Genomic DNA, 72089 nt, shown 5'->3' on the forward strand with positions numbered 1-72089 from the left:
CCCGAGAACCCCCTGAAAAACTAATCCCGTCCGGATAGGGCTTAAGAATGTTGAATATAAGGTTAAGAAAACATCTACTGTTCAAAAACTGATAGCTGGGCTGCCAAATGAGTGTATAGTATACACACTATAGTATTGTGTGTAGTACAGTTTACCAGTAATCACACAGCTTTTATACTCTAATGCTCATAAACAAACAATAAAGAATAATTTAATGAACACTAATAGAATCAGTTCTGAATTAAGGCAGTAGTGAATCACTTTCTTCAGATCCATTCAATTTTACAGTATAACTCTCTCTCTCCATTCACCCTAAACTGGCCCCAGAGAGAGAGAGAGAGAGAGAGAGAGAGAGAGAGAGAGAGAGAGAGAGAGAGAGAAGAGAGAGAGAGAAAGAAAGAGAGAAAGAGAGTGGGAAGTTCATTAACAATCTTCCTGGTTTTCTCTTTTTTCAATTCCCTCCATCTTTTCTCCAGAATTGCTCTGCAGCAATGCATTCCAGCAGAGCGCACACACACACTCAGACACACACACACACACACTCAGACACACACACACACACACACACACACTCAGACACACACACACACACACTCAGACACACACTCTTATACACACTCAGACACACACACACACACACTCAGACACACACACACACTCAGACACACACTCTTATACACACACAGACACACACACACACACACACACTCAGACACACACTCTTATACACACACAGACACACACACACACACACACTCTTATACACACACTATTATACACACTCAGACACACACACACACACTCAGACACACACTCTTATACACACACAGACACACACACACACACACACTCTTATACACACACTATTATACACACTCAGTCACACACTCTTATACACACACAGACACACTTACTGGCAGTGGCTCGTTCCTCGAGGTATCACTAATCACAGAGTTTAGTTTGAATGTTTGTCAGTTTCTTGGAAAGGCCTGGAAACTGGAGTGTGGCGGACACACACACACACACACACACTCACACTCAGACACACGCACACACACACACACACACTCACACACTCACACACACACACACACAATTTTGGCTTGTGCGTCTCACTGCACTCATTCAACCTGGAGAACTCTTTAGTACAGTAGAGAGAGAGAGGGTTGTGTACTGTGCCAGTGTGTGTGTGTGTGTGTGTGTGTGTGTGTGTGTGTGTGTGTGTGTGTGTGTGTCACTGAGTGCATGTGCATATGTACATTGTGTCAGAGAATGTGTGTATGTGTACTGTTTGGATTTCTTAGATATGGAGCTATATATATATATATATATATATATATATATATATATATATATATATATATATATATATATATAATGTGTGTGTGTGTGTGTGTGTGTGTGTGTGTGTGTGAGGCCAGACATTCCTCCAGTGCATCACAGTGGCCATCAGAACCCATATGTTTTCACAGTTCACATCTGGGAACTATTAATCCCCCCTCCTCCTCTCCCCCTCTCTCACTGTCTCCTCCCCCAACACACACACACACACACACACACCACACACACTTACACACCTCTCCACTCACTCCATTCCTTGTCCACTCTCCTTTTATCCTCTCCCCTCATTTCCTTTCCTCTTTTTAATATTTACTCCCCCCAAAGCCCCACAGTGACCAACCATTCCAGCACACACACACACGCACACACACACACACACGCACAAAAGTATTTATGTTGGTTGTCTCCCTCCTTTTGTACTGCCATTTGCCCCCAGGCTATATAGCCCCCCCTCCTCCCCACCACAACCAAAGTAAAGCTATTTTAACCCCCCTACAGTGAGGTCCCCCAAACTCATCTTAAACCAGCACTTGGAATAAAATCATCTGCTTTTCTTCTTTTGTCCTCTACTGCACTGGCAACACACACACAGACACACACACACACAAACAGTCAGAGAAGTACTTATGTTGGCTGCCTCCCCCTATTGTACTGCCATCAATTTAAACTAGCACTTGGAATAAAGCCCCATCTCTGACTAAAACATAGTGAGGTCCCCCAAACTCACCTTAAACTTTCACTGCAAATAGAATCACAACTCAAACACAAGCACACTTATATTATACTTTATTGTATGTTTTTACCCCCAGTCTAAATAACCCCCTTACAGGGAGGTCCCCAAAACTCACCTTAAACTTGCACTGGAAATAAAGCCTCATCACTAACATACACACAAACACTGCAGTATTTAAACTGCCTGTCTATCCTATACTGAGGTCCCCTAAACTCACCTTAAACCTGCAGTACAAAAGAGTCACAACACAAACACACACTACTGTTGTCCTTTATTGTATGTTTTTACCCCCGATCTAAATAATCTCCTTCCTGAGAGGTCCCCAAAACTCACCTTAAACTTGCACTGGGAATAAAGCCCCGTTACTAACACACATACAAACACAGTAGTATTTATATTGCCTGTCTCTCCTCTATTGCACTATATTTTACCCCAGTCTATTTAGCTCCCAAAATTAGCTTTAAACTGCATTGTGAATAAACACACACACACATTTGCCTCTTACAGTGAGGTCCCCCAAACTCACCTTAAACCTGCACTGCAAATAGAATCACAACACAAACTCACACTCTTATTGTCCTTTATTGTATGTTTTTAACCCTCAGTCTAAATTAACCCCTTAGAGGGAGGTTCCCAAAACTCACCTTATACTTGCACAGGGAATAAAGCCCCATCACTAACATAGACACACACACACACACAGTAGTATTTATATTGTCTATTTTTCCTCTTTTCACTCATTTGTGCAGGACTGCCCAGTGTTCTTATACAGATCTAAATCCAGCAGAATCCGAATTAACTGCAGTGTAAACCGGTGTAAATACTGAATTCTGAGTCTGTATTCTAATCCCACTGTATAACAGTACATTATAAACTCAGGAACACACAGTTCTATAGTTCTTACCTTAAACTGTATTACTTCCCCCGTGAGGACCCTCAGTCTCGCAGTGTGTGTATAAGTGTGTGTGCGAGTCTGTAGGATTGACTGGCTGCGAGTTTCTCGGGTCCTAGTGCCCACCCCTCATTCAGAGGCCACGCCCCCTCACTATAATCTAGATAAAACCAGACTGTGTTCCCTAAAACTTATTTTTTTACTGTATATATGTTGAAACATTGTGGTCTGATACATGTATCAGTTATTATATGATTATCTTAATATGGACAAACATAACAATGACTTTCTTATAAACACCATTTTCATCCTTTTGGTATGTATTTTAAAAAAGCCAAGTATACTGGTGCATCTCAAAAAAAATAAATATAATTAATAAGTTATTTTATTTCAGTAAATCAGCTCAAAATGTGAAAGTATTTATTATATAGATGTATTAAACACAGAGTGATCTATTTTAAGCATTTATTTATTTTATTGTTTAATTGATTTATGGCTTACAGCCAATGAAAACTCAAAAATCAGTGTCTCAGAAAATTTTAATATTATATAAGACTTTGGTAATTTGGTACTTTTGGCAGTGTGCCAAGTCCTGCTGGAAAATAAAATCTGCAGCTCCATAAAAGTTGTCAGCAGAGGGAAGCATGAAGTGCTGCAAGATTTTTTGGGAAGATTCTCTGGATAAGAGAATCAGCTAAATGCTGTAAATGTCACAAAATTCATAAGTATAGAGAATATTATATACACTTTGCAGCGTATTACTGCACAGTAAAACATGATCAAGTATCAGTTATCACTGTGAGCACACTCACACTTAAGAATTCCTTAAAGAACTATTTTAAATCAATTATTTTGTTTCTAAACAGTGGAGAAGAATATGGATAAAATATAGTGTTTAATGGTACCAGTGTGCTGAACCACCATCCCTGCTAATCCTAATAATATATTAATTCTAAAAACTGGGGTGTCGGGTCAATTTTCGCGGGAGTTCTTCTTCTGGCCACGTCACACGTCTTTACGTACTTACTGTACGTCACACGTACAGGCTCTAAAAGAGGATCCGGCTCAGTTTTACTGAACGCGAGCGGCTGGCTGGTGGAGCAGTGGAGACTTCAGAAGAGGAAACTCAGAGCTCAGTAGCTCAATCACTCATATCAAAAACCTGTCGTCTGACTGAACATAACCTGGAATCGGATTCATCTGCTCTGAAAGGAGACCACATCACACCTGCCCAGTTTAAAATTATTCTAATTACAGAATTACGGAAAGTGTATACTAATTTCCCTGGCAATTTATTTCAGTCGTCTTTTTGCTGCCAACACTGACTGATATAAGCTTTTCTTCGTCACTGTAATAAATGGATAAACTCATAGCTATGTATTGGATAGTTATGATGATTTAGCAAGTGTGTAATTTGGAAATAAAAGGCGGGACTGCAGAGCTGTGGACGTAATGCATTTATTTATTACACAAAACTGATCTCCTATAGAAGCGGGAGGAGACTGTATAGTATGTGCTGACCAGACCACACCCACACACACACCTGTGCTGCACACCTGTCTTCATATACACATACACACACACACATGAACTGTGTCTATGTAACCATATAACAGACAGTAATGAAGGAATGCAGAATCCATTAAATTAACATTTATGTAACTTCTCTTATATACACACACACACACACACACACACACACTCACACACACATACACTGATCAGTCTGCTGTATTGTGGAGTGGTAGGAGGCTGTGCTGGGTGTGTGTGGATGGTTAGGCTGGGTCAGGAAGCTGGTTACATATCTCCGAGTATGTCAGTACTGTATACTGATATTGTGATATTGTTGCTATGGACTGTTGCTATGGAGGGCTGGACTGCAGATCACGCAGTGGCTGCTTTCTTCTCTTTATACGTGGCCATCATCTTCTTTATCTCTGCGATGGCCTTCCCCGGATTCAGACCCTGCAAAAACAGATACGGTTAGAGACGTATCCGATTCCATCATGTGATCGGAAATCAGGCTGATCACAGTTTTTTTAAAGGAGGGGAATCAGGTGGAAAAGATCTGGATCACTAATATATACGTAGTTACTCCACAAGTTCACTATAGACTAAAGAATGGTTGCATTATTACTGCATTATGCATCTCAACATATGCAGCTACACTAGCTACACTATTCCCCCCCCCCCCCATTAAAAATCTTATTTCAACTCCTTTAAACTAAATGAGTAACTCATTAAAATATTCTAGTTTTAAAAGAACCAAAACTACCCTGAGATATTAATGTAATACAGTTAATAAAGTCTTTAGTCTAAATCTAGTCTGACAGGCCAAACAAACCCCAACACACTATTATTACTGTCTCCCTCCCAAACATACAGGGAAATACCAGAATTAAAAACTATTCATAATGATCTTAATTATGATTAATCACAGAATTGTTGTTGTGTGACATTTTTTATATTTTTATGTTTATTTATTTAAGAAAATATGTATATTCAAATGGAAATCATTTATAGTGCAATTTATATAGCTATTTTGATATCGTTGTTTTAAATAGTTAAAAATTGGAACAACTTGTATGTGTTCGTTGTTCTTTTTTTCCATTGTCAAAGTATCGGATCATTACCCTGTATTAGCAGATACTCAAAATACTCAAGTTGTCACAAAACAACTTGTAAGGAAAATGTTGCCAATTTAGCTTAACATATAATTACACCTCTAAAACATCTAGATATATGTAAATGTGACCAAACCCACAACATTATCATCAATAATACTACATTGTCATCATCACCACTATTACACGGATGTGACAAAAGTCATTGGACAGAAACTATCATCAATTATTATTGTCCCATGACTTTTGTCATGTCTCATGGATGCTATTTCAGACTATGACACTGTTTAATGCTCACAGAACTCACACAATGGGAGCGTCTCACGAAACAATAAATGTACATTACCATATCACAATGCCACAAGCTTAGAACCCCATTGTGCATTGTTTATACAGCTTAATTACTGAGGAATTCATCAAAGCAGCAATATAATTCATATATTGTGACAAAGAGGGAACCCTATTGTTTCTAAAATCAGCACTGACCTCATGCTGACCTCAAGTGTTTTTGAGAAATATAGTGGTGGTAATAATAAGAAAAAGATATACACCTGGTGCTGCTCACATATTCTGTATTAAGCCATGTAATGAAATAGCATTAAAATCCTTATCCTTTCAACTAATATAAACTCTAATCTAACTGTTACTGAAAAGAAAACTCTTGTATGAATTGATTTGAAGTCTGAACACTAATTAATAAGCATGCATGCCTTTAATCTTACTATAATTTACTGCTGTTATTAATTGTTCACTCTTTCCCCAGGATCAGTAAAGTGGTCTGAGATCTGTACCTTTGGGCAGGTTCTGGTGCAGTTCATGATTGTGTGACAGCGGTACAGAGAGAACGGATCCTGCAGTTTGGACAGTCTCTCCTCTGTGTAATCATCACGCGAGTCTATCATCCACCGATACGCCTAGAGGAACACAAACACAAACACACACACACACAAACAGCTGTGATTTCAGTGTATATAACTTTAGGACCCTTTAAATCTAATTAAACACAGTGTATTGAAAAGTGTAGAGATGTTTTTTAACCGGTGTGCCAAGAGTAGGCCATTTTTTTTTCTATTTTGCAAAGTAAAAATGATTATTATTAAAAATGTATTTCTTTTTTTTTTTTTTTTTTTTTTCCATTTTCTCCCAATTGAGCTAGACCAATTGCCCCACCCATTCATCTTATGGCAAGCTGCATGACCGGGATTCGAACCAGCGATGTTCCGATCATAGAGGAAGGACTTTAGACTGCTGGACCACTCAGCCCCCATAAAAATAAATTATTTGCAAAACAAAACATGTTTAGGTCGCGCTAGCTGATTGGTTTTGTGTAGGACAGTCACATGACAGGTAGAATGAACTAGCTAATAGATTAACATGCTGTTCATGTTATTAGTGAGAGTCTAAGTGAAGCAGTTTCCTCTGGTAAGGGTTTTTACATCATGGATAAATGGTTAAAAAACAGGGTCTTTGACAACAGAAGACCTGAAGCTGGAAATAAATCTCTAAAATTTCTGAACAAGAGAACCAAGAAAAGCAAATTTAAATCAAAATGAAGAAAATACAGCACTAAATACCTATAGCACTACGCTTCACGAGCACATGAACAGAAAACAAAACAACAAAGGTGGCGGATGTGCTGTATTTGGTTATAAAGTGCAATATATATATATATATTTATATATATTCCAGGGGCCGTGGAAAATTTTTCTCACCTGCATGAGAACTGCAGGTCCCAGGTATTTGTCTCCATTCCACCAGTAACTTGGACAGCTGGTACTGCAGCACGCACACAGGATACACTCGTACAGACCATCCTAAAACACACAAACACACGACTCAGGCACAGTGCTATAAACCTGTAACAGTTTAGTACTTAAGAGATACTCAATCTGAACACAGTATTAGTGTATGTTGCCCTGCTTCTACACCTAGTTTATTAGAATAGTAAATTCTGCAGCACAGTTGAGCTGTGTGTGGGATGAGGCTGTGCTGGATAACGTACCAGTTTCTGTCGGTCTTCCACAGTCTGCAGATACTGCTCCTTCCCCTGCTTACTCTCATCCTTCTTCTTCAGGTACGGCTCAATGGACTTATACTGAGCGTAGAAGTTACTCATGTCCTACAGCAGACAGAGCATTTCAGATTTATATATGTTTATATGACCAATATAAAACCATAAAATATAAATAAGTAAACTATGAGGAGAACGAAAGGCATTTCTCATAACGCTAATTACGGTACCTAAGTACAGTAGTGAAGTAAAAATAATACTCCAGTAGATACAGACACAGTATTTTAGTACTTAAGTACAGTAGTATAGTAAAAATAATACTCCAGTAGATACAGATACAGTATTTTAGTACTTAAGAACAGTAGTGTAGTGAAAATAATACTCCAGTAGATACAGATACAGTATTTTAGTGCTTAAGAACAGTAGTATAGTAAAAATAATACTCCAGTAGATACAGATACAGTATTTTAGTACTTAAGAACAGTAGTGTAGTGAAAATAATACTCCAGTAGATACAGATACAGTATTTTAGTACTTAAGTACAGTAGTATAGTAAAAATAATACTCCAGTAGATACAGATACAGTATTTTAGTGCTTAAGAACAGTAGTGTAGTGAAAATAATACTCTAATCGATACAGATACAGTATTTTAGTATTTAAGTACAGTGGTGAAGTAAAAATAATACTTCAGTAGATACAGATACAGCATTAAAGTACTCAAAATTACATTTTTGTGTATTTTTTTTGTGTACGTTACAAATTGTTCATGACATTATCATCAGGTTTTACTTACCGGCACCAGGTCTTTAACCACATACATGTGTGGGAGGGGGTAAATCTTGGACACTTTGCTGATGTTGGTGTCAATTTTGTTGAGGCAGGCCAACGTGTTCCCACCATTAATGTTCATTGCACAAGATCCACAGATACCTAAACACACACACACACACACACACAAATGAGCATTTCGAATACAATTCACATACTATCATCATCATCACCATCATCATCAACACCATCATCATAAAAATCACCAACACCATCAATACTAATGCTGTATTTTTCGCACTATAAGGCTCAACAGATTACAAGGTGCATTATAAAATACACTATAAGGAACTTCTAACACAGCAGGTCAAGTTAAGTAAGTTAAGTAAAGCTAAGCTAAGTAAACAAAACTGTAATAAAAAAAAGCTTTATTTTAAAGTAAAACAAGTGCTAGATGTTGTTTATTTGGGTAAAGCGCTTCTGTTTATTTACAGTAAGCTTAGATTCCCAAACTTCTCCAGCACTAAGGTTGGAGCACTAATGCTAATGCTAAACTGAAACTCCTGAATAACACTTCAATATGACTGCTCATTAAAACCAGAGTGGTAGAATACCATACAGATTATAAGGAGCACTGACAATTTTGGGAAAATTAAAGGATTTAAGCGCATCTTACAGTGTGAAAAATACGGTACATGCTGATTTAGATTTTTTTTAATGATTTGCTTTCAGATTTTGAAATTTTCGGACCTTCTCTGCAGGAGCGTCTGAAGGTGAGGGTAGAGTCCATCTCATTCTTGATTTTAATCAGAGCATCCAGCACCATTGGCCCACAGCTGTAAAGAGAGAGGAAACAGACTGTTCAGATTAAACTGAGGGAATACAGTAAACACAGTTAGAGGAATACAACCTTACACTGCAGGTATGCTGCTTAATATACACAGTGGACTATTCAAAACTCACCATTAATCAGTTATTCAGTTTATTCAGTTATGAATTACTCAGTATTAAAGGTGGGACAATTTATCAATACTGCAATATACTTTTTCATTTTAATCGTATGGTTTCGATACATGTTGAGGGCTGGGTATCGTTTTAAAAATTTCTATACCGATACCAATTATGATACTTTGAAGTCAGTACCGATATGCATATTACATGCAAAGTATCAGAGTATTTTTTTTTTTTAGACCTTTCGGTACTCAGTAATACCGCAATTGCAATTTTGGTCGGTGCCTTTTTTGTATCGAATTTCGATACCCAGTCCTATATGTGGCATCAAATACATAACTTTTTATTGAAACCCAATTCCTATCTGGATGGGATTAGTTTATCAGGGGGGCATCTGAGAAAAATATTTCACACTTCTACTCAGTGATTAAACTCCTGCATCCGGACTGCAATTGAAAAAAACAGGAGGACCAGTGAGTTTTTAGGTTTTCTCGGTCACATGACATCAGCACGTTCAGCAGCTCCTCCATTTCCACTCACTGTTGTGTTTACTTATTTGAATCTCCGTGGAAACACGAGCCCAAAGTGTAATTACGGTGTGCGGCAGTGGACAAACAGCTAATTAATTAAACGCGAGGAGACGAAACTCAGAGATGTGCGTCCGGACGGGACTAAAATTACCGGAGGAGCACAGAGTTCAGAGAAAAGGACGTCTGAGAAAAACACATACGTGATCGTTCTGGACGGGAATAAAATCACAGAGGATTAAAAAAAACAAAGAGAAAATTACCTCAGAATCCCCTGAGAAACTAATCCTATTCAGATAGCCCTGCAGGTGCTCTAAATTCCCTAATATAGGACTCTCCCATAAATTAGAATTACAAAAAAAAAAAAAAAAAAAAAAGAGTTACTGCTTCATTACTCCACATGATCTGATTATCTGGGCAGTGTGACCGAGCACGATGGGAACCGGCTGTCCTTCTGCCCAAATCTCCACAAGGAGCCAAAGGATTAGCCCTCAGCCCTCTGCTCAGAGCACTACCCACATACACACACTGCACCGGCCATCTTTATTTTTATACATTAATCATCTACACAACCAAGAGGAGTTCAATTTAAATACCATAAACTATTTAATCTGGTTTACTGATCAGGGTTTCTGCAGGGATTGGAAAATTAAATGTAATGCCTTTTAAGAATTCTTTATTTTAAACAGACACAAAATTAAGATCACTTTCACAATAACACATCACCAATATTGAGTTTACAGACTGTACTGTAGGCTTGTGATTCCTTTATTTTGAACCAATATTTCCCACAAATGTAACGTTTTTTTCCCAACAATTAAAAAAACGGTACAAAACTCGAGACAATTAAGGTTTTTATTAAATTTACACTTTTCAATGCCTACAGAACCATCTGCGCTAGTTAAAAACATGTAATAAATATATCTGAGCCATAAATACTCACATTAAAGAATCTCACATTAAATTAGTAAGATAATTTTATATTAATTAAGTTATTTTCTGTCATTTTTAAGACATTTGGTAGACAGATTTAATACATTTTCAGTCAAATAAATGACTTATTTTTATATAATTGAGTTTAAAACCTTTAAAGATGTTTTTTTTAAAGATCTTTACTTCATAAAGTAAGACACAAATGGCTGCACTCTGTGTTCACTTAAGGTTAAACCAGGTAAACGCTCTGCTGTGGAGCGCTGGTTACTGAATCTGCTCTGGGAGCTTCATCCCAATCTGTTCCACACCTGAGCCAAATAACCAGTTTTAGCTTTGGGCAAGATCTGTGCTGTACAGGAAAGCAGATCTCCCGGCATAACACGACTGTAAACACTTTAAATAGGCTACTAAAGCTAAACAGAATAACCTGAAATGTTGTACACCTGTCAAGATAAAAGTATGAATTTTAATTTAGTTTGACACTCAGTTTCAGGGTGTTAGCAATCTTCTTACAGCCTAGGACATCTTGTTTAATTTCTCACATCATCAGAGAGTTCTTTGCCATGAGCTGCCATGTTAAATATATCCAGTGGCCAGTATGAGAGAACTGAATGCAAAACAACAAATTTAACACTCCTGCTCCATATTCACACATACAGTTACCCTTTTTCAAGAGGTAATATGCAAAAAAAAAAAAAAAAAAACAATATATCATCACTGTCCAAAGAAGAAAAAAGTATTTTTAGAACAAAAACTTTTTAAAACATTTTTTTAATATACATCAATGTTAAAAAAAAAAAAAAAAAAGTTAATTTCATGCCATCTACCCACTCAGAAACAAGGCCAATTGTGCTTTCTCAGGGCTCTGGTAGCTGATGGCAAGCTGCATAAACAGGATTTGAACCGGCGATTTTCTGATCATAGTGTTATATTATGGTACTAGTTTTTTATTTTATGTGCATTATATTTTGTCGTTACTGGAACATAACTCAGTATTAAAAGGGTTAAAAATTAATTCTGTATTTTCCTGTATTGTATCGGATCGGGACTCCATATTGGCAGATACTTAAAATCAAATGATTCGAAAAATGTAATCAAGACAACTCTACACAACAGGATGAGGATCAGCACTCACGCGTTGAGGTCGACCTCGTAGGTCTGCATGCGGGGTTTGTCTCCGGGTGTGTCCGGGTCCCAGCGGTAAATCTGGAACTTCTTAATCCGCGGCTGAACCGCCGGAGCCGCAGCTGCAGCGGTCTGGACATACCGCAAAGCCTGAGAGAGAACCCAGAAAATAAACAAAGGTAAAATAAACAAGGAGCATTTACAGCACGACAGAACCAGATTCTCCTAAACACTAACAGCTCTCATCTGTGCAGAGAGAGAGGAGAAAACACACAGGATACCGTTCAGATCAACAACGGGGATTTAATACAACAAAACATCACAAACAACAGGGGAAATATGAGATCTGGATCTCATAACTTAATTACGGTACTGTGGGACATATGAGCCAAACAGAGACTGTGATAGCGAGCAGTGGATCCCTGAAGTTGTGTTTCCTTCTAGAGATGATATTAGGCCCCCAAAAAAAGGGAAAGGGCGATATGGCCCTAAAATAATATCGCTAAAATAATCTAATAATACTTTATGGTATTTCCGCGATTACAATACTCTTGGCGATGTGACAAAACACAAAATTAAAAATATATATTTCAAGAATACACTACTGCATGAAAATGAAAATTTAATTTTATTATTGCATTTAATTTGATAATATATATATATATATATATAATATAATAATCATGCACTCCAAATATCTCAATATATCCAGGATTAAAGTAAAATAAACAGATACTAAACAGATATAATCTGTCTCTAGTAGATATATAATGGGAAATGAGAACAGTGTGAATTTTTCTTTTGCTAAAAACAGTAAAAAGGTAGTACCCTGTGATAATTAGGGGTGGTTAATACGGTACGATATTTCAAGGTATAATCTCCAATTGTTCACGATATTCAAAAATGTTTGCGATATTATTGTGTACGATACGATATGACACACCCATCTCTGATTCTACGTTTCCCCAAGAAGCTGTAATATGAATGATGCTGAATCAGCACATTTTAAATTGGCCCGCCATAACATCATAAATACATATATATTTTTTTAACGATATATTGTCCTAGAAATTACTGTGTAAAGTAATGTAATTATATATATATATATATATATATATATATATATATATATATATATATATATATATATATATATATATATATAGTGCACAGTTTGGAGATTTACCTGATCAAGCAACTCTAATAAACTCACCTGTTGGAGCAGGAGATCAGCACACTGATCTGGACTCCGGCCCTCATTACAACACCCCCTATTGTAAACCCATATAACTCTTAAGTAGGGCTGTGTATTGGGTAGAACTTGGCGACGTGATACTTATCACTATAGAGGGGTTTTGATTTAATACATCAAAACATATTGTTGATGTTGTAATCAAGGTGTTACACTGCTTAAAAACTGTATTAAAAAAACAAATCTATACAAATTTGAGTATACAAATTGCCCCCTAGGTGTGAGTGTGCGAGTGCATGTGTCTGTTTGTCTGTCTGTGTCTGTCTGCCCTGCGATGGATTGGCGGCCTGTCCAGGGTGTATCCTGCCTTCTGCCCGATGCCTGCTGGGATAGGCTCCAGCACCCCCCCGCGACCCTTAATGGATAAAGCGGTTGATAATGACTTGACTTGACTTGACAAATCTGAGTAAATCTGTCTGAATGGCATTTAAAATTCTTATACAGCTCTTGAAAGAAAATAAGAGACCACTTAAAAATGACAAGTTTCTTTGATTTTACCAAATTTAAAACCTCTGGAATATAATTAAGAGGAAGATGGATGATCACAAGCCATCAAACCAAACTGGACTGCTTAAATTTTGCACCAGGGATAAAGCAGCATAAAGTTATCCAAAAGCAGTGTGTAAGACTGGTGGAGGAGAACATGGGGTTCCACCATAAACATGAACTTGTTTTCTTTGCATTATTTGAGGTCTCAAAGCTCTGCATCTTTTTTTTGTTATTTCAGCCATCTCTCATTTTCTGCAAATAAATGACGTAAAAAACAATATGTTTTATTTGGAATTTGGGAGAAATGTTGTCATAGTTTATGTAATAAAACAATGTTAATTTTACTCAAACATAAACCTACAAAAAGCAAAATCAGAAAACTGTTTTTTCCAGAGCTGTATGTATATAAAATTATTAAATAAAAGCTGAAACTTCACTAAGCTTCAGCTGGGAGGTTTAGGAAATGAATAAGGGTGATGTTTACTTGTTCCTCCAGCTGTCACTCTACACCACAGTGTAGCTAACTAGTTACATAGCACACAGGTTTCATAACTGTACAGCTTTCATAACTGTACACTAAGCTATCACTATATGTGTGTGTTTAATTAATTTAACTGGCCAAAGAAAGGCTTAATAAGTTACAGCACATGTTTGTTGTCAGTAATTAAAGCTAGATAATATTATTAGCTCTAAAACTATGTAGTTACTGTTTAAAGGTCAGAGGTTCAGCAGCTAGCTAGCTGTTACAGCTAAAATACAAATTAGCTAGGATAACACTAGCTAGCAAACACCCAAAGAGCAGCTCAGTTACACATCCAGCTACAAATAAAAAAGCTGAACTGTCCCCTAAAACTTTTATCTGGTTGACTAACTAACTTAACAGTAGCTAAGCTAATTGTTAGCTGTTAGCATAAGTCAGTAGCTACCTATAAGTGACCTGGCTACGCTGAGCTATGCTAAGCTAACGGGCTAACCGGCTCAATAACACATATAAAAGCCAGAACCTCGCGGTTTTAAGTTGTCTATATTATAAGTTTATGCCGGTAACTGACCGGCGGTGTGTGTAAATCTTACCAGCAGGCCGGAGGAAGAGCGGAGAGCCGCAGCGCCCTGCCGAGCCGAGCACACACACAGCGCCGCCATCGCTACTGTTACAGAACACTGTCCTCCACCGGCCCGTCAGCCCCTGCGCTGCCCCTGACACCATCACCGCACCGCCGCCACCCCGAGGCCACGTGTGGTAGTTACCAGTCAAAACTTTGGAAACACCTTAAATTCAGTGTTTTGCATTATTTAAAAAAATGCATTTTAGATTAATACTAAACTCACCAAAAACTACGAAGAAAATCATATGAAATTATTTAGCAAATAAAAAAGTGTTTACCAGCTAAATACCAGAATGTGTTTTTTTATTTTTTATTCTTCAACATTCTCCAGATTCGTCACCTGAAAATTCACGCTTTCAGTTAACAGCTGTGCTGAACTCGTCAAGAGTTAATTACTTGAATTTCTTGTCTCTTAATAAAGTGTTTGAGAGCATCAATTAAAGTAAAGTCGTGAAGAGGTAGAGTTACAGGTATACAGTGAATAGTGAATATTTGAGTAATGTACTAATCCAGATTATGAGAAGCAACAACTACTCAACTAAATAAAGAAAAAATACTTTAAGAAGGTCATTCAATCTAAAAAAAAAAAAAATCAAGAACTTTGAAAGTATCCTTAAGTGCAGTCGCTATTACAAAAAAAAAAATACATTTAAAAAAACGCCATGACGAAACTGGCACTCATCAGGACCGGCCAATGAGAGGAAGAGGAAGAGTTTATCAGAGTTACTAGCTTCAGAAACCACAAGTTAATATCTCCCCAGAATTTTTTTATTATTTGGTAAACAATACTATCCAACAGCCTAAAATAGAAAGAATAGGTCAAATTCACATGATATACAACCAGCATATCGAAACAAAAACAGAAAGAAACAAACAAACCTAAACAAAAAAAACAAACAAACAGAAAAAGAAAAGTAGGATTCAAATAAAACTGAAAAGCTTCAAAATATGCATGGATTTATTTATTTATTTATTTTTAATTTGTCGAAAATATGTCAATGAGTGTGTATAATTATTTACATCTTATTAGAAATAATGGCATCTTTTTAGCAAATTTAGTTTTGAGTATGTATATATATATAAATATATATGTATGCATATGTGTATATATAATGTGTATATATAAATATACCTAATTAAATTTACTACAATTTTTTCCTTGTGGTCAAACCAAAAATATACAATATATATCGGACTTTGAGAGGAATTTCCTTACCCAATCTCCTCTTTAAGTCTAAAAAAATCAATCCATAAAGAGCAAGAAAAACATAATTTAAAAAAAGGATTTAATTGAGTCTGTGGCTCCTTTACAAAAAACACATGCATCACTTATATGCATGTTTTTTTTTTTTTTACACAAAATAGTATTAACTGGGTTGCGTCTATCCAAGACTTTATATAGCAGTTCTTTTATTTTGTTATTGATAACATATTTGGCACAGGATACGTTTATCTTAATAATAATATTTTATATATTGTTCTTATCGTACTTTATTATTCTTATTTATTATTATATATTTTTTGTTAATTATATTTTAATTAAAAATGTAGATGGTAAATAAATGACCTTGACGGGACTTTTACTGAATAGCGCATGCGCAGTGCGCAGTGGCTCCGGAACAGCAGTCACGCTGCTGTATTGGAGATTAAGGTCAGAGTCACGGCGCGTGTTTCTGATACAGATAGATCATCATGGTGTTTCTGACTTTACCCTGCTGGATCAGGAGCCGAGGACCCGACCGCTACTGGAAGGTGCAGGAGCTGCTGAAGAATGCGCGGGTAAAGAGGAGCTTTTTACCTTTAGAATTTACCTTCAGCTTCACCTTTATATCCAGCCAGCCTCCAGTGCTAATGCTCTGAATCTGAACACACCTGATCCAGACTATGAAGAAACACATAAAAAAAAATCATGTAGTAACTTAATAAAACAGTTAAACAAACCAAAATACTTAAAATAGGCCGGAAATTCTGATAAACTTATCCTATGCAACACAGGGAACTCTTGTCCTTCCTTTTTTGGACTGGTCCTGATGAGTGCCAGTTCTATCATCTGCGCACCTTCTCCGCTTTTAGACTCTTTGGCCCGTTTTTCTGCGCTAGAAATGTGCATCCTCTCCGCTTTTAGACTCTTTGGCCGTTTTTTTGCGCTAAAAATGCGAATTCTCTCCGCTTTTACACTTTTTGGCCATTTTTTTCTGCGCTAGAAATGCACACTCTCTCCGCTTTTAGACTCTTTGGCCCGTTTTTCTGCGCTAGAAATGCGCACCCTCTCCGCTTTTAGACTCTATGGCCCGTTTCTGACACCTAGCGTTCAAACTTTGAATCTCACATTATAAAAACCTGCTTAACAGTATAGGAATATAGTATAGGAGTATAACAGTATCATCATAATGTGGCAAAATAAATAATATAGCATAAAATAATATAATGCAGCAAATAATATTGCAGAATATTTAGTGCATGCATATAAACTGCAAACTAAAACAATTATACAATAAATACACCTAAAGCTTCACAGTAAATAATAGACTACTTTTAAGACAGAACAGCCCTATTATCACAATATGGATTTTTTATGTCATGATATTTCTGTGTCACGATGTATTGTATACAATCTAATATTGCCCACCCCTACTGTATACCAACTCTACCTCTTTAAAACATTAAAACTGATGCTCTCAGAGGCTTAAGAGGCAAGAAATATAAGTAATTAACTCTTGACGAGTTCAGCACAGCTGTTAACTGAAAGCCTGAATGTCTTCTAAGCAAGAGGTGCTACTTTGTTTGAAGAATGTAAAATATATAAAGCATATTCTGGTTTGTGTAACACTCTAAATGTGTTTCTTCATAGTTTAGATGAGTTTAGTATTAATCTACAAAGCCAAACTTTCTAAAATAATGAAAACCACTGAATTTAAGGTGTCCAAACTTTTGACTGGTACTGTAAGTTGATTTGGTTGTATTGGTTCAGAGAACAATAGAGTGTAACACACTCCAGCTCCTATACTGATACGCTGACTTGAATCTAAGAGAGCTAGTTAATTGGGATGCTGCGGCAAAATACTTCATAATTATTTACTGCAGTATGAGATTGCGTTAATGTGTATACATGCACATAAACTGTGATATCATAAATAGGAGCATAAATATACAAACACATAGAGCTTGTCTCCAGCATTCATTGTGTCTTAATCAATATTCTAAGTGAAATATAGCCTTAAAACTTTGATTCATGCTGGAAAACCCTCTAGTAAAGCTACAATAAAGAAAGACAGAAACTAGGAAATATATATATATATATATATATATATATATATATATATATATATATATATATATATATATATATATATTTCACAGCACTGCATCATAGTATCAGTGTTGGAGCAGGTAAAGGTGGTATCATCTGTTGTAATTATGTGTTATTTAATGTTGCAGCACTTCAGGGGCAGAAAGAACCGCTGCTATAAGCTGGCGGTGCGAACCGTCTGCAGGGCCTTCGTCTACGCAACCAAGGCCAGGAAGGTCAAACGACGCAGCATGAGAACGGTGAGACAATAAAACCAGACACAATTTGTGCTTTTGTTTTTAATGTTTTTTTTTTTTTTTTTTTTAAACACAGTTCCTTTCACAAATCCTATACTGCTCTACCACATATCCCACAAAGTCGTTTAGATCCTTGTGGTTGTCGTTTTTATTGAATGCATTTTCTCTCACATTTAAGTCACCATTAGGTTTAATTTTAGTAAAACTTCACAGTTCTTCTTACTCATAGCAAAAAACGCTTGACAGCTAGTTTGGCAAAGTTGCTATAAAATATATTACAAAGCTACTATAATTGTATTATTATTATTAGTAGTAGTAGTAGTAGTGGTAGTAATAGTAGTATACATTTCTAAATATTTCATATGTTATTATTTTTGCTAATGATTTATGTTGTTCTATAAAATTTAGAGAATTGTGTTTATGCAGATTCAGATTTATTTACACTTTCTGCCCCTTTTCGAGACTTAAAGTATTGTAGTATTGAATTAAAGTATCGTTGATATTGAATTGTTTTTTTTTTTTACATATTATAATCTGTTCTGTTTATCTGCTCTGTTTTGCTGCTGTAGTTGTGGATATCTCGTATCGCTGCAGCTTCTCGTGAGCATGGACTGAAATACCCAGCGTTAATACATAACCTTGTAAAAGTGAGTATATTAACCTCTGGTTTGACTGATTTTTGACACTGGCAGAAAATACCATGTACTCTATTTTGAACTGCTGCTGATTTAGCATTGCAGAGTAGCATCACAGCGCTAACGCTCAGAGGAAAGCTCAACGACTCGGTTCTGATACATCAGCTCACAGACGCAGCTTTGTGTTGATCCACATCACCCTAGGAGTGATGAGGGGAAAGAAGAGTGCCATCTACTGTACCCACCCAGAGAGAGCAAGGACAATTGTGATCTCTCTCTCTCTCTCTCGGGGCTCCGGCAGCTGATGGCTGGCGAAAAACACTCCTTGTAACTTTAGAATAAGTGGGCGTGGCTAAAATGCTGTAAAACGTTTTATATACAAACACATACAACTCTGTATATAGGTCCACATATCAGTTATTTACTAATATATTTGATATTAAAGACCTGTACCTAAAGTATAACCCTGTGGGACTCCACAAAATAATTAACTAAATAATTCATATTAGTTCCTACATTATGATTAGTAAATCTGGGGTTTAAAAGCCGTTAGATTGCGATCCACAAAAAAAAAAAACTTTTTGGGGAAATGGAGTGTAATGGGATGGAGTGCTGCTACAGACTAGTAGCTCTGCAGCCCAGAGGGTTGTTGAACCCAGTTGCAGAACAGTTGATCTCAAAGCAGGTAAACCCAAGAAGAAAGAAAATAATAATTAAATAAATAAATAAACACACCGCTTCTCACGCGGGATCCAACCCGTGTCTTCAGGGTCGTGCTCAAATACTCTACCGCTTCCCCGGCTAGTGAATTGGAACACGGCCTATGTCACATAGGGAGCTCAAGAATGGGCAAGCGTAAACTAAAGTCACGCAGACAGAGAGAGAGACAGGGGGAGTGATGTAAACAAAAGCTCACCAGAGAAGCATTTTTCATTCATTATAGTTTAAACAACCTCATGGGTTCCATGCTTGCCTATTGCTGATGACTGGTGTAAAGGTTAGTAAATATAGGGGCTGATGTTAATATATGTGTTTTTCTGCGTTTCAGAGCAGCGTTCAGTTAAACCGGCGGATTCTGAGCGACCTGGCGATCACAGAGCCGCGGACGTTCCAGGCTTTGGCGACGTTGGCGCGGGCGCGGCAGCAGGAGGGTCTGCGGGCGGCGCTGGGCGACGGGACAGAGCCGACGGGTGTGTTCTCACGTATCACACAGCTGCAGTGATTGGCTCTTCTCTCAGCCAATCACAGAGCACTTATCAATACCAAATCTCCATGAAGCTCCAGAACAACCGAACCCTCGAACCCTCCTGCAGCTCCAGCAGAACCAAGACCTTCAACCTGAGATGTACTGAAACCTGATTCTGTACCACTGTTTTCTTTTAAGGTTCTCCAGCATCCAAATAGTGCCCTGATATGACCTGGTACCATAATGAACCATGGTTTTCACTAAAGTCCTCTACTTTAAAAGGACCCCATTTTCTTGTTTTTTTTTTCCCATATATGTACTTACTGTGAGCGTCCTGACCAATCACAGATCCAGATCCATTTCCAGAGTTGGGTGATATTAAACATCATCATTACTGATTCTAAAGTGTGTATTTTACTATACTTTTCTCCATAGCAATGCGTATCACAGTATGTAGCAATAAGATTGCCATAACAGTATTTAAACAATTCCGTTTAAACAAGCCCCTCACCTTGCCCCATTCAGGCTCCGCCCACCAATTACCTTATCCTTTTATATTTACTGTTACCTGACTGGACAAGCTTTTTAAAATGCAGGTAAAACCCTGAAAGGAAGGCTTTATCACAACACCTACATTTAAGGCCCTTTTACACTGTATCCTGCACAAATTTAACAGAGGCATTTAAATCAGGCTGACCAATCAGAACGAGAGGCCTATAACTGCAGACCAAACAAATTATACTGAAGCTGCAGAAGAGAGCTTATAATCTCTAATCAGCACACAATATAAAAATGTGGAGTTGAAATTAATAAATTCCAAAGGAAAGCCAAGTGTGTCGATGTTTTATAAAATTTGTCTCGTAGCATCCTAGTCTGTTCGTTTTCCTCTTATAACTAGAATTATAGGAGGAAGATAAAGAGAGCAGAAAAAGGAGCAGAAATCAGATAGATAAAATGAAACAATTACATTTTTCGACACATTTGTGCAGGATTTACTATGTTAAAAATTTATCTGTTTTTTTGTGTTAACAGGCCTTTCGAATTTAATCATTATTCTGTACATTTAATTAAGCATTTTGTAAAGTAGTTAAACAGTAGTTAAAAAGATTTCCTGAAGTACAGATTAGGAGACGGAGCCTGAGGTTATTTACCCTCTATTGAGGTACATTATCAAAATTGTACAGACTCTGGGGGACTTTTGGGGGACTTTTTCAGTGACAATTCTAAAAGACAGACTCTGGAGAACTGAGATACGCTGCACTGCAGGGTTTACAAACTTGTTTGAGCATACAAAACATTACACTGTTATAATGCAGCATTTCAGTGTGAAACAGAGCATGAATAGGGGTCAGAGATTTGTACATGAATGGTTGGTTGGTGATTCATATTGGAGAAGGCCTGTGAGTGGAGTGGAGAAGTGCAAGGGAATGTACTTATTTTGGTTTGAAATGTGTGATTGTATGTTGTATGTTATTGTGTCTGTAAATATATGTGCCATTTTCTGTTCCTGTTAATAAATTGTTTTCCTATTTAAAATCTTGTTAAGTGTATGTATGTTAAGTGTTTGCATTTTGTTTAGATATCCTATACAAGGAAACCATTCTATTATCAATAATAATAGCTCTATAATACAGCACATCACATACTCCTTATCTGAATATCTACACTGTAGACTTTTGTGGAAAAAAAAAAACACTACAGATTTATCTCATCATTTTCCATCAGCATCTAGAGCAGGTTGGCTTCTTAATAAATTAATTTATTTAAAAAGTACTTTTTATATTTATACAGGTCTGATATTAAAGTTAATCTTAAAAATATCATAAACATGATAAAAAAAATGCAATCTTGTAAAGGCATTGTAAAGACCTTTGTAAATATAAAAAGCAGTTTTTCAATGATAATTCAATTTATTAAGGGAAAAAACATCCACAAATTTAATTTAAACTATAATAAATATATATTATAACTTATAGAAGTAATATTTCACAAAGAAATCTAGGTAAAATATGTTTTTTGCTTTTTTTTTAATCCTATAGCAGTTATTCAGGCAATTATATGTTTTATGTGTGTTGTGTAATTATATGTTTTAGTGATAAATAGTGCTTATAAAACTCGAATATCACTGATTCTATAATCCTCCATTCAGTTCTATTGGTTACAGCACTGAGTTCTCGCGCTTTTTGACCCACTGCAGCTTCCGTACACGCCTCGAGGGCGGGACTTCATTATGACCTTTAGAGGACGATTTTTGGGGTCTGTTCCATTTAGAGCTGATACGCCCTTCTCCCTACTCCTTACTTTCTCCCTAGTGTGCTCTCTATGCGCTTCTGCTTGCAGAGATCTAAAACAACTTGCTCACTTACTGACTTTTAAGTGCTCTCTTTTTAACACTACAAATTTTGAAAATGCAGAACCGTCTGAACTGAATGCTGGATTATGCTGAATAAAGTAGTTTAGGCTACAGATATGCACAATAAAATAAGCACTAAATGAATAAAATATAGACATATATATTTTTATTTTTTAAATATTTTTTATATTTTTATTTGTATTAGATATATTACATTATTTTTCATTTTTTTCAATTTTGTTTTATTTTAGTTTTTGCAGGGGGTGGTTGCATATATGTGAAATGAACCATTTTTATATTATATGTTGCTTACACTAATTAAGGCAAGCAGAAGACGTTTCATACTGAAAAAATACTTTTAACTATTTTTCCTAGATCTTTAAACTTTAAAACGGGTCAAACTGACCCGTAATATAAAGGGAGACTTGAAAATAAAAGAAGTAGCTCTAGGGAGTAACCCTACCTAGGCTGCATCTACGCCGTTTGGAACGCGCCCCATTCATTCCCATTCATCGCGAGTCTTGGTTCAGCTCCGCAGCGGCAGCAGCGTGACACTCGCACACGTGTGTCCGCGGTAGAAGCGCCGGTTCTCGGCTCCAGCTCTCGGTTCTTCGCCCGCCCGTTTCTGCCAAACCAGAACCATGTCGTGGCTTTTCGGTCTGAACCGCGGTCAGCCCGAGCCTCCCCCGGACCTGCCCGTACCGCCGCCCCCGCCGCCTCCGCCCGGGGGCTCGGGGGGCTCCGGCGGCTCCGGCGGGGGAGACAAGCCCAAGGACAAGTGGAGCAACTTCGACCCCACCGGGCTGGAGAGAGCGGCCCAGGCGGCCCGGGACCTCGACAAGTCCCGTAAGTGTGAGCGGATCTCCCGGGCTTAATGAATAAAACTGTAGAAATAGAGATATTCGCTTTAATAATTCAGCAGATTATTATATATATATCTTATACATGTTTATAGCCGAGCTGTGGGCTGATGCAAGTTCACCCCTAATGCTGGAAATGATTGAGTGTTTCAATATTTTATAAATAATAATAATGATTATTTTAAAATACATATAGAACCTAATATTAAGTAATAATGCTGTCTTAAATGCATTACAATTAAGCTCTTATTAAGGTTATTTAGCTGTAACGTTATAGGTTAGTTAATTATCCAGTGAGAAAGCATTGATCTTTGCACTCAAAACGCTATTTGTAAAGTATTATAAACTATAGTTAATACGTTTTGCGTTTGAAAGAACATTTAATTAATGGTTGAAAAAAGAAGTCATATGTTCAACCTTCATTTGACAGTTTTTTTACAGCAGTAAACTCCCTTCTTTAGCTAGCTCGGTTAGCTAGTTAACTAGCATGTTGCTCGCAAAGCGTCACGGGAGTTGTAGTTTTTCGGGACACCCGTGCTGAATCACCTGCGTTGATATTTTCACTCAAAAAACTACAACTCCAAAAACGTCAGCAAGCCAATGATGAAAGTGAGCATGCACTGAAATGACTGAACTATTAAGCTAGTAGAGGTAATTTAAGTTAACATAGAAGCTGTGTATGGTATTAAAAACTTTTAAACACTAGCTATATTGATACTATATAATTAATGATGTGATTATGATTTTAAAAAGTAGTGTAAGTGTGGATGATTTAGAGTGAAGGTTTTATCACTCTCTCCAGACTGGGAGGATTAAATGTGTTAATTAGCTGGTTAACTGAGCTGCACGAGACTGATCTTCTTCTCAAGGGCAGTAGGTCAAAGGGCACAGACATACTGTCTGATCCATCCTGTTTAATCTGTTTAACCACACTCTGCAGTACAGATAAGGGAAGGGGGCTACACTGATTTCCCAAGTTTTTTTAACATACGATTAAGACTAATACTGTAGTGAACAGAGGCTGTGCAAAAGATGTTTTTAGCTGGTGCTGTGGGGTAGATATATGGGGTAGACTCAATAATTTAGAGTTTTCCATTATATCAATGGCTTAATCAATACAGTTTAATATTTACTACAACACTCCTGGTGTGCACTCTTACGAAAAACCTGCTTCGCAACTGCAACACTACAGTTTGTGTATTATTAAAGGGGCACTAAACCCCCTCAGCTCAAATTTGAAAAAGGCTAGAATATGACACAAATCGTTTGGGAGGGGCACTGGGTGATGTATGGGTTTAGAGGTGGGGCAGAAGGGAGAGCTGATTGGCTGAGCTGCAGCAGCAGCAGTGTGCTTCTGATAGCAGTGGGACGTAAAAGGTTGGATGTCGTTTTCAAACCAGGCTTCATAAACTTTGGACATATAAGCTAATTTCACATAGTTATACACTATGACTAAAGTATGTACACAAGCAGTAAGCAACAGACACCAGCTTAATGCACATTTATAGCACTTATTCTGAAAGCAAAATACCCATTTTCTATTAGAGCTATTTTATTTCACTCAACGCCCTGCATGTATCCCTCCACCTTGTTAATAATACCGTGTTTTAACCCAAGATCCTTTCTAGTAAACATTGTTCTGGGCACTAGGCACCACTTGGTGTAAAAAACATTCAGTATTTTAGTTGAATGGAGTGAATAGAACCCAGAAATTACAGTTATGCTTATAGATCTCAGTGCTGTGACTGATGGACGTCCTGATGTTTGAATTGCAGGTCATGCTAAAGAAGCGCTGGAACTTTCCCGCATGCAGGAGCAGACGGTTCAGATGGAGCATCAGAGTAAGATGAAGGTACGGTTCGAGAAAGTTAAATAGAATAGTTACTAGTTACTCATTTTGTCAGGTATTTCTCCTGCAGTGCCTAAGATGCTGGAGCATGGTAGGGTTGTGCCCCAATCTTGGTCAAATAAAAAAGTATAAAATAAGCATAAAAAAGTGAATTTCAGTAGTAAGTTTGTGAAATGTAAAGGAGAGATTAAGGTTTTAGTTGTTTTTTTATCATTTGAAAAGTGAAACTTGAGTTGATTGTAATATCCGTGATGATAAATGGTGAGGAAGAGCAGAATTCTGAACGGCTTAAGAGCAAACAAATGTTGTAAATGTCGAAATATTCTAAAAAAAAAACCCTAAACTGTGTTAAAAACCGCATGAACACATGACATTCTCTAGTGTTTTATGGGCTTTAGTTCCACATAGAGACTGTGGATTCTGTGTGTTCTGTAGCTGTTGTGACAGTGTGTGTGTGTGTGTGTGTGTGTGTTTTCAGGAATATGAAGCAGCGCTGGAGCAGCTGAAGGGGGATCAGATCCGTATCCAGGGGGAGGAGAGGAGGAAAAATCTGAATGAGGAAACTAAACAGCATCAGTCGGTGAGAGAGACTTGCTGAACCCTGAACATCTCCCAGAGCTGTGCACTAAAATAAAATGCTGAAATTGTAACTTTAAAAATGTTTAGAAACAGTAAAACATTTGTATTTTCTTTAGTGCATTATACTAATCAGCTAATATACTTGATACAATAAATTGACATAATTGATTCTGACTTTCATTCTTTTTACATCCATGTTTATAAATATTCATAAATTCATACACGTTTACATCTGTGTAAGATATTTAATAGCCTGTAATATGTATATGAGTGTGCTTTAATCACACTTCTGCTGTTTTTCTCACAGAGAGCTCAGTTCCAGGATAAACTGGCCCGGCAGCGCTATGAGGACCAGCTACGACAGCAGGTACTGACCCGTCTACTTCCAGCACTGTTCTTCTGTACATCTGTACTGAATGCTGTTTATTAGGGGTGTGATGAGATCTTGTGTTACGAGATCTCACGAGATTAAAGCAGCACAGTATTTCTCTTCAGGTGTATTTGGCAAGACTTGTGCACAGTTAACAAAAACAAATGTTTGAAGAGTTTGGGCAAAACCATCAAGCCTTATGTTCCCACCTGTGTAAACCATACAGATTTGATTACAGGTTGCCAGGTCTGTATAGAACTCTGTCTCAAGGTGGGTTGCCAGTTGAGTACAAAACCCTCACTGGGGGGACTGTGATAGTTTTAAGGTTTGAAGAGACTGATGCGAGATCATACAGGAGAGAAGTTGTTGGGTTTATGGTAAAACCAGCTGCAATACTTGCATACTGTTCCGTATTTTATTGAATATTGTGAGTCCAGATCAGATCATATTTCTCATAACTCTCTCTCCACCTGTACAAATATTAACATTTTAGGTAAGCATGCGCCTCGCCCAAATATGATAAATATTCAATGTTTATTATTCATAATCAGAGTAAATCTGACTGACACCCATTACAAGATGAGCACTTACAATAAAAAAATCATCTGAACTTTTGCATTTTGTGAGTTTCAGTAAAATTAAATATTTTCAATCATGTATTTAAACTTTGGGAAAAAAATAATAAATTTCGTCTCATTCTCCTGAACCCCGTTCCGTTTCTTCTCTTGTGAGACGACTGTCTAGTCACACCTCTACTGTTTATTAAAACTGTGCTTTTGTTAATATCTGTGACTGGAGCTGTTTAAGTAATGTAAAGACTGTGGAAGGAATTGATGCATTGCGGCATATTATTACTTATTTATTTTTCTTATGCTTAAGATGCTTTTCTGGTTTTTTTTTTTAGCAAGCTCTTAATGAGGAGAACCTGCGGCGGCAGGAGGAGTCTGTGCAGAAGCAGGAGGCCATGAGGAAAGGTAGAGAATCCAGTGTGATTGGGATTGGGATTGCATTGCATTACAGTAGGGCTGAGACGATACGTTGCCAATGATGACGATAATATCATGATACTGTGATTCTGCAGTACTTAATATATTGCAAGACTATTTTTAAATCCATTATTAAATCCATATTTCACCACTTTCATTCTTTCTTCCATAGATGAAAGGCATATATATATTATTTAAGCAATAATACACTCGAGGTTTGTGCTTTAACGTGTAATATTGGCACTGCTGTGATGCGGTCGTAGATAAGCACAGCAGTGTCAATATTGCACATAATAGCACAAACCTCGAGTGTATTATTGCGATTATACCACAGTTCCATTATTGCTGTTTATTGAAAATTTTTAAAGAGTTAAAGAGGAGGAGAAAATAGGATCTGTTATAAAAACTCCGCCAGTTAAAATAGTTCCATTACTGCTCTGTTTGTAGCTGTGCTGTTTGGCTTGTAAGTGCTGCATCGTTGTTATATATATGAGTGTGTGTTGTAATGAGCGTATTCTAACCACTGCACTGTGTGATTGGTGCAGCCACCATCGAGCATGAGATGGAGCTGAGGCATAAGAATGAGATGCTGCGGGTGGAGGCCGAGGCTAAAGCTCGAGCTCGGGTGGAGAGAGAGAACGCCGACATCATCCGGGAACAGATCCGCCTTAAAGCAGCCGAACACAGACAGACTGTCCTGGATAGTATACGGTGTGTATACACACACACACACACACATCTGATATGACCCTTGTTGATGTGTAAAAGCTGATATATTGTGAAGTAAAGGCTGCTGTTTAAAGATGCTCAGAATAATGAAATGTAATGATGGTGGTGTTTATATTTCAGAACTGCTGGTGCTGTGTTTGGGGAGGGATTTAAAGCTTTTATTTCAGACTGGGACAAAGTTACAGCAACGGTAAGTACACACACACACACACACACTACACACACACCACCACACACACACACACACACCACAGAGATTTCTGTAAGGTGAATTATTTATTTATAGGGATGCATGATTATTAAAAACATATTGTTTAAAACATATTGATTATTTAAAACACATTGGTTGAAGCTGTTTTTTTTCCTTTTTTTTCTTCAATAGATCAATTATTTCATTAACCTGTTAATTTATTAAAAATGGTTTAAAGCTGTAAACAGTCAAAAAATGTTAATCTAATTTCTCTGTAGAAATCTTTCATTTTATGTTTTTATACAGCTGGTTAAAAGCTTAAATGTAAGATATATAAATGTAATATTAGTGTATAAAGTTCCCCCGGGGTGTGTGGTCTCTGTAAGTTATAAATGTGTATATCAGATATCTGTATTGGCCCAGAATTCCTGTTTATTTATGCTAAACACAGCTGACCTAATTAACTTGCTGATTAACTGAAGTGCACTGATTGGTTCCTCCACTCCACTAGGTGGCAGGTTTGACTCTGCTGGCTGTAGGTGTGTATACTGCGCGTAATGCTACAGGTGTGGGGGCGCGCTACATCGAGGCTCGACTCGGTAAACCTTCACTAGTGAGAGAGACTTCACGAATCACCGTGACTGAAGCTATTAAACATCCTGTGAAGGTACACACACACACACACACACACACACACACACACACACACACACACACACACACACCCTCTCACAAAGACACACACACACAGCATTCTGCTGAATTCTGAATTCTTTAGCAAAATAGTGTTGATTGAAACAAATGGTATTTAACATGCATCTCTCTCTTTCTCTCTCTCTGTCTCTCTCTCTCTCTCTCTCTCTCTCTCTCTCTCTGTCTCTCTCTCTGTCTCTCTCTCTCTCTCTGTCTCTCTTTCTCTCTCTCTCTCTCTGTCTCTCTTTCTGTTTCTCTGTCTCTCTCTCTCTCTCTCTCTCTCTCTCTGTCTCTCTTTCTCTCTCTCTCTCTCTCTCTCTGTCTCTCTTTCTGTTTCTCTGTCTCTCTCTCTCTCTGTCTCTCTCTCTGTCTCTCTCTCTCAGATGAGTAAGAGGTTGATGAGTAAGCCTCAGGATGCTCTGGAGGGAGTTGTACTCAGTGTGAGTATTAAATATTAAATAACTATTTCTGCTTTTTAATTAGTGCTGTGCAGTATATAGTTTTAGCATCATAACTGCAGTCTGTGCACACAACAGTCACATCGCAGGGTGTTATAAATATGTTTATATATATATATATATATATATATATATATTTCTTTCATTTTACCAAATTGAAAACATCTGGAATATAATCAAGAGGAAGATGGAATTTTTGCACCAGGAGTAAAGCAGCATAAAGTTATCCAAAAGCAGTGTGTAAGACTGGTGGAGGAGAACATGATGCCAAGATGCATGAAAAAAAAACTGTGATTAAAAACCAACCAGGGTTATTCCACCAAATATTGATTTTTGAACTCTTAAAACTTTATGAATATGAACTTGTTTTCTTTGCATTATTTGCGGTCTGAAAGCTCTGCATCTTTTTTGTTATTTCAGCCATTTCTCATTTTCTGTAAATAAATGCTCTAAATGACAATATTTTTATTTGTAATTTGGGAGAAATGTTGTCTGTAGTTTATAGAATAAAACAACAATGTTCATTTTACTCAAACATAAACCTATAAATAGCAAAATCAGAGAAACTGATTCAGAAACTGCTCTCTTCATTTTTTTCCAGAGCTGTATATATTGATAATTACTCGATTTCAAGGGATTAATTTCTCATTTCTTCTTTTTTTTTTATGCAGCCATCTCTGGAGGAGCGTGTTCGTGACATCGCTATCGCAACACGCAACACTCGCCAGAACCGCGGCCTCTACAGGAATATACTGATGTACGGCCCCCCGGGGACTGGAAAAACACTATTCGCCAAGGTGGGTACACACACACACACACACACACACACACACACACACACACAAATATATAAGACTGACCTGCAGAGAATTGTCATCTTTTCTTTTTTTTTTTTTTTTTTTTAACCTAATGTTTTTTTTTTTTATCTTGTCCTGAGCAGAAGTTGGCGGTGCACTCTGGGATGGACTACGCCATAATGACCGGAGGAGACGTCGCCCCCATGGGGCGGGAGGGCGTTACTGCCATGCACAAAGTGTTTGACTGGGCCGGCACCAGCCGCAGAGGGTAAAACACTACACATCCCACAATGCACTTCGATACACACACACCACATATTATATGTGATCATTTTGATAGTATTAATATATTATCGTTTTATTATACACTGCCAGGCCAGTTGAGATTTGAAGCAATATGCAAAGTCTTTTCCAGCACATCCCAAATATTCTCAATGGGGTTCAGGTCTGGACTCTGTCTCTCTGAAATCTGAGTCCAATTTTTTATGCTCTCTAGCAAATTTAAGCTGTTTTTGATGATTAGTCTCACTAATAATTGCATTTCTTAAAGCTACACAGCTGTTTTATCCCTTTAATCCTTTCAGTTCCCTTTATTGCATTGTGTATGTGTGGTAAAGCTCTTACTTTCACTATTAAACATCATATCCCTGAGTTCTAGTGTTTTGCTAGTTTTCTACCATTTGTATGATTTTGCCAAACGTTTAAGTTTTTCTGATCACTTTTTTTCCTGGAAGATGATGTTCTTCCACTGTCCTTTTACTTTTTAATAAGGCTTTGGACAGTTCTTATCCTGATTTAAGTAGTTTCAGCATCTCTTTAGCTGTTTTCTCTGCATTATTAATTTGAAACCTATATGAAGTGAATCGTTTTTTATGACCACAGGATGAGTCTTTCCACATGGTGGTTTAACTAATGAGAAGCTACTCCCTGCATCAGTTAGGGTTAAATCTTAAACGTGTTGCAGCTGAAACATAATCAAATCACCCCTGCGGTGATTATTATCCAATCGGAGGCTCTTACCTATTTGCTTAGTTAAATTTATGTGATGACGTTTAATTGGCCAGGCAGCATGTAATACTATATAAAATACACTTTTATGTTTTTGACACTGATTCCCAATGCTGGTATGCTGTTCTATCTCTCTGTGTACAGTGTATTAATGATTTTTTAATGAGTGTGTATTTTTTATTTATTTTATTTTTGTTATTTTTTTGCAGTCTGCTGCTGTTTGTGGATGAAGCTGATGCATTCCTGCGCAAGAGAGCCACTGTGAGTGTGTTGAGATGTTTAGCCTGATGGGTTCAGTAACTGTGTGCTGTAGAAGACGTGAAGATGGGAGATGATGTGAGATAATCACACGATGTTTGATGTTTTGGTTTGTAGGAGAAGATCAGTGAGGATCTGCGAGCGACACTGAACGCATTCCTGTACCGAACTGGAGAGCAGAGCAACAAGTATTATTATTATTATTATTATAATTATTATTATTATTGTTACTTTTAGTACAGGGTTTGTACGGTCATAAAAAACCTGGAAAAGTCATGGAATTATTAAAAAAGTAATAATTAACATGGAAAAATTAAAATACCCAGAAAGTTTTGGAAAAGTCATGAAAATTTTTGTGTTTCAGTTTATCGGTGGAGAAAAAAATCTATTTTGAGCTACAAATACATCCATCAGCTCAGAGTTAATTCTGTAATTTTATTTTTTTTATTATTTATTTATTACAGACATTTTATTATTAAAGATTGTGTGTTTCAACATTTTTATCTGATTAATTTTAGGCCTACTTTAATCAGTTTTAGTTGATTTTTGGTTTTATTGTCCATGTCTGCACTGATGTTTTAAAAATCGAATGGTCACGGAAGTTTGCCTTGAAGGCCTGGAAAAGTCATGAAAAATCATGGAAATTTATTGTTTAAAAAGTGTATGAACCCTGTTAGTAGTAGTAGTAGTAATATTGATATTATTGTTACAGAGAAAATTTTGTTATATATTATAACTAATATACATAATCTTCAGTGTAAAATAAAATTAAACCCCCTAAGTGTGTATTGTTGCGTATCTGACTGTAACTGGTGTTTCTGCAGGTTCATGCTGGTTTTGGCCAGTAATCAGCCAGAGCAGTTTGATTGGGCCATTAATGATCGAATTGATGAAATAGTGAACTTTGCTCTGCCTGGTCCTGAAGAGCGAGAGCGGCTCGTCCGTCTTTACTTCGACAGATACGTACTGGAACCGGCCACTGGGGGGAAACAGTGAGTACACACACTATATAAAATATATATAAATTATGTTATATATTATATATATATATATATATATATTTTTTTTAATTCAGCTCTGGAAAAAAAATATCACTTCAGTTTCTGAATCAGTTTCTCTGATTTATCTATTTATAGGTATATGTTTAAACTACAGACAACATTTCTCCCCAATTCCAAATAAAAATATTGTAATTTAGAGCTTTTATTTACAGAAAATGAGAAATGTCTGAAATAACAAAAAAAAGATGCAGAGCTTTCAAACCTCAAATAATGCAAAGAAAACAAGTTCATATTCATAAAGTTTTAAGAGTTCAGAAATCAATATTTGGTGGAATAACCCTGGTTGGTTTTAATCACAGTTTTAATTTCATGCATCTTAGCATCATGTTCTCCTCCACCAGTCTTACACACTGCTTTTGGATAACTTTATGCTGCTTTACTCCTGGTACAAAAATTCAAGCAGTTCAGTTTGGTGGTTTGATGGTTTGTGATCATCCATCTTCCTCTTGATTATATATTGCAGAGGTTTTTAATTTGGTAAAATCAAAGAATCTCATCATTTTAAGTGGTCTGTTTTTTCCTGAGCTGTATGTATACTTTTTAAGGTGCTGTTTTTCTTCAGGGCCTTTTCTTTAGGGAGGTGTTTTTGTAGCTTGCTGTAAGGGAAAGTGTGTCAGGACTTGGGAACACACGCTCATTAATTTCACTCAGGATGAGGCAGGAAAGGTCTTAGAGAATCAGAAAGTGAGTGTATTTATAAGATAGAGGACAAAGCTGAACTTTCCAAATGATTTTTTTTTTTATCCAGAGAGTTAATACAGGTCGTAAAGTTCATATTTCATTGGTAATGTCCTGATTTTTATGAAACTAGAGTGTAATTTAGAGCAATTAGTCATTACCAGTGCTTGTTAGATCTCTTATTCTCTTATGTGTTGTATCTATATCATCACAGACAGGAGGTATATGTGCTTTATTATAGTATATAATGTACATGTGATCCCACAAAGTAGGGTGCAGTATGACCAGCAACATAAAAATGCTTCTCTACTACACTAGTGGTGGCGATAAATTACCCAACTATAATTAGCAACCTTACTGAAGCTCAGTGATTACCTGCTCAGCTAAAAAAATGACTTCAGCACACTTGTGTGCATGCTGTTGCCTATATCTGGCAACCTGGGGTGTGGAACTGGGACTGGGAGAATGGCAGTGGTTAGGTTATAAGGCTAAAACCCACACACATTTTTGTGATGTACTGCCTGGTTCTAGTAAGAAAATACTGTCTGAAGCTCTGCTAACACCAGCTGCCAGTGGATTAACTCAACATGTTTCTTTAACCTATAGTCAGTACTGTTCGATTGACTAAGTAATTTATTCTATAAATAATATTTTTTTGCCATTTTATGAGTTTCCCCCCACTGACTGTGTGTGTGTCTGTGTGTGTTTGTGTGTGTTATGGCAGGCGTCTGAAGCTGGCTCAGTTTGACTATGGAAAGAAGTGCTCAGAAATTGCTAAGCGAACAGAGGGAATGTCCGGGCGAGAGATTTCCAAACTGGGCGTGGCCTGGCAGGTGAGTAAATACACACCTGTATTTTAGTAAATGCTTTAATTGACTCAAATACTGTTTGTTTTTATACAAAGAGCTACATGGCATTAACCGCTAGCTAATATCTCCCTGGCTTATCCGGAACACAGCATTAGCGGATAATGCTAATGTTCCAGCCTTAGTGCTGGAGAAATTTGGGAGTCTAAGTTTACTGTACATAAACAGAAGCACTTTACTCACCCAAATAAACAGATTTTAGGAGAGAAATCTGTGTAGATTAACATCCAGCACTCGTTTAACTTTGAAAGGAAATATTTTTTATTACAGTTTTGTTTATTTAGCTTAGTAAGCTAAGTAAACCACCTGGTGGCGAGATCTGCAGAATTAGAAATTCCTTAAAGTGTCACTTAAAATGTGTCTTTTAATCCCGTGCTCCTTATGTATGAAAATAGACCAAAAAATAGACGTTCATTGATAAATAAACGTAAATAAAGGCAAATTCAAATATATATATGAACATCTATGTGTTTCTCAGCTCATCATTACAATAGCATTGTCACTCACTGTCACATTAGAGAAGCACAGACCATCAACACAAACATCCTTTTATGAATGAAAAATAGAGTTCCTCATGGGAAAACTCATGCTGGAGGCCTTTCTGTTCCCATTTACAGTCTCTCACACACACACACACACACACACACACACACACACACACACACTTCCAGTCCCAGTGTCTCTCACTCAGACCAAAATAACTGAAAGTAGGACACTAGCTCGTGTATTTGTGTCACAGTGAGAATGCAGACCAGCAGGGAGCAGCAGAGAACAGACCTCTTCAGTCCTGCTTTTCCTACAAAACCTATAAAGAAAAACGTATAACAAAAATATATTTATTCATATTTATTCTGTATTATACGTTTTCTAAGTGTGTGAAGAATAATTATGACTCTATATGTGTTAATATACTTAAACCAGGGCTGGATGATATGGACAGTATCCTCTCCTTGTGAAGCACGTATGAAGTGTTTTGCATGAAGAAATAAAAATACTAGTTAAATTTTACCTATTTTTCGTCATACTATATTAATGATAAATAATAATGGAATAAGAGAAATACAGTCCTTTACTCATTATTTATTTGTGGTGCTTAATATATATTATTATATATTTTTTTAGACTTCAAAAAGTATAATATCTTTAAAATGTGAAACTCATATATTATATGGATGTATTAAACACAGTGATCTATTTTAAGCGTTAATTGCTTTTATTGCTGATGATTATGAAGCTTACAGCCAATGAAAACCCAAAAAATCAGTGTCAAAGAAAATTTAATTATTATACAAGATCGATTGCTATTTTTGGCTACAGTGTGGGCAGTGTGACAAGTCCTGCTGGAAAATGAAATCCACATCTCCATAAAAGTTGTCAGTTGCAGAGGGAAGCAGGAAGTGCTCTTCATCCAACCTCACTAAGCTTGAGCTGTTTTATAAGGAAGAATGGGCCAAAATTTCAGTCTCTCGATGTGCAAAACTGATAAACACAAACCCCAAGAGACTTGCAGCTGTAATCACAGCAAAAGGTGGCGCTATAGAGTAATAACGGAAGGGGGCCGAATAATATTGCACGCCCCACTTTTCAGTTTTTAATTTTTTTTAAAGTTTAAAATATCCAATAAATCTCGTTCCACTTCACGATTGTGTTCCACTTGTTGTTGATTTTTCACAAAAAAAAATAAATTTTATATATTTTTGTTTGAAGCCTGAAATGTGGCAAAAGGTTGAAAAGAATACTTTTGCAAGGCACTGTACATCTATATAATGAGTTTCACATCTTTTTTAAACTAAATTACTAAAATGAAGTATCTTTTCAATGATATACTCATTTTTTGAGATGCACTATATATAAAAAATCTCTCTCTCTCTCTCTCAGGCCGCTGCCTACTCCTCTGAGGACGGCGTTCTGACCGAGGCGATGATCGACGCTCGGGTGGACGACGCTGTCCGGCAGCACGCGCAGAAGATGAACTGGCTGCAGGACAGTGAGGGCACCACGATGTCCCCCAGCCACCAGGGGGCAGCTGTGGGTAAAGGTGCCAAAATGGGCTTTATAGTGCCTCAGGATGCCCCCTCTAAATCTGAGGAGGTGCTGTCTCCCCTGCAGGGGTCCTGCCCTGCTCCGGACTCTACCATTCCAGCAGGAGAGGGGGGAGCGGCCGCGGATAAACAACCAGTCCCACCAAAGGAGGAGGGCACACCAGTTTAACCAGTCCGGTCCGGTTCAGCTGAATCCAGTCCAGAGGCCATATTTACACCACCACACTGCAGAACAGGACAGCAGCTCCTTCCTGACTGTGAAAAAAGATTAGCTGGACATATATATGTATATATATATATGTATATGTTTACAGTGTGTATACATATGTATGAATGTGTGGATATATGTGTGTGTATATGAAGCAGGATCAGGAGTCTGCAGAGTGTGTGTGTGTGTGTGTTACTCACTTACTGACCCGGGGAAACACTGTTCAGGTACCTTCAGATGGATTTACAAAGGTTCTGTGTCTGTATGCCTGTCTGTTAATAATAATAATAATTATAATTATATTATAATACTATAAAGGGTCAGTGGACGTGTCTGTGTGTCTGCTTGTCTGGACCTTTGAGAAATTACAGTTACTCAAACACACACACACACACACACACACCCAAAATATCTCCCTGTTGAGATAAGAAAGTAAGTCAGAAAAAAACTATACTGTTAACTTTAAAATCAGTGTTTTTCCATTATTTAAAAATATTCTACATTCTAGATTAAAACTTAAGTCATCCAAACTATGAAGAAAAACATATGGATTTATTTACTGAACAAAAATGGTGTTAAACAAACCATAATATGTTTTATATTTTAGATTCTTAAAAGTAGCACCTCCTTCAGCTTTATGAGGTAGAGTCACCTGGAATTCAGGCTTTCAGTTAACAGCTGTGCTGAACTCATCAAGAGTTAATTACTTGAATTTCTTGTCTCTTAATAAAGTGTTTGAGAGCATCAGTTAAAGTAAAGTAGTGAAGAGGTAGAGTTACAGGTATACAGTGAATAGTGAATATTTGAGTATTGTTCTAATCCAGGTTAAGAGAAGAAACAACTACTCAACTAAATAAAGAAAAACATCATTTAAGGCAATCCGAAACATTTTAAGAGCTTTGAATGTATCCTCAGATGCAGTCATCGCAAAGACCATCGAAAAAAACGTTATGATGAAATTGGCACTCATCAGGAGTTAAGTTAACAGCTCCCCAGATAAGAGCACCTAAATGCTAAATTCGTCACAGAGTATTCTGGTTTGTTTTTAAGTTACTACATGATTCCTTATGTGTTCCTTCATAGTCTGATAGATCCCTTCACTATTCATTTACTATGTAGAAAAAAATATATATAATAATAGTGTCCAAACTTTTGACTGGTATATTGCAGCTGTGATTCACCAGGGCTGTTTAAACTGTGCCGATATATAATATACTACTCTTATTTGCTGAGGTTTGATCCTTAAGAAAGATCTAAATATGGCTACATCTACATCTTGCAATTTAACCCCAATATCTGAATCTCACAGGGAGTGATTTTGGACGGTCTGTTCGTGTCTGTGTGTGGTCAGTAGTGATGGACGGAGGGGTTTTGGGGGGGGGGGGAAATGTAAAAGAAGATTTAAAACTTAAGTGAAATGTTGAATGTGTTGTATGTGTAATGGATCTCATGTACATTATCTGTTAAAACGTCAAAAGAAAAACTGAAAACGTCTGAAAAGGAAACTGTAATGAGCTGGAAAGCATTTATATGCCTAACAATAAAATAGATTTCCTAAAAAAGAACATGTGTGTTCATTTAAATACACAGCATCGAGAAACTTTGACTATTGTGCATTTAAAAGTCTCTTTACGCTAAAATCCACTTGTTTCTTGTTGTTTGTGAAATACAGTGGGATTCTCTGAGTTGTTTATGATGCTGCACATGATAAAACTCTTCCTCAAACCCTTCCTCATTGTCTGCAGTTGCTAGTAAAAGAAAATATTCAGAAAAACGAGTCGATCAGGAAAAGCATCGTGTCTACATCAACCCGTCAATTAGTATTCATGGCCCCGCCCACCTCGGCTCGGGGCCGCCCACAGGCAGAGCTGAAGCCAGGCAGCGACGCCGTCTCATCAGATAGCAGGAGCTAACAGCGCTAGGAACAGCATGCAGTTAATTCCTGTGTTATTTGTGCGAATAACACATTAGTGTTTATATACTTTACCCAGTAATTCAGAGCTAAGAAACAAATGGTTAGAATTAGTCTATGGAGGAAAAACACCACCAGCCAAGTACAATTGAGATAGGTAGGTGTTTAGATGTTTAGAACAGTTTACACTAGTTAAAAGTAAAAATCCACCCCCACTTTCTGGTCCTGGACTACCCACCTCTATGTTTAAGTAACTACATGTTTAAATAGGATCTCCGGTGGATTTGGTGTTTTACAGAGACTCTAAGACTTGGTCGGTGGCTGAACTGCACTTAGCAGGACATTATTACACATGTTGTAAATTAACATATGACATGCTGTTCGCCAATCAGAGGCGATAGTGTATGTTTGCATGCATGAATATTCATGAGCAAGAGCCGAAATCCTATCGTTTCCCCCCGCCCACTCCTCCACTGGACTAAAGCAGCGTTATACTGGATCACCAGAGCACTTTTTTTCAGAAAAATCAGCTCACGTCATTCATTCATATTAGAGACACAACTAGACAAATTTCTAAATGAACGAAAAAACGATGAAACAAGACCTTTAATATGAATATTAGCTTATCATTTTTTAAGTTACCTGAAGCCTTAAAAAACAGTACAGGACTTTTAAAGTGGGAGCAGATTATAAACAGACCCGACCTATCACACTACACCAGTGTTTACTGCAGAATTGTATAGAATCTGAAATCGCTGTCATGTAGCTAAACAGTAGCTTTTATTACCTAGCCTACTATATTAGCATTTTAGCTCAAATAAAAAGCAAATATAATCAACTGTACATAGATCAATTTTGTTTACTTAATGATAGACCGGTCATGATATCACTGTATATTTATCACACAGTTTATTCTCATAACCTCAATCATTTTACTTATTGAAGAGAACCCAGTAATGTGAATAAGCCATTATGCTGCCTTTTTAAAAATAGTTTTCTTACTTTATTACCCCCTATATCAAAAGTAAACAAACTAAAGCAGACCAGATTTGTTGGAGAGAATGTGGCCATATCAATCCCAATCACCTGCATGTTTTTTGGTCATGTGTGAAATTACAACCACTCTGGTCGGAAGTATTAGAATTAATAGAGGAAGTCCTCCAATATGAAGTTCCGAGAGATCCACAGATTTTATATCTTGGCCTGATTCCGGAAGATTCGATTGAAAAAGCGGATGTTTATATCTTTAAAATAATGATTATGGCGGTAAAGAAAGTTATTACAAAGAACTGGTTGAAAAAAGAGTCACCAAAAATAAAACAATGGATAGAAATAATGGAAGAGATATATAACATGGAAAAAATGACATTCCTTCTGCGTATCCAAAAAAATGCGGCTGAGCAGAGCTGGCAGACTTATAATTATGGGAACCGTCACCCCACTGTGCATGTTTTCTTTTCTTTTTATGTGTGCATATTTGTGATTGTATTTTGAAGTTCTTCCTTTTCTTTTCCTTTTGTTTTGTTTTCTCTACTTTTGTGATTCCTTTGTATCAAAACAAAAAATGCTTTAAATAAAGAGTAGAAAAAAATATATATTTTTTTAGACTCATTTTATTTGTTAAAACTATGTATCAATTAAGAAAAAAAAAACTTTTTAATCACTCTTAAAAACTTTTTTTAAATAAAATTGTATTCTATATAATCATCAAATCATCCCATTATTATTTTAGTGGCAAAATATGGTCTTAAAAAAGGCGAATAATAATGCAGAATAAACAGAACAGAACAGAACAGTCGTAGTTGATTTACGGTTCATCTCCTTTTAATCACCTTTTAATCAAACACACACACAAACATCTTCACGAACATCTCCGTTTTTAGACGGTCTGGAAACGAAGAGGAGGCGTTTCTCCTCCAGCTTAAACTAGAATCATCCTTTAACAGCTTTTTAGATGCAGACATTTGTTATCCCACAACAACACATGATTTTACTGAAAAATAAATCAGTCATTAATAAATAGAAACAAAAAAATCAAACAGAACTTCATCAGACGGTTCTAGAATACCCATGTACAACAAATCCATTTACAGCAAGAGATCTAGGAGGAACCTGCCCATGCTGATGATGCCACACAAAGATATCTACCCCGTGTTTTATTTTGTCGCACCATTAACAGTTGAAACTGCACCACAGTACTAAAGTTGTTTTGTGGGCATGCAGTTCTTTTATTTACTCCTAAAATAGACACAAAATGTTTCCCCTTAATACACAAATTCCCCCACCCTTTACAAAAATGCAAATCCTGAGTCCGTATATCTCCACCCCCACCCACAACTCCCACAATCCCCGGCTGTACAAAACTAACACTACCCACAAAACTCGTAAAAACAGACGTTAGCAAGCAAAATAAACATCTAATCATCAAAAATGGAATAATACCTCGGGCAGAAAAAAGTGCAAGTTGGGTCCGGTCCCTGTTCGAAGTGAAGCGGAGAGCTGCTGATGCTAGGCTGGATGTTTTACACCAGGCCTTCAGTCCTGCTGTCGTTACAATACACACAGCCTGTGAGCACAGGGCTGAGTGTGTACGTGTGTGTGTGTGTGTGATCGTGTGTATTCCAGTGTGGGCTGCAGCTCCCACTGTAAGTGACTCTGAGTTGAGTCTGCGTGGGTTTGTGTGTACAGGTGGGCACTGTGGCCTGCTGTGGTCGTTATGTATATATATATTTATATATATATATTTATATATACAGCTCTGGAACAAAAAATAAGAGACCACTAAAAAATAAGGATGAGTTTCTTTGATTTTACCAAATCAAATATAATCAAGAGGAAGATGGATGATCACAAACCGTCAAACCAAACTGAACTGCTTCAATTTTTACACCAGGAGTAAAGCAGCATAAAGTTATCCAAAAGCAGTGTGTAAGACTGGTGGAGGAGAACATGATGCCAAGATGCATGAAAAAAAAACTGTGAATAAAAACCAACCAGGATTATTCCACCAAATATTTATCTTCTAAATCTCTTAAAACTTCTAAAACTTTATGAACATGAACTTGTTTTCTTTGCATTATTTAAGGTTTGAAAGCTCTGCATCTTTTTTGTTAATTTCTTCAAATTATTGCTCTAAATGACAATATTTATATTTGGAATTTGAGAGAAATGTTGTCTGTAGTTTATAGAATAAAACAGATAAACTGATTCAGAAAATGAAGTGCTCTCTTATTTTTTTCCAGAGCTGTATATATATATATACATATATATATATATATATATATATATATATATATATATATATATATATATATATATATATACATATATTTATGTATGTGTGTGTGTGTGTTTGTGTGCCAGCAGCAGTTCTAACCCTGCAGTTTCAGTATAAGTGGCCTCAGTTTAGCGCCCCCTAGCTGTTGTATGGACCAGTGGTATTTAACCTATTTCCCTATAGAAACCCTACCAACATTAACACTCTCTCACAGAAATGCTAAACACACACATATTTCTGGATATATTTCTATCTAAAACGTTCCTGGATCTTCTGAACTATAAGCTCATTAACAGCTTGAAAGATCATCTAAATTTAAGTTAAGCTTTAAGTTGGACATGCTGATAGACCATGCCTTACTAATATCCAAGCTAACGGAAGAGGATAGAAGAACATTTCCTTAGAGTTTTAAAAGGTTTCAAGAAAGTCAGCCTGTAATGTTACAGTATAAATGTTCCAGGAACGTTATGGAAACGTGTGACGACATAATAAAGGTAGCCATAACAACAATATTAAACACATGTTTCCAGCTAGATAAACAGCCTACTAACATTATGGAAACATTAAAAGTGATATTACGGGAACTAAAAACTAAAACAATGACTCAAGTAATGTTGCAGCAACGTTAGTAAAAAAATCTAAGAACATCATGAAAACGTTAACCGTAACATTCGCTGGTTCGAATATCAGTTCATGCTGCTCGTCATCAGCAGCCGGAGTCAGAGAGAGCACAATTGGCCGTGCTCTCTCTCTCTGAGTGGGTAGATGGCGCTCTTCCCTACATCACTACCAAGGTGATGTTGGTCAGCACAGGCGTCTGTTAGCTGATGTTGGGAGCACTGCTAGTGTTTTGGGAAAGTCCTAAGCCTGGGATTAGTTTCTCAGGGGGTTCTGGGGTAGTTTTCTCTCTTTTATCGTCCTCTGAGAAAATTACAGGCTGAATTATCTACTGTTTTTCTCTGAACTCCGTGGTCCTCCAGTAATTTTAGTCCCGCCCGGACACACATCTCTGAGTTTAAATATTTGACAGACGTCCCCCTTAGAGACTTATTCCGTCTGGATAGGGCTTTAGTGAGAGTTTGTCTAATTGATCTTCTAAATTGGGGAAATTTATGACTGTATTGAGCAGCTTTTTGACCACCTTGACCCTTAATTCAATTCCAGCTTGTGCTATCTTAAACTAGCCGTTTTCAGCAGGGCTGTTATGCTTTTGCATTGCTGCTCAACATTAGCACAGCATTAGCTTCCAGAAAAAAACTTCAACTGGAAAGTCAAATTGGATGCTAATGCACATCTACAGTAGTAAAACAGTAGTGTTATCACTGTATATCAATCTATTTGTGTCTCATTAGATCAGTCGTACCTACAGTAGTGTCTGTCCGACCTTTATCTATCAGCATGTTTCTGACACATTGTTATAAAAATTGCATTGCTATAAATGCTAACAATGCTAATCTGGGACATAAAAAGAGTGGCTGCATTTTTATTTTGGCTGAATTAGCCATTAATTAGCCAACAGTTAAACAGATGTGGTAAACTATCAAGTCTTCATGTTTATTTATTTGTGATAAAATTATGGGAATGTTTAACAGAAATGTCAAGGAACTCAAGAAAATTTTCATTTTCAGCTTTTTGAATTTTAAATAGAGGGAAATGGAACGCAGCATTAATTAGCACAGTAAGTGTGTGATTCTAACACTGAAGCCACATTATTGTCTGTAACTGCAGGTAGATTCGTCTTGCTCAGGTACCCGTTGCAATGTTAGTGTGTATTGTAAGTGTGTGTGGGTGTGTGTGAGTGTGTTAGAGTCTGCGAGGGCTCGGGTGTCCGTTGTGGTAGTGTTTCTGTTTGATATGCACCACGTTGTTTCCTCCCGTGTCGTCCGGCCTGCGCAGCTGCAGCCGCCGGTGCAGCTCCCTCACGTCACACACGCGGGTCACCCACTTCCACGATCGCCACGCGTCTGCAGAGAGATAAAATACCAGCATCCGTTATAAAAACACAATCAGCACCAAAAAACAGCAACAAATCAAATCATGTTTAGTGTCTGATATTAGCTTCTTTAGTTGTAGGAGTGCTGCCATGAGGCTAATGTAGCCAACAAGTAACAAAAGCAGATAATCCACTAATTTAAAGGTGTCTTTTTGCTCAAATCTACTTGTTCTTGTTGTTTGTGAAATACAGCAGGTCTCTCTGAGTTGTTTATGATGCTGCACATGATGAAACTCTTCCTCAACCTCCATTGTCTACAGCAGCTAGTAAAAGAAAATGTTTAGAAAAACGAGTCGATCAGGAAAAGCACCGTGTCTACATCAACCTGTGAATTAGTATTCATGGCCCCGCCCATCTTGGCTCGGGACCGCACACAGCCAGAGCTGAAGCCGGGCTGCAGCAGAGCGGACACTTGGGTCTTGTTAGCTAAAGAGCTAAAGCCCTTTTTTTTGTTTATATAGCTACTTAGCAATAGCTATCTTGTGTAAGTAACAGTTGTAGCTTTAAATCGGATCTCCGGTTGATTCTGCATTTTACAGAGACCTGAGGTAAGAGTTTAGTAGGGTACTTTAAGCTGAAAGAAACGTTATCAATCAATGTAGCGGGGAGAGCTGGAGATCCACTAGCATTGCAGCATTAATAACATTTTAATTTTAAGGATTAACTTTATCTAGCACTTATAACTAAAGCTGCATCTCTGAAAATATTTTGTTAATTTTGAGTTTTGGAGCTGTAAAATTGACTGTGGGGGGAGGCAGTAGGTAGGGCGTCCTCTGCTGCAGTGCTGTTAACCAATCAGTGGTGATATATTTGCATGAACGAATATTCATGAGCAAGAGCCAAAATCCTGTCTTTCTTCATGAGGCTAATGACAGGGTAATGACAGGGTAATGACAACCCCATGCACCCAGACAGAGCATGACCTATACTGTACGCTCTCTCTCAGACTCTGGCTGCTGATGGCAAAGCAGGTGCAGCGCCTTAGTCAGGTGGGAACATCTTCAGTTTTAAAAAAGTCAGAAATGCCCCTTTAATGCCTGGATGTGTGTGAGTGTATGTGTATGTGTGTGTGTGTGTGTGTGTGTGTGTCGGGTACGCTTGAGGACGGAGTGTGTTGGCCTGCAGGCTGATGAGTAAAAGAGGGCAGGCGGAACAGAGGGAGGAGAAAGAGTGAGAGACGCTGAGAGGAAGAGACAGTCCTGCACTCCTGATTCACCTCATTCATAACATTAGCAGACAGGCTGGGGGGGGCGGTGTTACACACACTCTAGTGGAGGAGTGGGGGGGGGGGGAGACAGACGACAAAAAGACACCCAATACTACCATTAATATTCCAACACTGAGAACACAGAGGAGTTCACACTCCTGATTCACACACACACACACACACTCATTATACACACACACATTATATACACACTCTCATTGACAGAAAAAAGAAAAACAGCTGCTGTTCCAGATGCTCCCATAAATGCAGGATTGGTGATCAGGAAGAAAGAGTCACAATCTGATGGAGTTATTGTTTCCTTTACATTAAATTATATATTTTTTTATATTAAACACACATTTCAGTTAGGGAAAAGTGTAAAATATAAAAATCACTGCCACATAAAAGAGGTAACTCTTTTATGATATTCCTTCTGCAGCTTCTATATGTAAAGATATAAAATCTAAATTTTCCTACTTTGAAAATCACATTAAAAAGTTATTTGATAAACAAATTAATTTAATTAACCTCTCAGCTCTAATCAAATGTATCACTACTAAGGGTGACTGACTGTTGTATGTGATGACTCCACATATCATCACATCAGTGCATCACATGTAGTGTCTTTTACAGTACAATAGACACTATAAGGAACATCTAATTCAGCAGGTCTCGCTGCTGGGTGGTGGGGGTAGCTAACTAAGTTAAGTAAAGCTAAGCTAAGTAAACAAAACTGTAATAAAAAAGACTTTATTTTAAAGTCAAATGAGCACTGGATATTAATCTACACAGATTTCTCTCCTAAAAAAACATTTTTTGGGTGAATAAGTACTTCCATTTATTTACAGTAAGCTTAGATATAGCACGGCTGGAGCATTAGCATTAGCGGCTAACAGCTACTACACAAAAACAACCACTGAGAGCTTTTTTTTTTTATAGAGCAGCAGAGTAAGCAAACCACGGCCAATCAAATTGGTTCATATATTCCATAACCTCCTCTGGCTCACTCACCTTGCTGTCGACGGGATCTCCAGGCCCGCAGAACCCGGTGAAGAACTCCGTCCAACCACAGCAGAATCCAGCTGAATATAAAGCCCAGGAGCAGCCCCAGAACCAGGTCCATTTCCTGCTTTGTGACACTACTGCCCCCTGATGGCCCATCCCTGTCCAGCGAGCTGGAGCCTTCGTACGGGATCACGTACTGCACCCGGTCTCTGGAGCGAGAGAGAAAATAAAAAAGAGAAATTAACAAACTGTCCTATAATATTGCTTTATAATAAAACTATAAAAAAGCTACTCAGGTGGCACAACAGTCTAAGCGTTGGCTCTGTTTCTGTAAATCACTACACTAGTGATGCCACAGCCATGCGTCAGTGTCTCTCTGACCTATACAGACCTATATATACACAGACTCGACATAGCCTGCCTCCTGGCGCCGGCTGCTATGTATATATATGTATATATATGTCTATGTCATTATCAGTACAGTGATGGCGGCACTCGGAGCTGAAGCTAGTAGTGTTATAGGATGTAATCAGTGGTTTTTAATAAGCTTCTTGTGCACTTTTTAAGTTATTAATGCTTTGTTTTAAATGTCAGGGCTCTCCTCTCAGATTCTAGCAAGGAGGTGTGGAGCTACTTTGAGCTGGATAACGGTGGAAAAAGCGATTTTTTGGGGTAAATTATGCCCCGTATCTCCCAGTCTGAAGGGTGTTTGAGCAAACTGTTAAAATTTCTGGATCTCTGAAAGCTGTGGGAGAACGGAGGTGGGCTATTCATCAAAGATAAGTTAGTACTTTTTAATCCAGAGCATTGTGTTCAATTAGTTACTGCCATTCTATGGCTATGGAGGTTATACACACAGCTGTATCAGAAGCTGTGTTTTTGATATAGGGGTGTCCAAATACTTTTGCACATCCATGATAACAGTTAACAGATCTAACAGAGTGGGAGAACAGACCTGTCCATAAAGTTAAACCAGCCAATCTTCAAGGCGCACATCTACTCTCCCACACACTCTGCGCATCTCTGCCTCTAACACACACACACACATACACATATACACACATCAGGAGAGGATTAAGCCGCCAGGAGGTATGTGCGCGCGTGTGTGTGTGTGTGTGTGTGTGGGAGTAAAACAGTTCTCTCATTGCAAATCAGCGCCGCTGAAAATGCCACAGCGCACCACAGGCTGGATCTCCCCACACTGCTCTACTGCTGCTGCTGCTGAGGACGGATTACAGCACAGCCTTCTCTGTTCACTATGTTATTCTCACAGTTTAACGTCCTACAAACACACACACACACACACACACACACAGCTTACACATCTTAGCGCTGCTAAAGAGAAGCAACACTTCATATAGACCTCTCACAATAAAATAAAAAAATGTGTACGATATATCGTTCCAGAAATTAATATGTAATTATGTAATTAATCATATTTTGTGGGAAAGCATTGGTCATTACACTGGCTCTTTTATATGTGAACAAACATACAAATAAACTCAATAGAACATAGCATTATCAAACCATTATCACATATAATTAAGGCCATGTTCATATATTGAGCGATAAGTCGATAATGCAATTACTGTGATAGGCCTAATGTTATATAAAGCAAAAATTAACTGCATAGAAATTACACTGACTGTTCAACTCCTCTCAACACAGCAAACTAAAGACTCTGTGACACTTTTATTTTCCTGGCAAGATGCCCTATTAATAATATTTTTAGAGTTTTACCCTATTTTGCACGAGAAGTCTATTTACTGTCCACTGCTTACATCTTTACAAATTTGCCTTGCCAAATTAAATCATTATATATCTGTGTATTTTGTCACTGTCCAATAAAAAACAAGTATGTCCATTTTGTTGTTTTTTAGATTACTATATAATTTCAATAAACTAACTGTCTCTTACACTGTGTCGAAATTTCTTGATGAATGGATCAATATAATTTCTCCAGAACTACCTGAAATAAACTTTTTTACATTGACTTCCATTGAACTGAAAAAAGTAAAAAAGTCTCTACTTTTATACTTTATATTTTATTGTATTTTTATCTGTATCATTATATCTTATCCTTCTTTTGTAACTTTTGTGTATATTGTGTATCTGCTACTGAATGTCAATAATTTCTCTCTGGTATCGATAAAGTATCTATTTATCTATTTATCTATGATACTGTTTTTACTGTATTACACTGTATAATACCTGCTGTGTATAGTTACAGGCTTTTAAAGGTATTATACTGTGACAACAAATCTTACGGATTGAACCATGTCACAAATTCTGAGTCACAGATTGCATCATGTTTCTGATCAGAATTTTATAAAAGTGAGACAAATTTAACCATGTTTTTTTTCTGACTAATAAAATGACAACAACGAAAAAGTCTGTAGTGAAAGATTTGTATTGGGTCTCACTAGCTTCCACTTTTTAATTGCTGCTTTCAGTACCTGTACCTGTACTTTAATATACCTGTTTGCGATACACTCAGTTCAACTGATCTCAGTGCACCTGAACCTGGAGTGCATGAACTTCATCTACACCTAATCTCTTTACACACCTGTTCCTAATACACCTCCTCTCAACACACCTGGCCTCAACATTCCTGAACTTGATTCACCTGCGCTCAATATGCATTGATGTACAACACCTGATCCCAATACACCTAGATGTATGGAATGGAACTTCATCTCTATTCACCTGGATGTATGGCACATAATCTGAACACACCTGAATGCACGGGATCTGGTTTAATACATTATTGTATTAATGTACAATACCTGATCTCGATTCAACTGGTTTCAGTGCACATGAACAAGGTGTGCCTGAACTTACTACACCTAATCTTCACACTACCGTTCCTAACACACCTCCTCTCAACACACCTGGCCTCAACATCCCTGAACTTGATTCACCTGGTTCTCAATGCTCCATGATGTACAACAGCTAATCCCAACACACCTGGATGTATGGAATGGAACTTCATTTCTATTCACCTGAACATACCTGATCATAATACACCTGATCTCAATTACACCTGAATGCATGGGTTCTGGTTTAATGCTCTTGATCTTGGGCACCCTTATTGTACAACAGCTGAAATGTAAAGCACCTGAGCACAATACATTTTAATGAATGTACAGCACCTGATCTCAGTACACTTAATTAATGGAACCCTGTCCTAGTGCACCAGTGCACCTGGATGTACAGCACATGATCACAGTACACCTGAATGCATGCAACCTTGTTTTAATGCACTTGATCGCAGTGCATCTTAAGTTTCAACATCTTACTGCAACTGTTCCTAATGCAGCTGGCCTCCACATTCCTGAACTTGATGCACCTGGTCTTAATGAGTCGTGATGTACAAGACTCATTACACCTGAACCTGATATGGCTAATCTATCTATCGAATAATAAACTTAAAACATTATGATCCAAAAACATCCGGTGTCAGCGCACCTGAACTTTTTCAAACAATATTCACCTGGTCTCAATGCACCTTTAATGTGCAACAGCTGATTAAAGCAGGTGATCATAATGCACCTGAATACTGTACACCTGTTCTCCCCGGCATTCTCTGCAGTGCACCTGATCCTAAAGACACTCCTTACCTGGATCAGGTGTGCTGGAATGGGATTGAAACCGGACACCCTCCGCCTCGACCTTACCTGCCACAGGTGCAGTGACACACGCGATCCGCCCCGCGCACGTGCGGTAGGATGTAGTTGTGAAAGCGGTCCAGCAGCGCGTTCATGTCCAAGCAGCACGCGATGGCCTGGGGAGGGAGGAGGAGCAACACGGCGCTGTGGTCATCTCGAGCGCATACACACACACACAAACATATACACACACAGATACTTAATCACAGATGCATGCATGCACCAACACACACCTGCATGCATGCATACAAGCATGCATACACACACACACACACACACACACACTCAACAATGAGATTACACACTGCAAACACAGCTATCTCTGTCAGTGTGAGTGTGTATGTGTGTGTGAGCGCGCGCGTCCCCTCACCATCACCACAGCAGCGCCGCTGAGCATGAAGATCATCCTCCTCCTCCTCCTCACTGCAGCTCCATCGATCACGACGTCACACCGGCTCGAGCCTCCATGCCTGCGCGCGCGCGGGGCTCCAGCTGCCCCCTCGTGCCACTGTCGCCTCCCCAACACAGACACAGCAGCAGCAGCGCGAGACGCTCCGCGGGCGCTACAGCACGCAGCAGCCTCGTGCTCCTCTCCGCGCCATCCACTAATGCTCGCGCGCGCACTTTCCTCCGCGGCGGCCCCTAGCGGTTTTGGCGGGAAACGCAGGGCTGATAGAGAGAAGCTGAAAACACACACACACACACACACACTAAACACTGAACACACACACACACACACACACACACACACACAGTAAACACTGAACACACACACACACTAAACACTGAACACACACACACACACACACACACAGTAAACACTGAACACACACACACACACAGTAAACACTGAACACACACACACACACACACACACACACACACACTAAACACTGAACACTGAACACACACACACAGTAAACACTGAACACACACACACACACACACACTAAACACTGAACACACACACACACTAAACACTGAACACACACACACACACACACACACAGTAAACACTGAACACACACACACACACACACACTAAACACTGAACACACACACACACACACACACACACACAGTAAACACTGAACACACACACACACACAGTAAACACTGAACACACACACACACACAGTAAACACTGAACACACACACACACTAAACACTGAACACACACACACACAGTAAACACTGAACACACACACACATATACAGTAAACACTGAACACACACACACTAAACACTGAACACACACACACACAGTAAACACTGAACACACACACACACTAAACACTGAACACACACACACACAGTAAACACTGAACACACACACACACACACAGTAAACACTGAACACACACACACACACACACACACACATTAAACACTGAACACACACACACACACATATACAGTAAACACTGAACACACACACTCAGTAAACACTGAACACACACAGTAAACACTGAACACACACACAGTAAACACTGAACACACACACACACACACAGTAAACACTGAACACACACACACACACAGTAAACACTGAACACACACACACACAGTAAACACTGAACACACACACACACACAGTAAACACTGAACACACACAGTAAACACTGAACACACACACACTCAGTAAACACTGAACACACAGTAAACACTGAACACACACACAGTAAACACTGAACACACACACACACACAGTAAACACTGAACACACACACTTAGTAAACACTGAACACACACTGAACACACAGTAAACACTGAACACACACACTTAGTAAACACTGAACACACAGTAAACACTGAACACACACACAGTAAACACTGAACACACACACTTAGTAAACACTGAACACACACTGAACACACAGTAAACACTGAACACACACACTTAGTAAACACTGAACACACACTGAACACACAGTAAACACTGAACACACACACTTAGTAAACACTGAACACACACTGAACACACAGTAAACACTGAACACACACACTTAGTAAACACTGAACACACACTGAACACACAGTAAACACTGAACACACACACACAGTAAACACTGAACACACACACACACACAGTAAACACTGAACACACACACTTAGTAAACACTGAACACACACTGAACACACAGTAAACACTGAACACACACACTTAGTAAACACTGAACACACAGTAAACACTGAACACACACACAGTAAACACTGAACACACACACTTAGTAAACACTGAACACACACTGAACACACAGTAAACACTGAACACACACACACAGTAAACACTGAACACACACACACTCAGTAAACACTGAACACACACACTCAGTAAACACTGAACACACACACTGAACACACACAGTAAACACTGAACACACACACACAGTAAACACTCACACACACACACACTTAGTAAGCACTGAACACACACAGTATACAGAACAAACACAGTAAACACTGAGTTTACATTACAGTATAATTGCATTGTACAGTATATATTTATTGTAAATGTATTATATATATCTATTTTACTTTTATGCTATATTTCCTGTAATATACTTTGGTGATATCATATCACCATCTCAAGGTGCACCTCTGGCTCACTTTAAGATTAGTTAGATTATAAATAAATAAATAAAAATAGTGTACTGTAGTTGCTGGTGGTGTGTCTACTGTTGGTATATTATTGTTGATATATTCTTATATTCAAAATAATCTTACCTTACAGTATTACATATTTACGTTGTGCAATCATTCAATATATTATACATTAACAGTTTATATAAACAGAATTTGACAGTATTTACACCCCACAGGTGCCCTTCAGAAACATCACCTGTTCAAACATCACACTCTCTGCCCCTGACTGTACCTGCACAGGTAAAACACACCTGTGAAACATAACCAGGTCAGTGATACCTGGACGACAGGAGGGGGGGGGGGGGGTTACTGACACCAGGTTATTTTAACTGCAGTAATAATACACGCAGCTCACACACACACACACCTCAGCTCACATTCTCACAGTGTGTGTGTGTGTGTCCATTATCTTAATTGATTTGAGTTTATGTCGCACTGGTTAATCAGTAAAGAGCCTCATTGGCCTGGTTATCATACAGGTGTGTCCAATTACAGACCCCCTCTATCCCATTCATCAGTGGAGAGAGACTTCTGGGTGTTTCTGATAAAGTGGCCACAAGCTATTAGTGAAAGAAGACAGCAGAACGGTTGCAATTCCTTCAGAGGTTTATTTTGTATTTTTTATTTTTTGCATAATATTTACATAAAGAAGTTCAGGCACTCTGGACTTGCGTTCTCCGCTTACAATTATACTCATTTTCAATTTATAAAACAAACAAAAAATCAAATTAAAGAAGAAAAAAAAGGACAGAAACCATCCTGAATATTTATCCAAGTCAGACAAGGTTTAAATAACTATAAACACAAAAAAATAATAGAAATTACAAAGAAACCGTCAAAAAACTATCATCATCATCATCTTCGTCATTATCATCATCATCATCATAGTCATCATTGTTCAAGTAAAAATGGTTCATATATTTAAACACTAGTTCACTCAGTCACACACACACATACATATACACACATCTCACTCGAGTCCGACCCACTGACCCCAATCCGCACGAATACACACACTAGAAAATACACTATCCAACCAGCATTGTCAGGAATAATAACTATAATAGTAAAAATAATAATAATAATAATAATAATAATAATATTGATAGCCCACTTTTAGAAATATGGGGGGGGGGGGGAACAAACAGGGAAATTGATCAATATAATTATATATATAATAATGTGTAAATGCAACACAAACTATAACTCAGTTTTTACTAATAAAAACTTATATAAAATCTTACAATTTTAGATTTTGGCATTAAATGTAACTTATTCACAAACGTATTTTAACAAGTAAAATTTTATTTATAGACCATTTTTGATAACTACACTGTAATTCTGTTTGATTAAAACATGTAGCAGAATCATTTTTTTTAATTGCCAAAGTCCAACTGTTAGCATATATAAAAATCTATAAGGATATCTAACATTATACATTAAATATATATCTAAGAATCAGCTGTTTTAGTTTAGCTAAAAATACAGATTCTTTTTCTTTAATGATATAATTAATGTACAAAAAGCAGAAATTAATGTATAGATTCTCTATCCTGGCCTTGTATTCTGTAGAATTACAGTGTAGATATATAGAGATCCAAATTCTAATTTATACTAGAAGGCTTTTAGTAAGTTTTTATTAGTAAAAATAAGTTACAGCTTGTGCTTTTCTAGCTGTTTTATGCCAAATCGGTTCACCATAAACCAACGTGGGTTCCAATCAGGGGAATATATTTATTTATAATACAAAAGAAATAAAAAGAAAAAAAGAAATTTGATTTTTGTTTGTAATGATGTGATGGTGTGTGTGTGTGTGTGTCCCCTCTCCAGGTGCAGAAGCTGTCAGTAGGTATTGAGAGTGATGTCAGGGTGATTGAGTGTGAGGTCAGGGAGGGTGGATGGTGAATGGGTTATTTAGGTCGTATATGGATTTGGATCTGCATCACTGAAGGCAAAACTGAAGATGTCTCTATATCTCCAAATCAGATAATCTTCTGACTTCTGGCTTTAATTATGCAGCTAACTGATTGTGCAATACCTTCCTGAACAGCTCTTATATATATATATCATTCAAACCAAGGATTCTAGGAGTTCTGAGGAGGAGAGATCTGTATTTTCAGTTTATTACAGATTAATTTATAGAATGTGGCACATTTAAATGCATGTTCTTATGTAGGAAAGATGTATATATATTTATAATTCTAATTATTACTGTTTTTATCGATAATAAGAATGAAATACTCTTTCAAAACCTGAAGTTTGGAGAGAAGCGATCGTGCTGAGTGAGAGATCCTGCTGTGTGGAATCTGCCGGGATGGCCTGAGGTGGTTGTCGGTGTGTTTCTGTATCAGATCAGATCTGTTCTGCTGGACTGAACAGCAGCCTGACTGAGTGACTGAGCTTCAGAACAGGAGATTGTGTGTGTGTGTGTGTGTGCGTGTATATAAAGAGAAGGCAATCAACATGTACTTATATATATATATATATGTGTGTGTATGTAGGTATGTATGGACCTATGACCTTGTGTGTTTACTGTCAGCAGAGATTGTATTGTATTGTGTGTGTGTGTGTTATTCAGAGGTCAGTAGAAGCAGACCGTATGGAGGAACGGACGGCTGCTTTTATCCTCAAACTCCTGCAGCAGTTCATCTATTTCATTCTCCATATCATCAGTGTGCTGAATCTGAGAGAGAAAGATACAGAGAGAGAGAGAGAGAGAGAGAGAGAGAGAGAGAGAGAGAGAGAGTCACTTAAAATGTGTGAATCTGCCAGTTCTTCTTAATACTAGCGTATTTTTCACACTATAAGGTGCATTATCAATAAACCTCTATTTTCTGGTCCATTTTCATACATAAGGCACATTTTAAGTGACAATAGTAAGGAATAAGGGTCACACAGTAATCATTACATTACATTACGTTTTGCAGATGCTTTTGTCCAAAGCGACTTAGAATAATGATGTACATAGAGTAACAGAAGTATAAGGTAAAAGAAACATTTTTAGAAAGAGCCTAAAAGAGGGCAAAGGAGGAAAAAGGAGGAAAGGAGGGGAAGATGGAAATGAGGTTAGAAGTAGTCAACGATTTAAAAGATTTCTCTCTTAAAAACGGTTTATTTTGGGGGAGTAAAACACTTCAGTTTATTTACAGTAAGCTTAGATTTCCAATATTTTCAACAGTGCAGTTAGCAGCAGCGCTTAGCGCTAGCAAACGCCGCTCGACAGTGTGTGTGTTGGTTACTTACACATTGGCAGAGCTCACAGATGAGGAAAGCTCCGAGTGTGGCCTCCTCGTGGTTGTCCTGAATGTCCACGTTAATGACGTGCACGGGCTGGAACGTTTCCTGCTCACGAGAGTTCAGATCTACAGACGCACACAAACACATGTTAAATCTGCAGCACTCGGTAATTCCACCCTGAAATCTAGAACTCACAATAAGTTGCATTTCTGAATTCTTACCATAACTCTTGCAATTACTCCAATTCTAGAACCTTCCCAATTACACAAATTCCAGAACTCTTGCAATCACTCCCATTTTAGAACTTTCACAATTACTTAAATTCCACAACTTGTACAATTACTCACTTTCTGGAACTTTCATAATTAATTAAATCCCATAACTGTACCAATTACTCACATTCTAGAGCTTTCATAATGATTCAATTCTACAACTTTCACAATTACTGAAACTCCAGATCCCTTGCAATTACTCACATTCTAGAGCTCTCACAATTATTCATTTCAATAACTTGCACAATTACGCATTTAAAAGTAAACCCTGCCATGTTTGCGGGAGTGAGTGTGTGTGTATTTGAGTATGTTGGTGAATGTGGAGTCACTGTACACCGCATGATGCACTGCTTACCTTCCAGCACCTGGTCGTACACTCTCTCCTCGCAGGTGATGACCAGATCAAACTGATCTTTACAGCTCTGGAATCTCTCCGGCCTCTGCTTAATGCGCTTGTTCCTCTCCAGCATGTGCAGAATACCGTTCTGAGTGTATCTGAGCAGCAGCAGAGTCAAGGAAACACCACGGTCCAGATAAAAGCACACAAACACATACACAGCAATGATGTGTATTTAGCATTCAGAGCACGGAAATGTAAACACAATGAATCAGATCATGTGACTCATGAATGTGGTCATTTAATATAAAAACGTGCGATAAAAATCAGCATCATTCATCTATTAAAAAAAATTAAAGCTAAATGTTCAGTTTCATTTTTTATTTTGCTTAAAATGACTCAAACAAGGTGTAAAAAAAAGCAGGACTGAACCCCAACTGTGGAGCACCTGCACCCTGTAATGGTCCAGTGGACTTTTATTCTACCCAGTGCACAACACAGAACAGGAAACAAAGAACCATCCCTGCTCCTGTACACTTATAAATATAACACTTATATAACTTCATTACTCAACAAACCGAGATTTTAATTTTTCATTAATCTGTTAAATACTGCCCTATACTTTACCTACAGTCACAAATCACATGACATAATTACCACTACTAGCACTCTCACACTAGGAAAAATCACAATTACTCACTACTAGCACTCTCACATTCAGGAACTTTCACAATGATTCACATTCTTACCATAACCCACATATGCATCCCACTGCATTCTAAAACCATCCCAATTCACTTCTAGCAGCTACTCTCGCAATTATTTTCATAACCTACTGCAACAACCCACATTCACAAACGTTTAAATTACAGAACTCTTGCAATAGTACTTTAACTATAAGTCGCAGTCCAGAACTCTCACACTAATGTTGGGTCACATCTCAATTTCTCATGTATTGTATTCTTCAGCAGAATTCTCAATAAAACTCAATAAAGCTCTCGCAATAATATGCATTGTTGCCACAACCTACAGAGGTTGGACAATGAAACTGAAACACCTGTCATCATTTTAGTGTGGGAGGTTTCATGACTAAATTGGAGCAGCCTGGTGGTCAACCTTCATTAATTGCACATTATTGCACCAGTAAGAGCAGAGTGTGAAGGTTCAATTAGCAGGGTAAGAGCACAGTTCTGCTCTAAATATTGCAATGCACACAACATTATGGGAGACATACCAGAGTTCAAACGAGGACAAATTTTTGGTGCACGTCTTGCTGGAGCATCTGTGACCAAGACAGCAAGTCTTTGTGATGCATCAAGAGCCACGGTATCCAGGGTAATGTCAGCATACCACCAAGAAGGACCAACCACATCCAACAGGACTAACTGTGGACGCTGTAAGAGGAAGCTGTCTGAAAGGGATGTTTGGGTGCTAACCCGGATTGTATCCAAAAAACATAAAACCACGGCTGATCAAATCACGGCAGAATTCAATGTGCACCTCAACTCTCCTGTTTCCACCAGAACTGTCCGTCACCACAATCAATTATTGTGCTCTAAAACCAGGTGTTTCAGTTTCATTATCCAACCACTGTACATAATAGGACTCTTGCACTTTCCATCATCGACATACTAGAACTCTCACATTCTGGAGCTCACATTGTTATCACAACACACAATAACACACTCTTAAATTCACAAATTCTCACAGTTATTCAGATTCTAGAACTTTCACAAAAATATGCAAAGTTGCCAAAATCAAACAAACTAGGACTTTCACAATAAAAAAGTCACATTCTAGAACTATTACAATATCTCTGACATACTAGAAGTCTTAAATTATAAAACTCAATAAAAAATGAAACAATTTTCTGCTACAAGAACTCAAATAAGTATTCACATTCACATGATCTATTACAATATGAATTGTTGCAATAACAGAACTGAAACTCACACTGTTGCCACAACACACAATAATTAAATAATAAAACTTTTGCATTCCAGAATTCACACACAATTCCAAGGAAACACTTGCATGTTAAAACTTAATTTACATTCTTACCAAATTCTCACAATTATTAACATTCTAGAACTCTCGCAATATTGCGCATTGTTCACACTCGCCAATAGTCGCATCCTAAAACTCTTGAAATAATTTTTATTCCATGCAGAACTGTAGTGTGCATTTCTGCCACATCCCATACACTAGAACTCTCGCAAGGATTTACAATTTTATAATTTTACAAAATAGATCCCATTTCAGCCACAACTCTACAAACTCTCATGCAGTACTGAGGTATCTACTGTTCTCCAATCATAAATCATGTGCCTTTTTTTCTGAGGTCAGTTTCATTGCGTCTCTTAAAATATTACAAAATAACTCTAACCAATCAGAACTTTGCTTCAGCTGTGGAGCAACTGCACCCCCTAATGGTCAAACAGCATCACTGCATCAAAAAGCACCAGTGCACTATTATTTCACACCCTGTGCACACACAACACAGATCCATCACTGCTCCGGATCCTCCTACATATAACCAGAGTTTATCACCCTGGGTTCTGTGTTCCACAAAATTTAAAAACCCTACATTACCTAGAAATCAACGCTCATGAATATTCATGAGTCTTACGATAAAGATAAAATGCACACAGGCTTTTCTCTATGCACTAGACAGTGCACACAGTAATATTTATTATTGATTATCCAAATCCACCAGTGAACATACGTTTCTTTGGATTTGTATGTGGAATGCGGATAATGGTGAAATTTGACACACTGCCTTTTATTATGGATACTTTTTTGCAACACAGAGCCATGCACGCATCCTTTTAAAACACACCCTTTAAACAATATGGTTAAAAAATGATTTATATCCATAATAAATTATCAAAAATACTGAAAACACGATTATTTCAGTTGTAACCTTGTGAAGGAGGTTTCAAAATATTTTACATAATATTTTAGACCAAACCCACTTGAAAAGGCTTTTCACCAGAGTCAACTGCCAGCGTTTAACACTAATTAAGGTAAATGTTCTTAATTTACTTGCTTTGATTACGCTTTTTAAAATTACGTTCTGCAGTAAATAAGGCTGTGCTGCATTTAGAGAACTGAATGGAGATCAGTGGATGGAGTAACACTGGCACCTGGTGGCAAACTGAGAAAAAAATCTGAAATTAATGCTGAAACGTTTGCTACTAATGGAAAACATAAATTGTTAGTGAGACAAAAGTAAAAAAAAAAGAGAAGAAATAATTCTTAATCTAGCCAGTAAAAATTAACCTATTATTACAATTAATGCCTGGAATGAGCTAGAAGGGAATGATGCTTCCAGAATTGAGCTGTTTCTCAGAAATTATGGTGCTGAATACTGTTCAAACACTTACATAAGTTAAGAATAAAGTAGGTTTATCTAGAACGCCATGATAAACACTTATTTAAAAAAAAAAATACCCCCCAATTCAGGAAAAAAACAAAAAAATAAAAGTGCCTCAATAGTATAGTCCATTTAGCTGTTTAATATTATCTAGTTGTAGACTTTTTTTTTACTTTCAGTGGTTAATTTCCATTCAAAATGCTGTTTAGTCCAAACCTAAACTTAATCACTGTCTGAGAAACTACCCCATAGTCTACATAGCTTGAATTTAGTCATTTGAACAAAGAAAAATGGGAAAATTTTGCCTAAAATGCAAAAAAACAACAACAAATTTAATAAATGTTTTAGTAACAAAATTAACTCAAGCAATGTAGTTCCTTACCACTGCCTTTTTAAATAATTGCATCATTTAGAGAACAAAAGTAACCTTCCACCCCCTCCCTCTTAACCTGTTTTTACTATAAAAATCTTCTATAAAACTATAAGAATCTACTATAAAAAAGTAGAACAGTCAGATTAAGTCAATCAGTCTATCAAGTCAATCCTGAGAACACTAAAGAGTAAAAAGTACTGATAAAATGTGAAAACTTTTATGTTAATAAAAGTCCTACTGGTTGTTTTGCAGTATCAGCATAATGCTGGTTACGCCCCTTCTAATGAATACATTTACATATGTACGAGTTGGGCCCACTGCTGACACAGTTGTGCAAATGTGCACACACACACAGCTTGGCTAAACCCTGCAGAAAAGTACTGCAAACAAAACAAGAATTTCCACAGCAGATAATCAGTCATAAGACTGTTGGCACCGTGACCCCAGTTTAGAGCTGTGGAACGGGGAAAGTGTGTTCTCTGGAATGATGGAGCTTCATCCAACACTTTTGTAATGAGTTGGGGATGTGTCTTCCAACAAAATCAGGATAAACTCCTGTCTTTTTAGAAACAATGAATGCACAGGTGTCCCAACACTTTTGTCAAAACAGTGTATAAACACTGTTCATCCTCAAAATCTGAGATAACAGTAGAACAGCAGACGGTAATTAATAAAGCATTTAAGTATATAGTAATGTATATGTGTCTTTGCATACATCCTGCACCCCTGAACCATACACTAACATCCTGCAACCAAAAGGTTTAGGTGTAACAGTTAGGAAATTCTTAAACTCCACTTCTAATAATAATAAAAAAATAAAAATAATAATAATAATAATTATAATAAATAGTAGTCCTACAATAACTATACCTGCATAGTAAACATATTAAAAAGTGGGCTAAAGTCAGTCATCCTGAGTAACCTTAGGAGTAAAACTTCATTAATGCTCTACTAAAGTACTCTCTGAAGTACTACATATCTTTAAAAATATATATATAGCGATGCAGCAAATTGTCGCTGTCCAATGAAAAACAAGTATCTCCATTTGTGTCAATTTTTACTTTACTACATAATTTGAACAGACAAACTGCCCCTTTCATGTGCCAAAATTTCCTGATGAATGGTCCAAAAGAATTACTTAAAAATGACCTGATAAACACTTTTTACATTGACTTCCATTAAAAGTTTAGAAGTTTTTTTTCCTTTCTCTCCCCTGTAAAGTTGTTGTTTTTGGGGGTACTTGTTTTTCATTGGACAGCGACAAAATACAGGCCTGTGTATTAAAACTACACTGATGCAACATTTTCACAAATGTAGACTTTAAATATGGGCTGTACAGATTAACTCTTATTACCGGTAATTTATTCATTTCCAAAGTACATAGAGCACTTAGACAGCAACAAATACTATGGGTGTAAAGTAAATCAAAGTTTAAAAAGTAAATATATTTTTACGCCAATTTACATGTGCAGATCTTTTTACAAGAAGTTTGGTTTTACTCAATGACGTCACAAACAAGCCTATTTCTTTCTTACTCCTTACAGAATAACAAAACAACGTCCTAGACTTCAGATTTCAACATATTAATAAATGTAAATGCTGATATATAATACAAATTACATAAATGTACAATGCTCAGTTTAGATCCAGAAGCCGTAATTTTGAGACTTATATTACACTACTTGGGAAGTAGTGTATAATCTGGGATTAAATCCCTTTATCATTTTAAGACCTTTAAAGCACTGACATGCTTATGAAAGCATTTTTTTTTTCAAAATGTATTTTGGAAAAATGTATTTAAAAATAGCTTCCTGAGATTTTATGCACGCTCCCATCCTTAACAAACTGTGGAGCACAAATGTCTTGAAATTTTACAATTAGACTACTTTAAATTCGTTGTAATAAGCTAAAATGTCGCATATTAGAACTGCACTAATGCACGTATTCCTCTGACCACCGACATAATGGAGTGCACCAAGAACCAATTAACTTCCCCTGTGAGATACAAAGATGTGTTTACCAGCTGAAGGTTTGAAACGCCATTATTTTTACAATACTAAAGCTTTCAGACCAGCACTCTTACAAAAAAATGCTATTTTCCTCCAGAATTAGGAAAAAAAGCCATTATTCTGGATACAGAAGCAAATACTTGTATAAAAAAGGTTTATACACCCATTTGCACTCTTGCAAAAAAAAAAAAAACTTTCCAAGAAAAAAGCTGCTGTAATTCTGGTGTAGCAACAATGTGAGTGAATATGTGAGTGTGTAAAAAGGGGAGACGTAGAGGTGTGTGTGTGTGTGTGTGTATGAAAATGTCTGTGAGCTCGGGATACAAGTCCTTGTCTTTTCGGACCAGATCGCTGTACATCTGTTCGTAAGTGGTTTTGAAGTCGTACACGTTGGGCTTGTCCGGAGCCGGGCCGGGGAGCTTGACGTGAGTGCCCGTCCCGAACGACCGCACGTCAAAACCACGTTTGCTGCAGAAACACAGAGAGATGGTGAACAGCTGAACAAAAACACACATTAACACACTCAGCACAACAAACACACACCTGCAGGGAATACATATCCCTCACTCTACTCTATTTACAAGTTATCTAGCACTTATCTAGCACACTGTGTGTATGAGAAATCAAGCAGTCGAGAGAAAGTGAATGTGTGCTGGAGTAAAGTTAAAGTGTGCACTAAAATAAACAAGAGAAGAAATGTATGTGTTTGGGCTAGCAGCCTCCCGAGGAAGTGAGCTAGTGAGCTCATGGGGAAGTGAGCACCTGAGATCCAGAGCAAGGGAACTAGTGAGCTAGCGTGTGGTTTTAATCTAACACCCCCTCACCCCAGCTTCCGGTTAATAAGCAAGTGAACCAGTGAGATCCTGAACAAAGTGAACTAGTGAGGAAGTGAGCTCCTGAGATCCAGAGCAAGTGTACTAGTGAGCTAGTGTGTGTGTTCTTAGTCTAACGCCCCCTCGTCCCAGCTTTCGGTTGATAAGCAAGTGAGCCAGTGAGCTCCTGAGATCCAATACAAGTGAACTAGTGTGTGTTTTTAGTCTAACTCCTCTTGTCTCAGCTTCCGATTGATAAGCAAGTGAGCTCCTGACGTAGTGAATGTGAGCTCCTAAGTAAACAAGTGAGCTCCTGAAACAGTGAATGTGAGCTCCTAAGTGAACAAGTGAGCTCCTGAAACAGTGAATGTGAGCTCCTAAGTGAACAAGTGAGCTTCCAAAGAAGTGAATGTGAGCTAAGTGAACAAGGGAGCTCCTGAGCTAATGAGCGCCAGATGAAGAGAGCACCTGAAACACTGATCTCCTGAGATCCAGAGCAAGTGAACTAGTTAACTTAGTGTGTGTGTGTGTTTTCAGCCTAACGGTCCCTCGCCACAGCTTCCGGTTGATAAGCACGTAAGCCAGTGACCTCCTGTGCTAGTGAACTAGTGAGCTTCTGAAATACAGAGCAAGTGAGTGTGTTTTTAGTCTAACTCCCACTCAACCCCAGCTTCCAGTTGATAAGCAAGTGAGCTCCTGCAGTAGTAAATGTGAGTAATCAAAGTGAACCAGTGAACCAGATCCTGAGCAAAGTCGACTAGTCAGCTCCTGGGATCCACAGCAAGTGTACTAGTGAGCTATTGAAAGTGTTTTTTGTCTAACGCCCCCTTATCCCAGCTTCCGGTTGATAAGCAAGTGAGCCAATGAGCTCCTGTGAACTAGTGCGGTCCAGACCTAGGTAAGAAGTGATATCCAGAGCTAGTGAGGTAGTGGACAAGTGATATCCAGAGCTAGTGTGCTAGTGAACAAATGATATCCAGCCCTAGTGAAGAAGTGCGTGTGTGTTTAGTCTAACTCCCCTCCCCCCAGCTTCCGGTTGATGGTTTAAAGCCTCTAACCCAAATCCTCGCACTCTTCCGACTGTAGAACACAGATAACTGACTAAATGACGATTAAAACGAAGTTAATTCGGATCAGAATTCGGATTTGCTCCGTTCGGACGGGTTAGTTGTTAGGAGGCGGCTGTGTGTGAAGGAGCCGGGCGGATAAACCTCTCTCTGAGAGGGTGGTGTGTTTGTGCTCCTCAGGGCTCTGGAGGAGCAGGAGCTTTAGGAGAAGCTGTGGAGGAGCTGAAGGAGATTTAGAAGGAGTTGTAGGGTGAGGTTGTCGGCGGCTCGCTGTAGTTTTCTCGGTAGGTTCCTCTCCGTTGTTACCTGAGGATGTTGTGAGCCTCCATGCTGCGGTTCTGGTTGCTCGAGCAAACGACCGCCACGCGCAGCGGCTGGCTCGGCATCGCTGTGAGTTAAAGTTCACAGTTCAGAAGAAGAATATTAAAGTTAAATATGAGGAGAGGAGAAGATCAGCGCGGCGGTTTTAGGAGAGGAAGACTGAGCCGGACCTGCTGTACAGAGAGAACTAGCTAAAATGGCGGAGGGAGACGAGGGGGCGCTGACGTATTGCAGCGGACGGGGCGGAGCCACCGGGTGTGACGCCACCTCCACAGTCCCAGTACTGCGCCTGCGCGCAGGGCCTGTGTCACGTCGATTTGTGCTACCCGTCCATATGTGCTAATTTTTCTGCTGCTGCGCAAGCGCTGACCCATGTGTTTATCACGATAAATATCTAGAACAGTTTTCCTTGAGTATGTGATGTAATTAACATTTTCTGTTTAAAATTGGCCTTAAAATATCCTTTTTTCCCTCACGAATGTTAACTACAAATTTACACGTATATCTTTTGTTATTATAACAATACTTTGAATTAACCATTACAATATATTGTAAACCTTTATATTCTACCCTTTGATTTTAATTCACTTCTCCAAACTAAGTAGAATCAGTACAAAAAAGTTCTTCTGTCACTGTTTTATTGTGATGAGGATCTATCGTATATCGATTAGCCTTTCTCAATTAATGTATTATTGTTTTTATTTGTAATTTTGTTATCTTTCATATGTCTAATTCTGTGATTTTCTTGTTTCACGAGCATATTGGATCCATGAATAATTAAGTCTGTACGTACCAATAACTTGGATATTGTTATCTGTCTGACGTTATTTGTATACTTGTTTGTTAAATAAAAAAGGTTTTCATTGAGTACTTTTTACAATCTTTTTACAGCAGTGTAGTTTGCAAATTGGGATAAAAAAATTATAGACTTAAAATCCTACCTAGCTTCACTTCAAACTTCTGCCGGGAGAATGTTCTTATATGATTTTTTTTTTTTTTTTTTACCATCAAATAAATAATACACTAGATTAACACGGTTTGACATACTAGCACATTTTGTCAGCGTACCGTCTGCTTTTTCTATTAACTCTATTGACTTATATTTATATATAAGGCAAATAAATTTTCACATCATTGTATCTCAACGATCACAAACACACACAAAACATGGTGTAAACTCATTATTACTTTATTATTTGACACAGCAGGTTTTGTATAAGAGAGGGAAAAAGCACAGTATTGAAATTTCTTCACCAGTCTGCACATCCTCTGACAGTGAACAACAATGAGGAACTCTCTAACAGCTATAAGGCATTTAATCTTATTGGGTCCACCACAGGGATGGCATCTGAGAACACAAACGCTTTACAGTGAAGTCCTACACAAATAAAACAGCATTGCTTTGTTTGAGGAGAAAGCTAAGAAGTGTCCCACATTCCTCTTCCAAATATTCACACTTCTGTAAAGTCACACTTTATGTAAAAATGCTATTGCTGCTAATAATCAATGAAAGCTGGTAGGCCTGGATAGAATTAGCATGTATAAACACAATGCAACTCCTTACAAATGCAAATACTGATAATTTTACCTTCTACTCACTAATGTATGTAGGATTATCAATGAGTAACAGACAAATTAATTAATGATTTCACTTATTATTCCCTAATTTAAGAATACTAATGATTCAATAACTACTACACAAGTTAGGTAGCACATTCCAGCGTTCATCCAGTGTTAGCATTAACAACATTTTTACATCTTTATTCAAGTGATAATTTAGCCAGAAATCTAACTCTTAACTCATTTCCCACCTTATCATATATTTACTCAATCAGAAAAGACAATAGAAAGCTTATTTAACGTTAGTTTAATACTGGAGCTATCAGGCTAATATAGCGTAGCTAACAAGCTACCAGTTAGCATGGTGCTAACTGCACACTTTCCCTTAAACCAGTTATTAATCTATAACATATTTCCTCATGTGTTTTCTGATATTATTTAACTCTTTATTATCTATTAAGGTCATTTTGAGATAACAATATAGATTGCGTACAACACATATTAATTGTTAGCTATATTAGCCCATTAGCCTTGTTGTTATCTTCAAACATGCTAGTTAAATTGTAAATGGATTAAAATAAGCTCACACAATTGTCCACAGCTAAAAATGTGTAAAACTAATCAATTAAACATTTTAAAGTATCATGGTGAATTTTCTTATCGTCTCAGCAATATACTTTTTTTATTTTTATACTTAGTCATTTTATTACAAAGAGCATAATAAGTCCAGTTTAGTCAATTTTGAATAAAAGTCGGTACTTAGTATAAGATAGCATTTTAAAGAATCACAAGTATTGCAATAAATATTGTGTATTGTGAAAGTTAATCTAATTCCTTAACAGGCTATCATTTTGTCAGTTTTATTCCTGATATTACACGACTAAATGTTGAGGATTTCTATTCACGAATAACATGAAAAGATGAAAAGATACTGAAAATCCTAATTGTAACTATAATAAAAAAATAATTTAAAATATTGCAGTAAATATATGCAAAAAATCATAAAATTAATGCTTTCTCAAGCTTAATTTCAAAATAATTTTAAAAGTAATATTTAAAAAAATACAAATCAAACAGTTCCTGTCCCTTTCATTTAATTATGGGCGTCTAGTTTTCATGTCTATTTTAAACATGCAGAGTTCAGGTTGATTCACCAACTGTTCTGTTTTCAGAATGTAAAAAAATATATTTTACTGCAATGAAAATGGGTTTTGTATCATATTCACTTTTAGCCTGTATACGGGCCAAATTTTGAAATACAGATTTTTTTTTTGTTTTAACATATCAGCACTAATTTAGAGTATAAGTGGGAAAATTGGGACATTTAATTTTTGGCTTCACTATCACTTTAAAACCCAACACTAAAACAGTCATGAGATGATCATCCATTGCTTTCTGTTACATTTTTATTACAGTTTATTTTCACCCTACAGTTATTCGAGACCTTCTGTATAACAGCATGTTTCTACAGCTATGTGAGTAAACCTATTTTTCCTAAGGGTGTGCGCACAGTTCAATGGTAAACATACGTTAATATTATTTGCAGGAAATGGACACAGGTGAGTCCAGGGTCACAGGCAGCGGGCACAACAGCTTATTGGTGAGAGTTTATAGCTATAGGAAAAGGTTAAAACGTTAAAGCTGGAGTCTGATCTCCGTCTGTACCTGATCTGTGTGTTTATACACTCTGAGGTTAGAGGCGGAGTTTGACCTTTGTGTTCAGGAGTGCAAAAAATGTTTCGTATTTATTTATGTATTTTATAACCAATGATTTAAGGACCAATTATTGTGATTACTTTTGAAATTATTTTTTGAGTACTAGACAAATAATAAAAAATATATAAACAGAAGGCAAATAATGTTGTATAATATAGTTGTATGGAAATATCAGGTTGTTTGCCGTTTTTAAAGCAGTAAGAAAATTTCAAATGAATGATGATTAATTAGTCAATTAGAGTTAAATCAATGTCACCACAACCTAAACCAAAAAATATGATTCTTGAAAATAAAGGGGTGTGAAAATCTGGTGTTCTTATTTTTTTTTCCTTTAAATATTATTATTTTTTTTACATTTTAGGTATTAAAATGTCCCTTTAGAACAGTTAACAAAAAATGTAATAAAAAAAAAATAATTTAGTGGGTTCAGTGCACATTAAAGCATGAGGGTACTTTAAATAATATTATTATCTGCAAACATTTTCACACACACACATACATACACACACTCACACACTTTAACAAGTGATTTGTCCAACAACCAATCAAACAAAATATATTTTGAATGTGTATTTCTCTACTGGGTACTGCAATGACCAATGAAGCAGAACAGCCTCTGATTGGCTGTATTCTTTTTTCAGGGGGTTCTGGGGTAAAAAATAGGCTCTAAGCGTGCCAATCTTCTATATTCCTGTATACTGGCAGATCAACTCCCATTTTTTATTAGTAAGTAATGATCTTTTGAACATTTTAAGTTGGTAAATATTTCTGCATCGATACTTCTGCTTGCTTTATGTTTGCCTGTGCGAGCGCCCTATGCAGCTTCAGCTATCGCTCTGCAGTTCAAACAGAGAAGGTGGGAAATTGTGGGTGGGACCAATCACAGCTGCTGCTGTCTGCGTTGTGCAACGTGTAGTTACATCGTGTAGTTACGATTATGGCGTAGCTTCGACGCAGAAGTATAAACTGGTCTTTTCTTCCCGATTGGACGCCAGAGCAGCAACTAATAAAGCGGATAAGATTGGCCTCTGATTGGCTGCTTTCTGAGCCCCACCTCCACACTTTGTTATCGCCCTAATAAACATTTTTTTTAAATGTGCGCATATTGAGGGCGGATTTTAACAATGTAATTTCAGCTCTGGACAGAAGGGTGTGCTCAAAACTCCTTCTAAGACTGTTAGAATCTGATTTAAACAGTATATAAATTCTGAACTGAATGTGTTAATTTGTGTTTTTGGTTTTCAGGAGAATAAATACAATAAATTAGATTAGATTAGGTTAGATTATTTTGGATAAAAAGAATAACTAATGAACATTCTAAAGATGTGGAGCTTTTGTTAGTGTGTACATGTTTTTATTCTTTTTTTTGGTGTGAATTTTTAGCACTACCTCAGTGGCTGAGAGAGATTTAGTGTGTGTGTGTGACTCGAGTGTGTGGGATGTTGAGAGTGCTGTAGAAGAGTGTGAGAAAGTGGCCTATTTATTTCTGCTGTGTGTCTGAGTGCTGTTACGTGTGCATTATTTCACGTTCTGGAGGTGTGCAGGCGTGTCAGGCTGAAATGAGGGATAAACAGGTTTTTGTCACAAACTAATGATCTTCAAATGGTTAATATGGAGATGTTGACTTTTCAGTGTAGCCCTAGTTTAGAGGTTTGTGTGAGTGTGTGTGTGTGTGTGTGTGCATGCTTGAAAGTGTGTGTTATGCTGTGTTTAGAGGTGTGTGTTGTGTGAGCGAGTGGAGTGTCGTGCTGTGAGTGTGTGTTGCACAGACGGACTCATGATGTTCTCAGTGATGTACGCCACCAGCAGGCAGATGATGACCAGCATCACACAGATGGCTCCGCCCACCGTCGTCATGGCAATAACAATGTCCTGCATTCCAGAGGGAGAAATGCTGAAGTCCACACAGCCGGCTTCGTCCCAAATCTGCACACAGAACAAATAGCAGTGTTAAAAAAAAACAGGAGAGGGGCCTGTTATGAAAGAGAATCCTATAGCAGCAAATTCAGTAAAGAATTTGGTATCATTTGGTACCATTTCAGTTTCTGAATCAGTTTCTCTGATTTGAGTAAAATGAACATTGTTTTATTCTATAAACTACAGACAACATTTCTCCCAAATTCCAAATAAAAATATTGTCATTTAGAGCATTTATTTACAGAAAATGAGAAATGGCTGAAATACCAAAAAAGACCTCAAATAATGCAACGAAAACAAGTTCCTATTCCAGATGTGGCCTGCATGCATGAAACATCTGGCTGTGAGGTTGTTTGAACTATAACGAACGACAATAAAAGATAAATAAATAAAATGCTTCTCTGGTGAGCTTTTGTTTACATGCCTCCCCTGTCTCTTTCTCTGTTGCGCTCGGTGTGACCTTAGTTTCTCGTTTTTCTGCCGGTTCTTGGGCTCTCTATGCCCTTATAAGGGCGTTTTTTTCCCCGACCGTGCCCTAATTCACTAGCAGGGGCAGTGGTAGTGTATTGGACTGCGACCCTGATGACACGGGTTGGATCCCACGTGAGGAGCGGTGTGTTTATTTATTTATTTATTTTTTTCTTTCTTCTAGGGTTTACCTGCTTTGAGATCAACTGTTCTGCAATTGGGTTCAACAACCCTCTGGGCTGGAGAGCTACAAGTCTGTAGAACTTAATCCCATTACACTTAATTTTACAAAACATTATTTTTTTTTGTGGCCCGACACTTAATGGCTTGGAAACAAATGTTACTTATTATCAACCAGCTCGTATGTTAAATGTTATAAAAGTAAGATAGTAGTATGTAAAAATAATATAATAGTTTCACAGAATTTGTGCAATATTCATTATTAAAAGTGAAATGAAAATGTTGGTTTGGATCCAGACCGTTTTCATTTTGTCTTTGTGAAGCCTTCCTGCCTCGGCTCCGTCCCAAACCGCCCACAGGGGCTGCAGGCAGATGCGGTAGGGCATGTTCTCGTGAAGCTCGGTCAACAGGAAGTCCCTGCAGCTGTTGCCCAGGGTAACACTCGCGCACTCGAACTGTGTGTAGCTGCCGTTCCACCAACAGCTCATTCTAAAACCCCTCCCCTGCATCTGCTGCCCCCTGTTGGGGCTCTTTGGTGGGGCAGGTAGAGTCTCTCTATCGCCCCCTGCTGCTGGAGTCACTGTGAGTTCAGGGGCTTCTGATGGTACCCCTTTACTCCCGGGGATACTGGATCTGCCCCGTCCGTCATAAGTCCACTGGAGCAGCACGCTACCGTTGGAGAGCATGTTCGCCAGCAGGTTTCCTCCAGGTGACCTTACCTGTCGGCAGGTGCTGCTTGGACAGGTGAAGCCCACCTGAGTGTGACGGAAACAGATTCGGCCCTCTTCGCCTTTCTCAACAACGCGGTATGCACACAAAGTCCCAGCATCCTCGTCATTGGTTGCTTTTTCTGTAGTTGCTCTCGCAATAGTTGTTTGCTCGTTAAGTGTTCTATCGTTTGTCGCTCGTTTGCGAATTGCTTTCGCGCTAAATACTCTCTCACTAGCTGTCCTTTCGGTGTCCTTTCTCTCACTTAGTACTTTTTCACTAGCTGCATTTTCACTAGCTGATCTCTCGTTTGGTAATTTCTCACTGTGTTCTATATTAGCTACTCTCTCGCTAGCAGTTGCTTTCTCACTAGCTTCTCTCGCGCTAGTTAATCCCGCGTTAGCTGTTCTCTGGTTGACCTCGGACATGCTGATCCATACTGATCCATTATTCTGTTTTGAATACAACTCAGTGCTTGTGTTCACTGGCGCCCCCTGGCTGTAAGACTGAGCGCTCTCGTTTATTCCACTGCTTTTGCGCTGTTGCGCAAGAGTCATGCTGCTCAGGTACAGCAGCAAAGCAACCCAGGAGAGAAGAGCTGACCGGAGTCCAGACATCTCGCTCTCATTTGCAGGTGGTTCTCCTCGCGCAGGCCTTCAATATTCACCAACGGAAGATCCAGAGCATGCAGGAAGTTTTTCAAGTGGCGTGGCCTGCAGGACAGTGGGCGGGGTCTCATGATCCATTAGGATAACTGTCATCGTCCTGCAAAAGAAAAAACATCGGATTTAGTGTTTTATGCTAAAAGAAAACAATTATATAGTTTAATAGTTACAGACTGTATATCTGTATCTGTTTCTCTACATACTCATATATTATTATTCTCCTTTCACGTTTATGAGGTGTTAGTGCTGGTTGTACTAGTGGATCAGATACAGCAGTGCTGCTGGAGTTCTTAAACACCTCAGTGCCTCTGAAACTATAAGAACCATAGTCTGTGATAAATCATGGGATAACGATATGGAAGTTGATCATAAGGTGTTACCTTGGGGCATCATTTGGGAATTACCATGCACCTGTATAAGTTATGAGGTGTTATTATGAGGTTGTGAGGTTGTGAGGTTAAACACTGGCCTACTAATAGTTGGTGCCAGATGGATGGGATGTTACATTTCTGAAGTGAAATCCAGATTCCACATTCAATACAAAAGGCCACACACACATTTCCTCAGCTTCCATACCACATCCCATGACATTTGGAATATATTGTATAGATAGGTTTATAGACCAGTATTAGCAACAGCGCTAACATAAATTGTAACATAGAAACTTTTGAATCTGCAAATTCATTTGTATTCTTAATTTATGCATGTGAATTTCCCTAATAACAGTAAATTAATATTGTAATACATTTCTTAATTTTGGTCAATACATTATAATTCTAATATCAATATAAACAGAATAAAAGCCCCTGTCCACGGTGTATGTAATCACACAATGCAAATATATTTACAATATCACAATATGTAAAGACATTTTAATGATTTAAAAAAAAGAGAGAGCACTTTAATTTCTGAATCAGTTTCTCTGATTTTGCTATTTATAGGTTTATGTTTGAATAAATTAATTTATTCTATAAACTACGGACAACATTCCTCCCAAAGTCCAAATATAAATATCGTAATTTAAAGCATTTATTTGCAGAAAATGAGAAATGACTAAAATTCAGACCTCAAATAATGCAAAGAAAGTTCATATTCATGAAGTTTTAAGAATTCATAGTTCACCAATATTTGGTGGAATAACCCGGGTTTTTAACAGTTTTCATGCATCTTGGCATCATGCTCTCCTCCACCAGTCTTACACACTGCTTTTCCAGAGGTTTTCAATTTGGTAAAATCAAAGGAACTCATCATTTTAAGT

General features: G+C 37.7%; 7 protein-coding genes across 9 annotated transcripts in view; 2 read left to right on the forward strand and 5 right to left on the reverse strand.

Moving 5' to 3' along the window:
* Nucleotides 1–3081, reverse strand: part of mfap2 (microfibril associated protein 2) — a 10673-nt gene extending 7592 nt beyond the window's left edge. Inside the window, exon 1 of one of the 2 annotated variants that reach the window (XM_049471481.1) lies at nucleotides 2979–3081. The gene's annotated coding sequence lies outside the window, so the exon portion shown is untranslated. The remainder of the gene's footprint in view (nucleotides 1–2978) is intronic. The other variant, XM_049471480.1, reaches the window with a different exon arrangement.
* Nucleotides 3082–4408: 1327 nt separating this feature from the next.
* On the reverse strand, nucleotides 4409–14831 carry sdhb (succinate dehydrogenase complex, subunit B, iron sulfur (Ip)). The gene is made up of 8 exons (XM_022682523.2): nucleotides 14722–14831; nucleotides 11917–12056; nucleotides 9121–9206; nucleotides 8396–8532; nucleotides 7593–7709; nucleotides 7303–7404; nucleotides 6382–6504; nucleotides 4409–4931 (listed from the first exon to the last, which is right to left on the reverse strand). Exons 1-8 carry the CDS (start codon nucleotides 14788–14790, stop codon nucleotides 4851–4853), a joined length of 855 nt encoding a protein of 284 aa, XP_022538244.2. The 5' UTR covers nucleotides 14791–14831; the 3' UTR covers nucleotides 4409–4850.
* A 1529-nt stretch (nucleotides 14832–16360) lies between these two features.
* On the forward strand, nucleotides 16361–21660 carry mrpl20 (mitochondrial ribosomal protein L20). Its single transcript, XM_049471482.1, has 4 exons — nucleotides 16361–16532; nucleotides 18192–18302; nucleotides 18869–18946; nucleotides 19983–21660. Exons 1-4 carry the CDS (start codon nucleotides 16446–16448, stop codon nucleotides 20154–20156), a joined length of 450 nt encoding a protein of 149 aa, XP_049327439.1. The 5' UTR covers nucleotides 16361–16445; the 3' UTR covers nucleotides 20157–21660.
* Nucleotides 21661–22992: 1332 nt separating this feature from the next.
* atad3 (ATPase family AAA domain containing 3) lies at nucleotides 22993–37653 on the forward strand. Its single transcript, XM_022682521.2, has 16 exons — nucleotides 22993–23319; nucleotides 25109–25185; nucleotides 25661–25762; nucleotides 26069–26128; nucleotides 27036–27105; nucleotides 27663–27828; nucleotides 27967–28036; nucleotides 28548–28703; nucleotides 29113–29169; nucleotides 29859–29984; nucleotides 30128–30252; nucleotides 31202–31253; nucleotides 31368–31438; nucleotides 32075–32242; nucleotides 33714–33822; nucleotides 35734–37653. Exons 1-16 carry the CDS (start codon nucleotides 23115–23117, stop codon nucleotides 36064–36066), a joined length of 1947 nt encoding a protein of 648 aa, XP_022538242.2. The 5' UTR covers nucleotides 22993–23114; the 3' UTR covers nucleotides 36067–37653.
* A 2166-nt stretch (nucleotides 37654–39819) lies between these two features.
* On the reverse strand, nucleotides 39820–49803 carry tmem240b (transmembrane protein 240b). Its single transcript, XM_007256692.4, has 4 exons — nucleotides 49538–49803; nucleotides 49177–49283; nucleotides 45506–45708; nucleotides 39820–43258 (listed from the first exon to the last, which is right to left on the reverse strand). Exons 1-4 carry the CDS (start codon nucleotides 49571–49573, stop codon nucleotides 43098–43100), a joined length of 507 nt encoding a protein of 168 aa, XP_007256754.1. The 5' UTR covers nucleotides 49574–49803; the 3' UTR covers nucleotides 39820–43097.
* A 3792-nt stretch (nucleotides 49804–53595) lies between these two features.
* ssu72 (SSU72 homolog, RNA polymerase II CTD phosphatase) lies at nucleotides 53596–63836 on the reverse strand. The gene is made up of 5 exons (XM_022682520.2): nucleotides 63603–63836; nucleotides 61742–61885; nucleotides 55678–55817; nucleotides 55057–55175; nucleotides 53596–54496 (listed from the first exon to the last, which is right to left on the reverse strand). The coding sequence occupies exons 1-5, from the start codon at nucleotides 63680–63682 to the stop codon at nucleotides 54395–54397; spliced, it is 585 nt and encodes a 194-aa protein (XP_022538241.1). The 5' UTR covers nucleotides 63683–63836; the 3' UTR covers nucleotides 53596–54394.
* Nucleotides 63837–66786: 2950 nt separating this feature from the next.
* fndc10 (fibronectin type III domain containing 10) overlaps nucleotides 66787–72089 on the reverse strand; it is a 5959-nt gene continuing 656 nt past the window's right edge. For both annotated transcript variants that reach the window (XM_007256694.3, XM_015607702.3), the window contains exons 2-3: nucleotides 69758–70931; nucleotides 66787–68819 (exon numbers count right to left, since the gene is read on the reverse strand). In XM_007256694.3, coding sequence (XP_007256756.2) covers nucleotides 68604–68819; nucleotides 69758–70783 — 1242 coding nt within the window. In that variant the 5' untranslated portion in view covers nucleotides 70784–70931 and the 3' untranslated portion in view covers nucleotides 66787–68603. The remainder of the gene's footprint in view (nucleotides 68820–69757; nucleotides 70932–72089) is intronic.

This window comes from Astyanax mexicanus, chromosome 24 (genome assembly GCF_023375975.1).
Source record: "Astyanax mexicanus isolate ESR-SI-001 chromosome 24, AstMex3_surface, whole genome shotgun sequence".
Classification (NCBI taxonomy): domain Eukaryota; kingdom Metazoa; phylum Chordata; class Actinopteri; order Characiformes; family Acestrorhamphidae; genus Astyanax; species Astyanax mexicanus.

Bases quoted from the DNA above. Each gene is read 5' to 3' on its own strand.
- ssu72 (XM_022682520.2), bottom strand. From the start codon at position 63,682: ATGCCGAGCCAGCCGCTGCGCGTGGCGGTCGTTTGCTCGAGCAACCAG. The intron at 55,176-55,677 runs GTAAGCAGTGCA...GTGCGTCTGTAG, and splicing joins GTACGACCAGGTGCTGGAAG to ATCTGAACTCTCGTGAGCAG. The intron at 54,497-55,056 runs GTAAGTAACCAA...TTTCTCTCTCAG, and splicing joins TCTGTGAGCTCTGCCAATGT to ATTCAGCACACTGATGATAT.
- sdhb (XM_022682523.2), bottom strand. From the start codon at position 14,790: ATGGCGGCGCTGTGTGTGTGCTCGGCTCGGCAGGGCGCTGCGGCTCTC. The intron at 9,207-11,916 runs GTGAGTGCTGAT...CTCTCTTTACAG, and splicing joins TACGAGGTCGACCTCAACGC to CTGTGGGCCAATGGTGCTGG. The intron at 8,533-9,120 runs GTCCGAAAATTT...GTGTGTGTTTAG, and splicing joins CAGACGCTCCTGCAGAGAAG to GTATCTGTGGATCTTGTGCA.
- mrpl20 (XM_049471482.1), top strand. From the start codon at position 16,446: ATGGTGTTTCTGACTTTACCCTGCTGGATCAGGAGCCGAGGACCCGAC. The intron at 16,533-18,191 runs GTAAAGAGGAGC...TTAATGTTGCAG, and splicing joins AGCTGCTGAAGAATGCGCGG to CACTTCAGGGGCAGAAAGAA. The intron at 18,303-18,868 runs GTGAGACAATAA...TTGCTGCTGTAG, and splicing joins AACGACGCAGCATGAGAACG to TTGTGGATATCTCGTATCGC.
- tmem240b (XM_007256692.4), bottom strand. From the start codon at position 49,573: ATGATCTTCATGCTCAGCGGCGCTGCTGTGGTGATG. The intron at 49,284-49,537 runs GTGAGGGGACGC...CTCCCTCCCCAG, and splicing joins GCGGCGCTGCTGTGGTGATG to GCCATCGCGTGCTGCTTGGA. The intron at 45,709-49,176 runs GTAAGGTCGAGG...CTCTCGCTCCAG, and splicing joins TGTCACTGCACCTGTGGCAG to AGACCGGGTGCAGTACGTGA.
- atad3 (XM_022682521.2), top strand. From the start codon at position 23,115: ATGTCGTGGCTTTTCGGTCTGAACCGCGGTCAGCCCGAGCCTCCCCCG. The intron at 26,129-27,035 runs GTACTGACCCGT...TTTTTTTTTTAG, and splicing joins AGGACCAGCTACGACAGCAG to CAAGCTCTTAATGAGGAGAA. The intron at 28,704-29,112 runs GTACACACACAC...TCTCTCTCTCAG, and splicing joins CTATTAAACATCCTGTGAAG to ATGAGTAAGAGGTTGATGAG.